At 39.9% G+C, this 72,089-nt stretch overlaps 4 protein-coding genes and 1 long non-coding RNA gene across 5 annotated transcripts; 4 read left to right on the top strand and 1 right to left on the bottom strand.

Moving 5' to 3' along the window:
- Positions 1-3,907: 3,907 nt before the first annotated feature.
- LOC135472126 (uncharacterized) lies at positions 3,908-5,640 on the top strand. The gene is made up of 3 exons (XR_010444499.1): positions 3,908-4,027; positions 4,601-4,654; positions 5,132-5,640. It is a non-coding gene; the product is annotated as an uncharacterized LOC135472126 (long non-coding RNA).
- A 12,898-nt stretch (positions 5,641-18,538) lies between these two features.
- LOC135474084 (EF-hand calcium-binding domain-containing protein 1-like) lies at positions 18,539-22,742 on the top strand. Its single transcript, XM_064754088.1, has 5 exons — positions 18,539-18,564; positions 20,237-20,443; positions 20,967-21,129; positions 21,703-21,756; positions 22,234-22,742. Exons 2-5 carry the CDS (start codon positions 20,237-20,239, stop codon positions 22,335-22,337), a joined length of 528 nt encoding a protein of 175 aa, XP_064610158.1. The 5' UTR covers positions 18,539-18,564; the 3' UTR covers positions 22,338-22,742.
- Positions 22,743-33,199: 10,457 nt separating this feature from the next.
- Positions 33,200-45,642, top strand: LOC135473836 (delta-sarcoglycan-like). Its single transcript, XM_064753745.1, has 8 exons — positions 33,200-33,245; positions 37,010-37,267; positions 37,976-38,077; positions 39,470-39,557; positions 40,513-40,632; positions 41,399-41,462; positions 43,949-44,072; positions 44,450-45,642. The coding sequence occupies exons 2-8, from the start codon at positions 37,091-37,093 to the stop codon at positions 44,621-44,623; spliced, it is 849 nt and encodes a 282-aa protein (XP_064609815.1). The 5' UTR covers positions 33,200-33,245; positions 37,010-37,090; the 3' UTR covers positions 44,624-45,642.
- Positions 45,643-48,127: 2,485 nt separating this feature from the next.
- LOC135473557 (polyprenol reductase-like) lies at positions 48,128-52,474 on the top strand. The gene is made up of 6 exons (XM_064753412.1): positions 48,128-48,321; positions 49,897-50,039; positions 50,576-50,757; positions 50,933-51,074; positions 51,557-51,670; positions 52,215-52,474. The coding sequence occupies exons 1-6, from the start codon at positions 48,143-48,145 to the stop codon at positions 52,472-52,474; spliced, it is 1,020 nt and encodes a 339-aa protein (XP_064609482.1). The 5' UTR covers positions 48,128-48,142.
- A 2,714-nt stretch (positions 52,475-55,188) lies between these two features.
- Positions 55,189-66,576, bottom strand: LOC135472180 (tumor suppressor candidate 3-like). Its single transcript, XM_064751555.1, has 11 exons — positions 66,461-66,576; positions 63,850-64,019; positions 63,318-63,435; positions 62,499-62,581; positions 61,772-61,829; positions 59,945-60,085; positions 58,883-58,972; positions 58,167-58,230; positions 57,555-57,629; positions 56,715-56,805; positions 55,189-55,960 (listed from the first exon to the last, which is right to left on the bottom strand). Exons 1-11 carry the CDS (start codon positions 66,569-66,571, stop codon positions 55,945-55,947), a joined length of 1,017 nt encoding a protein of 338 aa, XP_064607625.1. The 5' UTR covers positions 66,572-66,576; the 3' UTR covers positions 55,189-55,944.
- Positions 66,577-72,089: the final 5,513 nt, after the last annotated feature.

Here is a 72,089-nt window from a genome sequence, read left to right on the forward strand (position 1 = left end):
TACTGATTTACAACATGCGTACCTGGTTCCCCCAGTGTACCTGGTTTACTGGTTTATACAACATGCCTGCCTGATTCTCCCAGCGCACCTGGTTTATTTATTTACAACATGCCTACCTGGCTCCCCCATTGTACCTGGTTTACTGGCTAATACAACCTGCCTGCTTGATTTTAAAAGTGTGCCTGGTTTATTGATTTACAACATGCCTACCTGATCCCCCAGTGTACATGGTTTACTGGTTTCTACAACCTGCTTACCTGATTGTAAAAGTGTGCCTGGTTTACTGATTTACAACATGCTTGCATGATTCCCCCAGTGTACCTGGTTTACTGGTTTATACAACCTGCCTACCTGACTGCCCCAGTGTACTTGGTTTACTAGTTTATACAACCTGCCTACTTGATTCCCCCAATGTACCTGGTTTACTGGTTTATATAACATCTCTCCCTGATTGTAAAAGTGTACCTGATTTGCTGATTTACAACATACCTACTTGATTCCCCCAGTGTACATAGCTTACTGGTTTGTACAACATGCTTACCTAATTTTAAAGGTCTACATGGTTTACTGGTTACCTACCTGATTCCCTTAGTGTACCTGGTTTACTGATATACAGGATGCCTACCCGATTACCCAAGTGTATCTGGTTTACTGCTTTTCAAACTGCCTCTATGTACTTCATCTCCCCTTCCCCAGTCGATTTACTGATTTACACGACTTACCTACTTTATTCCCTCAGTGTGCCTGGTTTACTCATTTATATCACACCTACACGAAGCACGACGTTAAACCTCAAGTACTCACTCACTCACTCACTCACTCACTCACTCACTCACTCACACCTTCACGATCCACCAACCTCTGAGTTACTGGTGTAAAGGATGACAAGGCTGATCCACAGAGCTGTAGACCAGAGCATGCATACTTAATTTACACAGTGTAACGCCTCTGAGTGAAGTCATAATTATTTGTATGCTGTCTGTGGATATTAGTCCGTAAAACACAATTAGTACGTGAACCGAAATATGATGTGACTGTCATCACAACTGTCCCTCATTCCACACATGACGCCAGGTGATGGCAGGCAATACACAGCATAAGCAAACTTCACACTTAAACTGAATTAGACTACAAACACAATACAGAGTTAAGGTTTACGTTGGCGGCAGTTCACTTGTCGATTGCATGCCCGTCCAGATCGTTTCCTGGTCAGTACCTACCTTGGGCAAATAAATGGAACCTAAACTTTGCTCCAGTTGACATTTACCTCGCCATTTCTCCGAAAACCTTTTTGAAGAAAGCGGATGTCTCGGCGAATAAACACTGATGAGGAAGAACCGGAGAGTGACGCGATGTGTACATAAGGAATGCAAGCAATTCCAAATGTATATATAACGTCCTAAAAAGCCTCTTCTGAATCAGTTGCCCTGGTGGTATCCCTCTACATCCTAATCCAAACGTCAAGGTAATGTGTCTTACCTTATTTTTCTTTTACAGACATATATATATATATATTTATATATATATTGTTTCCGTGTAGCTTCTAAGATTTGCCTGTAATAGCCTGTATCCGTTATTGTAAATCACTGATCAATCACTACAGTTGGGTTTTGGATAAATCACCGGGCGCCTTGTTGATTGCTCTTATGTTATGTCATGATGTCTTTACGGCGAGATACAGAAAATTTTATTGTAATAATAACAATGAGGTATTTGCATGGAAAAAAGCACGCGAAGCTCAGAAAAAGGAAACAAAAAGAACTAAAAAAAATACAGCCGAGAGTAAATCTGATAGAGGCAACAAGACAGAACCAAGAAAACTAAAGAACATAGCCCACAGAAAAATGACCAGAGACCAGAGGAACGGAGAAACCCCAGAAAAACGGGCCAAGGAGACAGGACATGGGCGAGAGAAAGCCTTACAACGCTTAGAGAAGTGGTATCAAAAGACCAGACATCATATGGCAGAGCCCGTGGAATACCGGACAGCCTGTAGATCAGGACCCAAGATGTATAGTTATTTGTATCAAAGATTCCAACTCAGGGATCAACGGCTAGCCGTTTGTTTGTATAAAACATTACGTCTCTCTGTCAGCGATGGCTCTTGATACAAATCCTTAACACTGCATGTTTGTCTCCATTGTGCACTAGTGGTGATGATTTAACAATACACGTAACAGTAGGTTTTTATTTCTCGCTGTGCAATTTACGATGTGACGTATTACACAAAGGCACTTGCTGGCTTCCTATCCGGCCGTAAGTGGGAAGGTCTTCAAGCAAGCGTCGGATGGTCGTGAGTTTCCCCCGGTTCTTCCCGGTCTCCACCCCCCATAATGCTGGCCGCCGTATTATAAGTGAAATAGTCTTGATTACTCTGTAAAACACCAATCAAATAAATAAACATTATATTCTTCTTGGGGCAATACAATTGGCTTTAAATTGCTGTTTTCCTAAGTCCGGAGCTACATACACATACTGTCTGTCACCCTTCTTGTCAAAGTGTTAGTTCAAAGCTGCTTCCTTGATTTTCACGTAAACGAGTGACTCTTTGATTCCTTTCCATGCAATTTCTTCATTATTTGAAATGAAGCTTCAAATGTTTGCCTTTTGTTTTCGTGCTCCTGATAGCCCTTTGTCGTCGCCCTGTTTCTTTGTTCCGCAATTCCTGTAGATGTTGTACTTCTTTGTTTGTTTGTTTTTTTTTTCTGTTTTACGTGCAACTAGTCGATACTGATAGCTGTTGTTCTGTTTTCGATTTTTCTGTTTTTATACTTTAAGTCCAACCCATTAGTCAGTGCCCACATTTCGGTATTACTAGATACTATTGGCCATTGGTATTAGTTACCGTTTATTTCACCCGTGATGCCACAGCTGATGTCGTTTTATATAACTAGTCGATCTGTTCCGAACGATTTTCGTTCAATAGCTGCTGCCCTGGTTAATTACAATGTTAGTGGTTAATTATTACTCTAAAGTGAGCCGTCACGATGCTGGCATTTTCCATGTTTGTCGCCAAGTCTTATCTTGTTATTTTTATTGTTATATTCAACTGTTTGAGTGTTTAGGATGAGTCTTCGAGTAATAATTTGTGGGCGTTTTGTTTTTCTCATACTGTTTGTTGATTATATTTCAGATGAAGCTTACGCTGATAGCTGTTGCCCTAGTTTCCTTGCTACTCGTCCACGAGACAGAATCAGGTTGGATTCGTTTTAGGCGAATCGGAAGAGCCATTGCCCGTGCCTGGAAACCCGCTTGCTCATTGGCATGTCCTAGAATCTGCACGAAAGGATTTTTATGCAAGTTTGGCTGTGGGGCTTTGTGTGGCAAGAGGAAGAGGGCGGTAAGATCCATACTCCTACAACTGTAATAGGAAGAGCAGAATGGAGAGTAAAACTTATGCATCGAGGACAGTGTCATATACTTGGCATAATAAGACTTAAGCAGGATTAAGTTTTAAAAAAAATGCAGTGGGGTAAATAGTAATTTATTAGTCGTCAGTGATCAAGAATTGCTCAAAATTATCCGACTATTATTCTCACGACAGACACATCCTTACATAGCATTAGCATCTCGTTATATTATTTATACATTTACTTATTTGATTGGTGTTTTATGCCGTATTCAAGAATATTTCACATATACGATGGCAGCCAGCATTATGATGAGATCAAACCGCACAGAGCTCGGGGATAACCCACGATCATCGGCTCGTTGCTGAGAGAAAGTCCCACCTACGGCCAGACAGGAAGCCGCCATGAACTAGACTTGAACTCACATGTACATATAGACGTACATGTAGACGGCTGCACTAAAATCTTGTACACATCAAACAACTCTACGTGTTTATACCACCCGTGTTGACAGGCTTTCAAACAGGGCGTCCACGTCACTCGGCTGCCAAGGAACTTTGACTTTTACGACCTGAACGATGATGACTTCGTCAGTCTTCAGGAAATTGCAACCACACTAGGCCACTCTGTGAACGAAGTTGATCTGATCGTCGCCTTCAACGCTACTGATACCAACCGTAAGTATTACAACTGTAGCGTATATACGTTTGATGGATTGGAATTCAATGGTGTTTTAAAAAAATTGGTGTCATTTCACGAAGGTATTTCCGAATGATTAATAGTGCCGCTTCACTTAAACGCCATACGGAAGACACAAGACAACACACCTTGCCCATGGAGTCAGATTACCTTGACATGGGATCAATCAGCTCTTGGCATATCCCTTCCCATTGAGTACCGGTGCTGAAGTACCAAATTTGCCGAGTTCAACGTTTTTGGTCTTGCTAGGCAAGGCGGACCCTTTACCACTTGACTGCCTTAGAGCCGTTGTGTTTAAGAATGTTTTAGAGATTCAGACTACTGTACAGTTCTTTCAACCTCAGCAATATTGTACCACACATGGGTATGTTTGTATTTTGAACCTTTCAGTTTCTACGCGGTGGCCTTAATCCACTCTCTAGATGAGATTGAACTTTTGCTCGCTGCGTATTCATGGGTCATGAAGATAAGTTAAAAACATTATTAAAATTGTATACGAAGACAGCTTTGGAACTTTCCTTACATAACATTTCTCATTTTAACATTTGCAGAAGACGGCAAGCTGACTGAAGAGGAACTGTTATCATCAAAAGTGTTTGTGTTTGGTGAGTTGGTTATTTGACTGTGAGGTTAATATCAAACCCAGTTAATGTCAGCTTTATGTGAATCTTGCACGCTAAAATTTCTGTTACAGTTTAGGAAGGTGTTCTGGTGTTCATTTATAAAAGCTGTGTATGGTAGCTGAAGAGACATGGATATTTCAGCAAACATGCAAGATGCTTGCATATTTATGTTTGGGACATTTTCAATCAACGCAAATAGTCCAGTAAGCATGACTGTGTTTGCATTATGTGTTAAAAACCGATCAACGAAACACTTGTGCTTAGTGTGTACACTCCATTTTGGGATCAGTCCCCAAACTGGTGCGGCTAGAAAACACACTGGCTTTGGAGTTTCAGTGAAAACACATCACTACAGATGCGAATCTGCACATCTGTATCGTTTTATGCAGCATTTGAGGCTATTTCACTCGTGTTACAGTATATACTTTTACTTTAAATCCATCTTTTGATGTTTTGCAGCTGATGGCCCGGTTGAGCCCGACACCACACTTCCCCCACTGACCACACTTCCCCTGACCACACTTCCCCCACTGACCACTAATGATACTGTCACTGAACCCTGAATGACCGGACCTCGATATGGTCGACCGCTCTATCCGACCACATGCTGATTTTGTTAGTTCTGTTCACATAGCATATATTATCTTTCCAATATTTCCAAACTGCTGTAATTTGACACCATTTTTATTCGGTGTTTCACGGACAAATTAAAAAATTGGAATAAAAATATTTTCCTGTCTTTGTCTTTTTTGTGTGACTTCAAAGTTTTTAAGGCTTATCGATCACATAAATGTATGTCTTCATCAGGAAAGGTTGCTGAGACAGTCTCAAGTTAGAAGATCTTTAGAAGAAAAAGATTGATTCTGTCCGGAAAAAAATTTGAAGATGTTTTAAAATTTTTAAGATGTTCAATTTGTGACTTGTATTATGGTAATGAATATCTGTATAGCTTGAGTTATATAAAAAATAAAGTCAGTGAAAGTGCTCACACAGGCCCTTTATGTTTTCTGTTTGTTCGTGCGACTAAGCTGCATTCCAGTCACATATGTACCGATGAATTAATCAAGGACTATGTAGTTAATGACGCCTTTTGGTTTTACCCACCTGTAAACAGATTTACTTGTAACTATGTTCCAGAAGTTATACCGAAGTTATAAAGAGGTGATTAGGTCAAAATTTATCAGCACCAGTCCAGTCGAATTTTTACCATTATATTAGATTAGTTCAAATAAAAACCTTTCACAAAATATTGGAAATGTCTGTGCACGTGTTACCGTTCAGAATTGGTATTAGAGTTTCTCATATTTATAAAGCGGGTCGTATTATACATTGTGTAACTTTCTAAAACTTTAATATTATTTTAACACGATGAATATTACAGGTACGAGTCAAATATTTAAAGAGAAAATACAGTCTGCCACTATATATACATAGGAAAAATGATATAGGACACAGTTATCACAGAAAAGTATGTAAAAAATTCTGTACAGTTTTAAAAGTCGAGAAGATGAAGTTCATGGCACTGACGGAAAATTCACAGTTCAGTAGCAATGTTGTAGAAGTCCCTAAGAACTTGGCCAATCAATAGTGTTGAAAGCGTCACGTGATAACGGGCTATCACGTCAAAACACCTATCACCTCTCGACTTTTGGTTTCCTCTGGTGGACAGACAGATATCGGTGCAATAAATTGGATTTTGCGGTTAGTTTAAGTGTTAAACTGATGCATTTGAACTACACAGTTATGAGTAAAGAACTGAGAACGGCTGTCTGTGTCGCAAGGTGTACTTGTTGGCCAGATTACTGCAATAACTGGATGGGGTGAGCTGGCTTGGGAGAGTCATTGCTTGAAGAAATATATTGTGACTTCGCATTATTTTCCCTTACCAAAGTCAAATTCATTACGAAAATATCGTCCCAAAATCTTAATAAAAGGATCTATTATCAGTCAGAAGGTCATGCTATGTTCGGTAAATTCCCTAAAGTCGGTAGAGCCAGCTAGGGCAAACGCTTACACCCATCCAGGATGAGGACGAGCAGGGCCGCTAAAACACGACGTTTGTATCCACTGGCATTACTATGACCGAGAGCCAAACTAAAAGAAACATCGGCGCTTTTAACAGAGCAGACCTAATACTCTTTAGTTGGGCTTCAGACGTTTTTGTTTGCATTTTCCCATTGCCATATTGTTTAATACCAATGGTACGGGTGAGCTCCCAGGTTTTGTGACGTCACTATCGATGGCTATAACATGACAAAATGGCGTCACCAAGTGATTGTGGGTTTTTAACACACAGGTACTGACCATTGTTTGCTATTTATTTTGTTTATAAATGGTGTAGAGCTTTTAATATATTTTAGAAAATTTCTGAAATACTAATTTATTAATTTAGCTTTAGTGGCTGACTTTATGTTGACTATAAAGAAAGATAATAATTTGAGCTATTCTTAGTAAATACAGGACATTTGGTTTGATATCTACATAGCCTCTTTAAATGAGATGCTTTGCTGTAAATGCTAATCATAAAATTTGCGGTTGTTGTTCTAGAAAGAAATTCTCGACAATCCCTCACTCTAACGAACAGCTTTACGTTGTGTACATATTAATGCACCGTGAATAAAATAAGGCGATTTACAAGGAAATATACGAAAAATTAATTTACGATGATGAGCGATATTTAGGTCAAAAAACTGGAATATACATTGCTGAGGGGCTCCTAGGTCATTGCGCCGCGCTGGCACGCCAATCACCTCGGCCACGCCCCCCCCCCCCCCCCCCCCCCCGAATTACTAAAAGATGATAACTTGATGCTTGTTTACCATTTTAGGCAGGTACATGATTATTTGTTCTCATTCCATTTACAACATCTCCATGAATTTCAAGATTAAAAGACGTTAAGGACAACTGCAGAAATAACGATTAACAGAACAACTATAAACAACCGTATCTAAAAATACATCTGCACATTTAAAAAAATCTCCTTTCATGTGATAAATTCTCATTCTACGAGATAAATTCAGTGCAATTTATCTACTAGGTGTATAAGTGTGAAATTATTTTTCTCCCTATTCTGCACTTTTTTTTATCTCTTCATGTAATATCGCATGTGACTGAGCCTATAAATAATCCAATGTGATATTGCATCATCATGATACGATGAAAAAATAATTGTACTGCATATGGCGAATTTAGTAAATGTAACTACATGTATGTAAATCAGTACAGATGGGTCTGTAAAAGTTTCATCATTCTTGGTGATGTGTTGTTCTTGGTTTTAATGATTATACAGTGTAAGATGGGAGTCTCTTGTTTTAGCAGTTTAATGGTTTCTGTTATCAAGTATAAAATTGACCAATTATTGATGTCTCTTGTTCAAGCTCTTGTTGGTACGGTTTTGGCTTTGTGTCAACAGGTTTGTCGTGTTGTTGGAGCTGCGTGGGGCTTTCCCTGCCTCTACCCGGCTTCCACCACCTATGTAAATTATCCCCCCATTTCAGCGAAATAGCCGTCAGTTTGTCATACCAATCAAGTTAACAAACACTTGGAAAGTCTTCTAACGTAAAAGATGTTACATAATATACTAAATGTCTTTATTTTGTACGAATAAAAGGCCTTTGAAGTGATCACCATTATCAAATAATGACAAATAAAATAAAGACAATGAGCATAATGACAACGAGAATAATGTTAATAACAATAATGCCAATAGGGACAACGGCAATGAAAATAATGAGAATAACGACAATACGAATGAAGACAATGAGGACAATTGATCTTTTTGTGCTAAAACATGCATACATGTACAGAGTCTTTCAAGACGTCCCTGATCACTTTAGTGGCGTAATGGACAGAGTGCCCGACTTGAAGTCGGGAATTTGGGGATCAAATCCGAGTCGAGTCAAACCAAAGACTTTAGAAAATGGTACTTGTTGCGTTCTTGCTTGGTTGATCCGGTGTCTTTGGCATGATGCTTCAGTGGCGACATGGAATCGCACTGCCACAAGAAGGCAGTATATTTACACACACCTAATGACTCCTCGTCGTCATATGTCTGAAAATTTATTAAGTACGACGTTAAACCCTAAGCTTTCATTCCTTCATTCCAAGGCTTCTCCCAAGATCTGCCTCCATTTAGAAACCTACAACACAGACCAGTGTCGCAGAAGTTACAAGTTCGTGAGTGTGGCGTAAATCACATATGCCCTATAAGCTGGTTTTGATTAATTATGACCTCACCCGAGGCATTGAGTTACTGGCGTCGAAACGGAGCCTATGCAGTTTAACATTATGAATGAGAAAAGTGTTCTAGATTGATTTTCTTTGCAAGAATATAAACTTCTCAAACTAATGTGACGAAAACACATGGATAAACTCTTGAGTGTATACTGAGTATTTCAAAAGAAATACATCATCTGTATAAGAACAACAACACGAAAATGGCGCAAAATAATCATAAGTAACTGTCGACTGCAGCTTACCTGAACGAATCAGAGACAAGCGATCACCACTACCGAACATTCGACCTGCAGATTTATATGGACACAGAACTATGAGTCTTCCTACATGTCTTTTGCATGTCTAACATTTTATTGTTAACGAAAACGAAATATAAGAAGTTTCATGGGGTTATTTTTTGATAAAGGGATACGTTGTTGACGATTGATTACAATAAGAACAGACATATCTCAGTGACCGATTGTCACAGATTTCTGGTATAAAAATGTACTCAATGTTGGCTTAGAACTCATAGTTTATGAAACAGGTATATATTTTCCTGGAGTTTCTATGGTCTTACCTTAATTAGAAGCTATTTAGATATTTATTTCCGACCCAACTGATTCACGTCACTTCGCCATGATATTCAGCATTTTTGATTGGAGGCTTTAGAATCTAGGATTTTATTAATTACGAAAAGTGTTCATGTGTTATATTGGTATGGTTAGAAAGATCAGATTTTATAGCATCTGTGTTCTTCAAATTAATATTTAATACAGCACTAGTTGATAGAAATTAGTGGGTTTTTCTTTATGTTGGCATGGGGAAAAATTACGCTATTTTAGCCATATTGGTTTCGGCATCATAGTAAATTATCGATGGAGCGTAGTAAGAGGCGAACGCAGCACAATGCACGTCAACCAATTAAAATGGAGGACTTTTGGTTAGCACCGCCTGCATTGTTTACACGCTATAAAAAGGCATCGATCATGGCGTGTGACAGATGGTCCTGGAGGTTTACCACAGTTAAGACAAGGGCAAAGGCAAAGGCAAGATCAAGGTAAAGGCAAGATTAAGACAAGGCACAAAAGTATTCGATTCCACCTGAGAATCGCTCGATCTGGCGGGAGATTTGCTATCTTCAGTATATTACGCAAGGCGGATTTAGTGTTATACTGAAGGGACTGTGACTATATGAGTTAAAGAGTTACTCCTCTTACATTAAAACATACCTAAGGATTACGGTTAGGTAGAAATTCCGGCACATATACCCGTCGAAATATTTTTAAATTGCTAAGGAATGTTCACCGTCTATAGCCGTGTCAACAAGCCTCGAAGAGTTATTCCCCCTGAAACTCTATGTCGCAAATGACATTGCTGATTCTGAACGAATATTTGATGCTTTGACTGTATATATGTGAATAAATGGGCTTCACTGTTTAGTGTTTGAACTGACAAAACAAATCTTCGGATCTTCTGTTAAGCTGTTCTTGCCGATTTACTGAAAGAAGTCGTAAAACTTTAGTTTTCCTCCAAGAGTTATCCCGTAACAATACAGACTAGGAATGCATTTGGCGTATTAAAAAGAATAGCAGCATTGAATTAATGATTGGGGTATTGAGAGTAAATCCATATTTGTGTAGTGGTGTCTCCAAATACTTGAGGTAAATATACTCTACTCATACGCTACCAAAATACCAAATCTGGTGATAAGCAGAGCAAAACCTGTAATCTTAACCTATAAAGATCATAAGACTGGGTTTTAAAGAAATATCTGCTACAATACCCAAGTGTAGAGCTTGTGTTGCTACGTGTCACTGAGTAAAGTCAATTTTGGTAACGAGACTGAGTGATTTCACAGACAACTGAGTATAAGCCACTTTCTAAAAGAAATGGACCATAGCATAGAAATTTAGTGTTTATGCAAGCTCACAATGCGCGCCATCATTCCCCCAAAGACAACATTCCATGTCACTCATTAGAACGAATCACACCAGAGCCACACAACAAAATCGCTGAGAATGCTGTCACCATGATTACGTAAATCCAAAGTTAGAAATACTCTGCACTAATATATTTGAAATACACCATAAACTAGTATCCTGCAAAATGCAGATAAACTAGAAATATGGAGATGAAAATTTGGGTTATGCCAAACATAATAACTTCAACAAGAAAAACATTTTATTCAAAACCATGATGCAAATTCAGGTCAAAGCATTCCAAACGTATTAGAACCTGTGGGAATGGACAAGCATTTGGCAAACTTTTGACATTTAATAACGGGTATAAAAACTGCATAAAAGCTCTGTGTAAACCTACATACAAGACATCATTAATTGTTCTGTTGTTTCATGGATAAATCTAGAATATCTAAACAAAAAAATGTTGATAGTTATTTTTAATGAGACTTGACTCACGTAATTTAAACCGGTGGAGATTATATTAGCTTAATGGAATATGGCCAGAGCCACACAAATTTTAGCTCGAAATTCAATCCAGGCAGGATTACTGATCGGTCGGAAAGCAGTCAAACAGTCAGTCAAATAACAACAATACTTTGCCTTAAAACCAAGCAAAACACATGAATATTAACACAGCTAAAAGTTCGGCTGTGAATAATTATGTAAAATCGAGCAACCTGAAGTGTTTACAATATTCCAGCTCTGTGATTAAAAACGCTACCAACACTTTGTCACTCTCACTTTGACATTTTGACTGCAAACGATGTCAAGATTTAAACAGTTTCTAAATCTTTCTCGAGTGTAAGTCATTGTAAGAGATTTAATGACATTCACAAGATCAGACTTTTTAATTGCACTATGTAGATCAGTTGGGATATGAGCGGAAATCAAGGACGAAAGGTGTTACACGGCATTTATGTCCCTAGTTGGAGGATTAAATGACTTGTGGTGTGATGACAATACAGCATTTTGAGTCACTCAAGACCAGTGACCTATAATGTAAGCAACGCAATTAACATCACTTTTTCAACTAATTCTACCTAAGCCATGGTGCTAGTGGGAGGGTAACTGCTTCTTTTAACAATTTACATTGTTTCATTTTGAAACAAAATCCTAACGCTTGTAAACTGACAAGAGGCTGTACTCACCGCTTATCATTATATCCCAGACAACATTGTTTTCACAAAGTGTGTTTGTGAAAGATGTGTTTTTGTAACTTTATTGAGAGTCCACACTGACTGGAAAACTGTGAACTACAAAGTGATGCTGAAGTTAAACCTCTTTACTGGAATCGTGATCTCGAAACCTCCTTTTCCCACTGTATTTATTTATATATTTGAATAGTGTTTTACATCGTACTAAAGAATATTCCACTTATAAGACGGCGACCAGCATTGTGGTGGATGGAAATCGGGAAGATGCGCAGTTTTCTGACAGACCTTCCCACGTACGGTCAGAGAGATAACCAGCGTGAGCTGGACACCCTAACAACTTCAGCCATGGGTGGCCCCTGCACCTCTATTTAAAGACAAATTTTTACAGCTGCAAACTATATGTGGAGCAAAAATTGGGCATGCCAAGTGAGTCAGGATAGACTCTTACGTTTATTTTAGCCAATGCTTCCATCGGTAGACCCGTAAATGTACCTTAGCTAACTCACACCTTCCTGTCTCAGATCACACCGCCGTGACGTCACCCTCCATGCATGGTAACTATGGTCAGTAGTACTGCTACTCTCTGGACGAGCGAAGTTTGGCGCTGCAGCTTCTGTCGTAAGTTTTAGTTAGCTCCTGAAAGCATGAAATTGTCAGGTTGCCGTCATCAACAACGAGATTACCGTTGTTTTTCAGGATTCTTTAAAACATTTCTCGTAAACCCACAGTGGAGTTAATAAGAACTGAATTCGAAACTGCGGTCTTATTTTTAGTGGATGAACCTGTACTGCGACGAGAACAAATGAATGAACCAGTGAGAGCCCCGCACATGTATGTGGTTGGAGCATAAAGACAAACATCTGTTGAATTTTTTTTATCATTTTATGGAATATTCTGGTAAGACCTACAGTCATGCTCTATTGTTACTCACCTGCATACAATAGTGTGCAGATGTCGCATTAGAACTAACTCGTGTCCATTGTAAAGGTGAAAAGTCTCCATTTCTGACAAAATTCCGTTTGAGGTACAACATTTCGTGTTCTAAGTCATTATCAGTTAAAGATTCACAAATACAAAACCCGAGTCTATGGTACGTGAAATTTCCATTTCTTTTCCATGAGTCCATTCTCTAAATACACGATCATTCTATGTTTTTTAAATTTTTCTGTTCATTAATGGTATCGAATTAATTGACCTCCAACCTATCAAAAAAAAGGAGTTTTTGAATGAGACGTCAAATAACAATCAAATAAATCAATCTACTTTATAAAAGCAAGTTGTTAGGGGCGTTGCCACACTGACGTGTAATAGGCGAGCTCTGAATTACCTCCCTTATACATGACAGCGATTACCTCCCTAACGAGAGTTTAGTTTTTGAGGCGTGAAACTACGAGAAGTGGGACCTCGCCTAAAAAAGCATGCAGTATGCAGTTATGTGACGACAGTGACAATTTTTTCTAGGCAACATTATGTACGAAAACCTGATATCAGTCTTTGAGAGATCTTAAATGAAGTTCATGTTTTTCAGCTGATGAGTTCGCCAAAGCTGTGCTGTATTTAATTACAGCCATATGGCCTTTTGAAATTACCTCCAATTGGATTAAAAATAGCGTTTATCCTGGGAATAGGTTTACAAAATTAAACTGTCTTACAGTCAGGTCTTCAAACAGCTTATGCCGTTTTAAGTACAAAACTTGCCAGTAGCCAATTTCTGAAGTCTCACCTGACCACAGCTTATACCTAAAATGTACCTTTGCCGAAATTAAGTACATTCCTGTCAGATCGTATTCGCGTGAAAAACTGTAAGACCTCGTCGTGTGCTATAAAGCAACCACCCAGAAGATGTGTATATACTTACTGATTAATGATTTCCTCTACAGTCGATACGCTGGACTGAATCTGGTGCCTAGAAGAAGCCAAGTGACAAGGAGAGATGTCAAAAAATACCTCCATTATCGGCATGATCTTCGGCTCATGCGTTGTCGTTGTCGTTCACTACGTTATCGGCAAGGAGTGGACGACTGCACAATGACAATGTCACGTTATGCTCGAACCTGTATGTTGAATACAGCATGTGTATATATATATATATATATATAAAATCAAGTCCCGTTTATTACTCTTGCGAGACGAATTTGCACAATCGTACCTAACAAAAAAACCCGGGAAATCAGATTTTCTGAATTAAGAACTTTTCTATTAATGAGGCATTATTAAAAAAAGTAATAGTCATCGGTTTTGACAAAGCAAACAAAATTCACATTTGAGTTTTAAGACCATAAAACCGACTTCCAAGACCGATACGATTTCATTTGTATTTCAACTTCTTTCCCATTATCCACAACAACCAACCACTACTAGAATCAAACGATCGTCTCACTAAAACGTTTCATCAAATCAAAATTATAAACGGTAAGAGACAGGCTGCCAATCTTAAGAAACTTTTTAGAAAGGCTCGGTTTATTTCCAACTTAATAGAAACCAGTTATACAACTTCTAGGTGTGGAGACCCACGATGCAAATGCTGTGAAAATTTAATAACAAACGATAACGATAATATGAACTGTAATTCTCAAAATCTACTCTATGACTTAACCTGCTCTAATTCTAGCAAATTCTTCATAGGCGTTACCGGTGAATCATTCATAACACGCTAAGTTTACAGATTTTACACAATGGGCCCAAGTTCCACGTAATGCCTTTCTTTAAATTATCAGTGAATAAAGCTCAAACCAGAGGAATCAAAGAAGATTACTTTATTCATGAATTTAAATCTGAACTTAACAGAGAAAACATCCGGAGATAAACTCTCCGCATGGATAATCCCATGGGCAAGTTCGAACTTTATAATATTATATGTAATTTCCCCATGGTTTAATCCAACTGCATGTATACATAGCTGTCGCAAGATATGTTGAAATAAAAAAGTTCTAAAGAATCGCCATGATACACAGTAAAACTAGTCAGCTAAATCAACAAGTTGAGTTGGTCATGTTTCTTCTACAGTGTATATATATAGTGTGTATACATATATATACATATATACATTATAGATTTAGATTTGCATTGTTCACTGTGGCCCAAATAAAACTGTAATAACAAAATAAAGTTCCGAGAACTTACTTTCCATTTTGTGATAAAATTGTCTAATGTGGACTTGGAAAGTTTCATATTTATTTCAAGTGCATCTATTGGACAAACGATCTGCTGGCCTATGTTAGAATGTTCAAGTCGTTGACCAGTGAGGTAGCCGCCTCGAATCCAACTTCCGCTTTATCGGTCATTGATTGGGGTTGGGACGTTTGTCAGGTATACTAGATTCTGCCTGGCTGCCGTCTAATGGTTAGAGGGTCCGCTTTGATACCGGGATATCCGGGATGAAAACCGGCTCGCGCCATACCAAAGACTTTAAAAATAGTAGGCCCTATTTGTGGCTGCCTTGTTCCATGCTCAGCACTGAGAGATTAGATTAAAAAAATAGGACAGATTGACCCGGTGTCAGTAAAATGTCACTTCTCACTTAGTCACAAAGAAAGCAAAACCAAGAAGACAAATTGTGTTTAGTAAAAATCTTGTTAAAACTGAGCTGGATAAATCACGTATTTACAGGTTCCTGTAAATTAAAAGTAAAGTAAACGTAAAATAAAAAGAAACATCCTTCAAAGGAAACGGACGCAGCTCGCTTCACAGTAAAAACATCAATGATCAATTTAAAACATACATTTCTTCAATTAAACAGTTTAAGTCTAATTTATCTTGAAATGGTGGGCTTATACCAAATAGATTCCAAGAGTGTACTTGTTTATTGGTTTGTACAACATGTCTACCTGATTACATTAGTGTACCTGGTTTACTGGTTTATGTAACATGTCTACCTAATTACAATAGTGTACCTGGTTTACTGGTTTATATAACATGCCTGCCTGATTCCCCCAGTCTACCTGGTTTACTGGTTTAATACAACATGCCTACCTGATTACCTGGTTTACTGGTTTATACAACCTGTCTACCTGATTCCCCCAGTGTACCTGGTTTACTGATTTACAACATGCCTATCTGATACCCTTAGTGTACCTGGTTTACTGATTTACAACATGTCTACCTGGTTCCCCCAGTGTACCTGGTTCACTGGTTTATACAACATGTCTACCTGATTACATTAGTGTACCTGGTTCACTGGTTTATGTAACATTCCTGTCTGATTACCTTTGTGCACTTGGTTTACTGATTTACAACATGCGTACCTGATTCCCCCAGTTTACCTGGTTTACTGGTTTATACAACCTGTCTACCTGATTCCCCCAGTGTACCTGGTTTACTGATTTACAACATGCCTATCTGATTCCCTTAGTGTACCTGGTTTACTGATTTACAACATGTCTACCTGGTTCCCCCAGTGTACCTGGTTTACTGGTTTATACAACATGTCTACCTGATTACATTAGTGTACCTGGTTCACTGGTTTATGTAACATTCCTGTCTGATTACCTTTGTGCACTTGGTTTACTGATTTACAACATGCGTACCTGATTCCCCCAGTGTACCTGGTTTACTGGTTTATACAACATGCCTGCCTGATTCTCCCAGCGCACCTGGTTTATTTATTTACAACATGCCTACCTGGCTCCCCCATTGTACCTGGTTTACTGGCTAATACAACCTGCCTACTTGATTTTAAAAGTGTGCCTGGTTTATTGATTTACAACTTGCCTACCTGATCCCCCAGTGTACATGGTTTACTGGTTTCTACAACCTGCTTACCTGATTGTAAAAGTGTGCCTGGTTTACTGATTTCCAACATGCTTGCATGATTCCCCCAGTGTGCCTGGTTTACTGGTTTATACAATCTGCCTACCTGACTGCCCCAGTGTACCTGGTTTACTGGTTTATACAACCTGCCTACCTGATTCCCCCAGTGTACTTGGTTTACTGGTTTATACAACCTGCCTACTTGATTCCCCCAATGTACCTGGTTTACTGGTTTATACAACATGTCTACCTGATTACATTAGTGTACCTGGTTTACTGTTTTATGTAACACTCCTGTCTGTTTACCTTTGTGCACTTGATTTACTGATTTACAACATGCGTACCTGATTCCCCCAGTGTACCTGGTTTACTGGTTTATACAACATGCCTGCCTGATTCTCCCAGCGCACCTGGTTTATTTATTTACAACATGCCTACCTGGCTCCCCCATTGTACCTGGTTTACTGGCTAATACAACCTGCCTACTTGATTTTAAAAGTGTGCCTGGTTTATTGATTTACAACTTGCCTACCTGATCCCCCAGTGTACATGGTTTACTTGTTTCTACAACCTGCTTACCTGATTGTGAAAGTGTGCCTGGGTTACTGATTTACAACATGCTTGCATGATTCCCCCAGTGTACCTGGTTTACTGGTTTATACAATCTGCCTACCTGACTGCCCCAGTGTACCTGGTTTACTGGTTTATACAACCTGCCTACCTGATTCCCCCAGTGTACTTGGTTTACTGGTTTATACAACCTGCCTACTTGATTCCCCCAATGTACCTGGTTTACTGGTTTATATAACATCCCTCCCTGATTGTAAAAGTGTACCTGATTTTGCTGATTTACAACATACCTACTTGATTCCCCCAGTGTACATAGCTTACTGGTTTGTACAACATGCTTACCTAATTTTAAAGGTCTACATGGTTTACTGGATACCTACCTGATTCCCTTAGTGTACCTGGTTTACTGATATACAGGATGCCTACCCGATTACCCAAGTGTATCTGGTTTACTGCTTTTCAAACTGCCTCTATGTACTTCATCTCCCCTTCCCCAATCGATTTACTGATTTACACGACTTACCTACTTTATTCCCTCAGTGTGCCTGGTTTACTCATTTATATCACACCTACACGAAGCACGACGTTAAACCTCAAGTACTCACTCACTCACTCACTCACTCACACCTTCACGATCCACCAACCTCTGAATTACTGGTGTAAAGGATGACAAGGCTGATCCACAGAGCTGTAGACCAGAGCATGCATACTTAATTTACACAGTGTAACGCCTCTGAGTGAAGTCATAATTATTTGTATGCTGTCTGTGGATATTAGTCCGTAAAACACAATTAGTACGTGAACCGAAATATGATGTGACTGTCATCACAACTGTCCCTCATTCCACACATGACGCCAGGTGATACACAGCATAAGCAAACTTCACACTTAAACTGAATTAGACTACAAACACAATACAGAGTTAAGGTTTACGTTGGCGGCAGTTCACTTGTCGATTGCATGCCCGTCCAGATCGTTTCCTGGTCAGTACCTACCTTGGGCAAATAGATGGAACCTAAAATTTGCTCCAGTTGACATTTACCTCGCCATTTCTCCGAAAATCTTTTTGAAGAAAGCGGATGTCTCGGCGAATAAACACTGATGAGGAAGAACCGGAGAGTGACGCGATGTGTACATAAGGAATGCAAGCAATTCCAAATGTATATATAACGTCCTAAAAAGCCTCTTCTGAATCAGTTGCCCTGGTGGTATCCCTCTACATCCTAATCCAAACGTCAAGGTAATGTGTCTTACCTTATTTTTCTTTTACAGACATATATATATATATATATATATATATATATATTGTTTCCGTGTAGCTTCTAAGATTTGCGTGTAATAGCCTGTATCCGTTATTGTAAATCACTGATCAATCACTACAGTTGGGTTTTGGATAAATCACCGGGCGCCTTGTTGATTGCTTTTATGTTATGTCATGATGTCTTTACGGCGAGATACAGAAAATTTTATTGTAATAATAACAATGAGGTATTTGCATGGAAAAAAAACACGCGAAGCTCAGAAAAAGGAAACAAAAAGAACTAAAAAAAAATACAGCCGACAGTAAATCTGATAGAGGCAACAAGACAGAACCAAGAAAACTAAAGAACATAGCCCACAGAAAAATGACCAGAGACCAGAGGAACGGAGAAACCCCAGAAAAACGGACAAAGAAGACAGGACATGGGCGAGAGAAAGCCTTACAACGCTTAGAGAAGTGGTATCAAAAGACCAGACATCATATGGCAGAGCCCGTGGAATACCGGACAGCCTGTAGATCAGGACCCAAGATGTATAGTTATTTGTATCAAAGATTCCAACTCAGGGATCAACGGCTAGCCGTTTGTTTGTATAAAACATTACGTTTCTCAGTCAGCGATGGCTCTTGATACAAATCCTTAAAACCGCATGTTTGTCTCCATTGTGCACTAGTGGTGATGATTTAACAATACACGTAACAGTAGCTTTTTATTTCTCGCTGTGCAATTTACGATGTGACGTATTACACAAAGGCACTTGCTGGCTTCCTATCCGGCCGTAAGTGGGAAGGTCTTCAAGCAAGCGTCGGATGGTCGTGAGTTTCCCCCGGTTCTTCCCGGTCTCCACCCCCCATAATGCTGGCCGCCGTATTATAAGTGAAATATTCTTGATTACTCTGTAAAACACCAATCAAATAAATAAACATTATATTCTTCTTGGGGCAATACAATTGGCTTTAAATTGCTGTTTTCCTAAGTCCGGAGCTACATACACATACTGTCTGTCACCTTTCTTGCCAAAGTGTTAGTTCAAAGCTGCTTCCTTGATTTTCACGTAAACGAGTGACTCTTTGATTCCTTTCCGTGCAATTTCTTCATTATTTGAAATGAAGCTTCAAATGTTTGCCTTTTGTTTTCGTGCTCCTGATAGCCCTTTGTCGTCGCCCTGTTTCTTTGTTCCGCAATTCCTGTAGATGTTGTACTTCTTTGTTTGTTTGTTTTTTTCTGTTTTACGTGTAACTAGTCGATACTGATAGCTGTTGTTCTGTTTTCGATTTTTCTGTTTTTATACTTTAAGTCCAACCCATTAGTCAGTGCCCACATTTCGGTATTACTAGATACTATTGGCCATTAGTATTAGTTACCGGTTTATTTCACCCGTGATGCCACAGCTGATGTCGTTTTATATAACTAGTCGATCTGTTCCGAACGATTTTCGTTCAATAGCTGCTGCCCTGGTTAATTACAATGTTAGTGGTTAATTATTACTCTAAAGTTAGCCGTCACGATGCTGGCATTTTCCATGTTTGTCGCCAAGTCTTATCTTGTTATTTTTATTGTTATATTCAACTGTTTGAGTGTTTAGGATGAGTCTTCGAGTAATAACTTGTGGGCGTTTTGTTTTTCTCATACTGTTTGTTGATTATATTTCAGATGAAGCTTACGCTGATAGCTGTTGCCCTAGTTTCCTTGCTACTCGTCCACGAGACAGAATCAGGTTGGATTCGTTTTAGGCGAATCGGAAGAGCCATTGCCCGTGCCTGGAAACCCGCTTGCTCATTGACATGTCCTAGAATCTGCACGAAAGGATTTTTATGCAAGTTTGGCTGTGGGGCTTTGTGTGGCAAGAGGAAGAGGGCGGTAAGATCCATACTCCTACAACTGTAATAGGAAGAGCAGAATGGAGAGTAAAACTTATGCATCGAGGACAGGGTCATATACTTGGCATAATAAGACTTAAGCAGGATTAAGTTTTAAAAAAATGCAGTGGGGTAAAAAGTAATTTATTAGTCGTCAGTGATCAAGAATTGCTCAAAATTATCCGACTATTATTCTCACGACAGACACATCCTTACATAGCATTAGCATCTCGTTATATTATTTATACATTTACTTATTTGATTGGTGTTTTATGCCGTATTCAAGAATATTTCACATATACGATGGCAGCCAGCATTATGATGAGATCAAACCGCACAGAGCTCGGGGATAACCCACGATCATCGGCTCGTTGCTGAGAGAAAGTCCCACCTACGGCCAGACAGGAAGCCGCCATGAACTAGACTTGAACTCACATGTACATATAGACGTACATGTAGACGGCTGCACTAAAATCTTGTACACATCAAACAACTCTACGTGTTTATACCACCCGTGTTGACAGGCTTTCAAACAGGGCGTCCACGTCACTCGGCTGCCAAGGAACTTTGACTTTTACGACCTGAGCGATGATGACTTCGTCAGTCTTCAGGAAATTGCAACCACACTAGGCCACTCTGTGAACGAAGTTGATCTGATCGTCGCCTTCAACGCTACTGATACCAACCGTAAGTATTACAACTGTAGCGTATATACGTTTGATGGATTGGAATTCAATGGTGTTTTAAAAAAATTGGTGTCATTTCACGAAGGTATTTCCGAATGATTAATAGTGCCGCTTCACTTAAACGCCATACGGAAGACACAAGACAACACACCTTGCCCATTGAGTCAAATTACCTTGACATGGGATCAATCAGCTCTTGGCATATCCCTTCCCATTGAGTACCGGTGCTGAAGTACCAAATTTGCCGAGTTCAACGTTTTTGGTCTTGCTAGGCAAGGCGGACCCTTTACCACTTGACTGCCTTAGAGCCGTTGTGTTTAAGAATGTTTTAGAGATTCAGACTACTGTACAGTTCTTTCAACCTCAGCAGTATTGTACCACACATGGGTATGTTTGTATTTTGAACCTTTCAGTTTCTACACGGTGGTCTTAATCCACTCTCTAGATGAGATTGAACTTTTGCTCGCTGCGTATTCATGGGTCATGAAGATAAGTTAAAAACATTATTAAAATTGTATACGAAGACAGCTTTGGAACTTTCCTTACATAACATTTCTCATTTTAACATTTGCAGAAGACGGCAAGCTGACTGAAGAGGAACTGTTATCATCAAAGGTGTTTGTGTTTGGTGAGTTGGTTATTTGACTGTGAGGTTAATATCAAACCCAGTTAATGTCAGCTTTATGTGAATCTTGCACGCTAAAATTTCTGTTACAGTTTAGGAAGGTGTTCTGGTGTTCATTTATAAAAGCTGTGTATGGTAGCTGAAGAGACATGGATATTTCAGCAAACATGCAAGATGCTTGCATATTTATGTTTGGGACATTTTCAATCAAAGCAAATAGTCCAGTAAGCATGACTGTGTTTGCATTATGTGTTAAAAACCGATCAACGAAACACTTGTGCTTAGTGTGTACACTCCATTTTGGGATCAGTCCCCAAACTGGTGCGGCTAGAAAACACACTGGCTTTGGAGTTTCAGTGAAAACACATCACTACACATGCGAATCTGCACATCTGTATCGTTTTATGCAGCATTTGAGGCTATTTCACTCGTGTTACAGTATATACTTTTACTTTAAATCCATCTTTTGATGTTTTGCAGCTGATGGCCCGGTTGAGCCCGACACCACACTTCCCCCACTGACCACACTTCCCCTGACCACACTTCCCCCACTGACCACTAATGATACTGTCACTGAACCCTGAATGACCGGACCTCGATATGGTCGACCGCTCTATCCGACCACATGCTGATTTTGTTAGTTCTGTTCACATAGCATATATTATTTTTCCAATATTTCCAAACTGCTGTAATTTGACACCATTTTTATTCGGTGTTTCACGGACAAATTAAAAAATTGGAATAAAAATATTTTCCTGTCTTTGTCTTTTTTGTGTGACTTCAAAGTTTTTAAGGCTTATCGATCACATAAATGTATGTCTTCATCAGGAAAGGTTGCTGAGACAGTCTCAAGTTAGAAGATCTTTAGAAGAAAAAGATTGATTCTGTCCGGAAAAAAATTTGAAGATGTTTTAAAATTTTTAAGATGTTCAATTTGTGACTTGTATTATGGTAATGAATATCTGTATAGCTTGAGTTATATAAAAAATAAAGTCAGTGAAAGTGCTCACACAGGCCCTTTATGTTTTCTGTTTGTTCGTGCGACTAAGCTGCATTCCAGTCACATATGTACCGATGAATTAATCAAGGACTATGTAGTTAATGACGCCTTTTGGTTTTACCCACCTGTAAACAGATTTACTTGTAACTATGTTCCAGAAGTTATACCGAAGTTATAAAGAGGTGATTAGGTCAAAATTTATCAGCACCAGTCCAGTCGAATTTTTACCATTATATTAGATTAGTTCAAATAAAAACCTTTCACAAAATATTGGAAATGTCTGTGCACGTGTTACCGTTCAGAATTGGTATTAGAGTTTCTCATATTTATAAAGCGGGGCGTATTATACATTGTGTAACTTTCTAAAACTTTAATATTATTTTAACACGATGAATATTACAGGTACGAGTCAAATATTTAAAGAGAAAATACAGTCTGCCACTATATATACATAGGAAAAATGATATAGGACACAGTTATCACAGAAAAGTATGTAAAAAATTCTGTACAGTTTTAAAAGTCGAGAAGATGAAGTTCATGGCACTGACGGAAAATTCACAGTTCAGTAGCAATGTTGTAGAAGTCCCTAAGAACTTGGCCAATCAATAGTGTTGAAAGCGTCACGTGATAACTGGCTGTCACGTCAAAACACCTATCACCTCTCGACGTTTGGTTTCTTCTAGTGGACAGACAGATATCGGTGCAATAAATTGGATTTTGCGGTTAGTTTAAGTGTTAAACTGATGCATTTGAACTACACCGTTATGAGTAAAGAACTGAGAACGGCTGTCTGTGTCGCAAGGTGTACTTGTTGGCCAGATTACTGCAATAACTGGTTGGGGTGAGCTGGCTTGGGAGAGTCATTGCTTGAAGAAATATATTGTGACTTCGCATTATTTTCCCTTACCAAAGTCAAATTCATTACGAAAATATCGTCCCAAAATCTTAATAAAAGGATCTATTATCAGTCAGAAGGTCATGCTATGTTCGGTAAATTCCCTAAAGTCGGTAGAGCCAGCTAGGGCAAACGCTTACACCCATCCAGGATGAGGACGAGCAGGACCGCTAAAACACGACGTTTGTGTCAACTGGCATTACTATGACCGAGAGCCAAACTAAAAGAAACATCGGCACTTTTAACAGAGCAGACCTAATACTCTTTAGTTGGGCTTCAGACGTTTTTGTGACGTCACTATCGATGGCTATAAAAAAATGACAAAATGGCGTCACCAAGTGAGTGTGGGTTTTTAACACACAGGTACTGACCATTGTTTGCTATTTATTTTGTTCATAAATGGTGTAGAGCTTTTAATATATTTTAGAAAATTTCTGAAATACTAATTTATTAATTTAGCTTTAGTGGCTGACTTTATGTTGACTATAAAGAAAGATAATAATTTGAGCTATTCTTAGTAAATACAGGACTTTTGGTTTGATCTCTACATAGCCTCTTTAAATGAGATGCTTTGCTGTAAATGCTGATCATAAAATTTGCGGTTGTTGTTCTAGAAAGAACTTCTCGACAATCCCTCACTCTAACGAACAGCTTTACGTTGTGTACATATTTATGCATCGTGAATAAAATAAGGCGATTTACAAGGAAATATACGAAAAATTAATTTACGATGATGAGCGATATTTAGGTCAAAAAACTGGAATATACATTGCTGGGGGGCTCCTAGGTCATTGCGCCGCGCTGGCACGCCAATCACCTCGGCCACGGGGCCCCCTGAATTACTAAAAGATGATAACTTGATGCTTGTTTACCATTTTAGGCAGGTACGTGATTATTTGTTCTCATTCCATTTACAACATCTCCATGAATTTCAAGATTAAAAGACGTTAAGGACAACAGCAGAAATAACGATTAACAGAACAACCATAAACAACCGTATCTAAAAATACATCTGCACATTTAAAAAAATCTCCTTTCATGTGATAAATTCTCATTCTACGAGATAAATTCAGTGCAATTTATCTACAAGGTGTATAAGTGTGAAATTATTTTTCACCTTATTCTGCACTTTTTTTTATCTCTTCATGTAATATCGCATGTGACTGAGCCTATAAATAATCCAATGTGATATTGCATCATCATGATACGATGAAAAAATAATTATACTGCATATGGCGAATTTAGTAAATGTAAGCACATGTATGTAAATCAACACAGATAGGGTCTGTAAAAGTTTTACACTAGAAGATGCATCTACAGAGAAGCTTTCATCATTCTTGATCATGTGTTGTTCTCGGTTTTAATGATTATACAGTATAAGATGGGAGTCTCTTGTTTTAGCAGTTTAATGGTTTCTGTTATCAAGTATAAAAATTGACCAATTAGTGATGTCTCTTGTTCAAGCTCTTGTTGGTACGGTTTTGGCTTTGTGTCAACAGGTTTGTCGTGTTGTTGGAGCTGCGTGGGGCTTTCCCTGCCTCTACCCGGCTTCCACCACCTATGTAAATTATCCCCCCATTTCAGCGAAATAGCCGTCAGTTTGTCATACCAATCAAGTTAACAAATACTTGGAAAGTCTTCTAACGTAAAAGATGTTACATAATGTACTACATATGTTTATTTCGAAAGTCAAACCTTTGAAGTAATCACCATTAGCAACAAGACAACGAGGATAATGTCAATAACTATGATGTCAATAGGGACAAGAGGAATGAAAATAATGAGAATAATGACAATACGAATAAACACATTGGGGGTAATTGATGTTTTTATACCAATACAGGCACACATATACAGAGTCTTGCAAGACTGTCTGATCATTTCAGTAGCCTAATGGCTAGAGTGCCTACAAGTCGGGAGATTCGGGATCAAACCCGGGTCGGGTTATTCCCAAGACATTAAAAATGGTACAAGTTGCTGCCTCGTTTATTCCTCAGCACTGAGAGATTAGAGTAAAAATAATAGGACTGATTGACCCGGTGTCAGTGTAATGTCACTTTTTCACTCAGGCACAAAGAAAGCAAAACAAAATGACAACATATGTTTAGTAAAAATCGTGTCAAAACTGATCTCGAAATTACATGTATTTAAAGGTTCCTCGATGCATGAAAGTAAAGTGAAATAAAAAGAAACATCCTTCAAAAAAAAAACGAACGAAACTCGCTGCATAGAAATAATATCGCTTATCAATTTAAAATATAGATTTTTACAGTTAAATTATAGTTCATCTTGAACTGGTGGGCTTATACCAAATAGAATAATTTCAGTTCTTCACTCAATCACACAGAAAGCAAAACCAAAAAGACAACATATGCTTAGTAAAAATCATGGAAATTACATGTATTTAAAGGTTCCTCGGTTCATGAAAGTAAAATAAAACTAAACATCCTTCGAACGACACGAACGCAGCTCGCTGCATGGAAAAACATCGGTTATCAATTTAAAATATAGATTTCTTCAAACTGAACAGTTTAATTCAAATTTATCTTGAACTAGTGGGCTTATACCAAATAGATTCCAACAGTGTACTTGTTCACTGGTTTATACAACATGCCTACCTGATTACCTGGTTTACTGGTTTATACAACATGTCTACCTGATTACATTAGTGTACCTGGTTTACTGGTTTATATAACATTCCTGTCTGATTACCTTTGTGTACCTGGTTTACTGGTTTATACAACATGCCTGCCTGGTTTCACCAGTGTACCTGGATTACAGGTTTATACAACATGCCTATCTGATTCCCCCAGTGTACCTGGTTAACTGGTTTAAACAGCCTGCCTACCTGATCCCCCCAGTGTACCTGGTTAACTGGTTCATATAGCATGCCTACATGATTGTAAAAGTGTACCTGGTTTACCGATTTACAACATGCCTGCCTGGTTCCCCCAGTGTACCTGGTTTACTGGTTTATATAACATGCCTGCCTTGTTCCCCCAATCTACCTGGTTTACTACATGTAGTTTCTACAACATGTCTACCTGATTACATTAGTGTACCTGGTTTACTGGATTATATAACATTCCTGTCTGATTACCTTTGTGTACCTGGTTTACTGGTTTATATAACATGCCTGCCTGGTTCCCCCAGTGTACCTGGATTACAGGTTTATACAACATGCCTACCTGATTCCCCCAGTGTACCTGGTTAACTGGTTTAAACAGCCTGCCTACCTGATTCCCCCAGTGTACCTGGTTAACTGGTTTATATAGCATGCCTACATGATTGTAAAAGTGTACCTGGTTTATTGATTTACAACATGTCTACCTGATTCCCCCAGTGTACCTGGTTTACTGGTTTCTACAACATGCCTGCCTGATTCCCCCAGTGTACCTAGTTAACTGATTTATATAGCATGCCTACATGATTGTAAAAGTGTACCTGGTTTATTGATTTATAACATGCCCACTTGATTCCACCATTGTACATGGCTTACTGGTTTATACATGCCTACCGAATTTTAAAAGTCTACCTGGTTTACTTGTTTACTGGATGCCTACCTGATTCCCTCAGTGTACCTGGTTTATTCGTGTGTGCCATGCATACCTGATTCCCCCAGGGGGCCTCCGTGTCCATGAGGGTTAGCAGGCCAGCACGGCGCAATGACCTAGAAGCCCCCTACCAATGCTCTCGCTGTGAGTTCAAGTCCAGCTCATACTCTGACAATACGTGGGAAGGGCTGTCAATAACCTGTGGATGGTTGTGGGTTTACACCGGGTTCTGCACGGTTTCCCCCCAACATAATGTTGGCCGTTTTCACATAAGTGAAATGTTCTTGAGTACAGCGTAAAACACCAGTTAAATATATACAATAAATAAATAAATGATTCCCCCAGTGTACCTGGTTTACTGGTTTCTACAACTTGTCTGCCTGATTACCAAAGTGTACCTGGTTTACTGATACACAGCATGCCTACCTGGTTAGTGTACCCGGTCTGATTGGTTACAGCATGCCTACCTGATTCCTCTAGCATGCCTGGTTTACTGATGTACAGCATGCCTACCCGGCAGATTCTTCAAGTGTGCCTTGGTTTACTGGTTTACACATGCTTATATGTACTTCATCTCCACTTTCCCAGTGGATTTAATGATTTACACAGCTTACCTACTTTATTCCCTTAGTGTGCCAGGTTTACTGTTTTATTTCACACCTACATGAATCACCAACCCCTGATTTACAGCTGTTAAGGATGACTTACTGTTCCGATCATTATGTATGCATGTACCTTGAGCTCATTCAAATTAAGACGACATATTTTCATGCATTCCGTGTATATTTCTCTTAAAGTATACCTGCAAGATCTAACAAGTGTTATTATCTTGGACTAACTTCCGCATTACCTAACTGGTCCACCGTGTTCAGAGTACCAGAAATTTATTGCCAATAACCCTCCTTGTTTGAATTACCAATTCGTCTACGTATACGCCTTGCCTAACGTAAACCAGGCTGATCCACAGAGCTGCAGACCAGAGCCTCGGACTCCACATGCACATACAGCATGGATACTAAATTTACACAGTGTAACCCCTTGAGTGAAGTCATAATTATTTGTATGCTGTCTGTGGATATTAGTCCGTAAAACACAATTAGTACGTGAACCGAAATATGCATGTGACTGTCATCACGGCTGTCCTTAATTCCACACATGACACGAGGTGATGGCAGGCAGTACAAAGCATAAGCAAACTTTACATTTAAACTGAATTAAATAACAAACACAACACTGAGTTAAGGTTTACGTTGGCGGCGGTTCACTTGTCGATTGCATGCCCGTCCAGATCGTTTCCTGGTCAGTACCTACCTTGGGCAAATAGATGGAACCTAAAATGTGCTCCAGTTGACATTTACTTCGCCATTTCTCTGAAAATCTTTTTGAAGAAAGCTGATGTCTCGGCGAATAAACAATGATGAGGAAGAACCTTAGACTGATGCGATGCATACTTAAGGAATACAAGCAATTTGAAATGTATAAATACCGTCCTCAAAAGTCACTTTTGAATCAGTTGTCCTGGTGGTATCCCTGTACATTCTACTCCAAACGTCAAGGTAATGTGTCTAAGCATATTTTTGTTTTACATACTAAGATATATTTTGTCTCCGTGTAGCTTCTAAGATTTCCAGTAATAACAGTTCTTTCAGTTCGTGTCTTGATACCACTTTTATAAGGCATGATGTCTTTACGACGAGATGAAGAAAATTTCATTTTTATAATAACATTGGGGAACATGGACAGAAAAAAACCAGGCAAAGCTCAGAAAAGAAAGAAACAGAAAGAAAAAAAACAACCGACACAGCCTGGAGAAAACCTGATAGAGGCAGCAAGGCAGAACCAAGAGAACCAAAAAACATAGCCCACAGAAAAATGGCCAAAGCCCAGAGGACAGCCTATAGATCAGGGCTTAAGGTGTATAGTTAGCTGTACTTGAAAGATTCGACCATTCTAACTCAGGGGTCAACGACTGGCCGTTTGTACAAAACATTAGGCCTCTCGGTCAGCGAAGGCTCCTGATACAAATCCCCAACACTGGAAGGTAGTCGCGTAAATTCTCCATTGTGTACTAGTGGTGATAATTTAAAAATACACGAAACTGTAGATTTTTTTTCTTACTGTGCAATTTACGATGTGACTTATTATATAAAGGTACATAAAATTCTTCTTGGGGCAATACAGGGTCTTCCATGACTCAGTTGGATAGCCCGTTAGCGCAGCGTAATGACCGAGAAGCCCCTCACGAATTCGGTCCCTGTGACTTCCTCTCGGCCGTACATGGGAAGGTCATGCAGCAACCTGAGGATCGTCGTGGGTTTCCTCCGGTTTTTTCCAACCATAATGCTGACCGCCGTTGTATAAGTGAAATGTTCTTGAGTACGGCGTAAAACACCAATCAAATAAATAAAAAAATGAATCCTTGAGCACTACAAATGGCACTAAACTGCTGTTTTCCTAAGGCCGAAACTACATACATGCACTGTCTGTCATCTGTCTTGCTGAAACATAAGTTCAAAGCAGCGTCTCTAATTTTTTACTAAATAAGCAAGTGACTCTTTGAATCCATCATGTGCAATTTCTTGATTTTTTAAAATGAAGCTTTAAATGTTTGCCTTTTGTTTTCGTGCTCCTCATAGCCCTTTGTTATTGCCCTGTTTCTTTGTTCCACAATTCCTTTGCATTGTGTACTTCTTTGTTTGCTTGGGGTTTTTTGTTGTTGTTGTTTTATTGCAATTGGTCGCTTTCTTTCACTTGAGGCATTCAGTGATAGCTGTTGTTCAGTTTTCGATTTATCTGTTTTTATGCTTAAGTCCAGGCTTTTAGTCAGTGACCTCTTTTCGATTTTACTAGATACTATTTGTCATTACACTGGTTTCCGCGTTATGGGTTAATTGTACACGTGATGCCACAGCTGATGTCATATTATATAACTAGTCGACCTGAACACCTAATGACCGGACACTGATACGGTCGACGGCTCTATCTGATCACATGCTGATTTTGTTAGTTCTGTTCATATGGCATACATTATCTAACCAATATTTCCAAACTGCTGTAAGTAAATGGAATAAAAATATTTTTCATGTCTCTATGTTTTTTTTTAGTGACTTATCGATCACATAAATGTATGTCTTCATCAGGAAAGGTTGCTGTGACAGTCTCACAAGTTAGACGATCTTTAGTAGAAAAAAGACTGATTCTGTCCGGAAAACAAAATTTGAAGATGTTTAAGATGTCAAATTTGTGCCTTGTATCAATGTAATGAATGTCTGTATAGCCTGACATGGAAGTGCTCATACAGGATCTTTATGTTTTCTGTTTGTTCGTGCGATTCCAAACCGCTCCCCCCCCCCCAAAGACCAAGCTGCATTCTATTCGCATATGTACCGGTGATTTCTACAAGAACTATGCAGTTTATGACGCCTGTTGATTTTACCCATTTCTAAAGAGATTTACTTGTAACGAGAGTAAAGGAGTTATACCAGAGATGAAAGGCAAAGCATTAATCAGCACAAATCCCGTCGAATTTTTACCACTATTTTACATTAGTCCAAATAAAAACCTTAAAAAAAATATCGAAAATGTCTGTGCACGTGTTACCTTTCAGAATTGGTAAAAGTGTTCCTAATATTTATATATTATACATCGTGTCAATTCCTAAAACTTTAGCATCATTTTAACACGATGAATATTACAGGTATGAGTCAAATGTTTAAAGAGAACATACAGTGTGGCACTAGATATATACATAGGAAATATTATATAGAACACAGTTATCACAGAAAAATATGTAAAAAATTCTGTAAAATTTTTAATAATATGAAGTTCAGCATTGGGGACATCGCACTGACGGACAATTCAAAGTTCAGTAGCCTTGTTGTAGAGCCCTTGTGAACTTGGCCAATCACTAGTGCTGATGTGATAACGGGCTGTCACGTCAAAACACCTATTACCTATGGACTGTCAGCGTGGTTTCTAGTGGATAGACAGATATCGGTGCAATAAATTGGATTTTGTGGTTAGTTTAAGTGTTAAACTGATGCATTAATAGGTACAGAGCTGAGAACGGCTGTCTGCGTCACAAGGCGTACATGTTGAGCGGGATACTACAGTAACTTGCCGGGGTGAGCTGCCAAGAAAACCGCCTTGAGAGAGTCATTACTTGAAGAAATATATTGTGATTTCGCATTATTTTCCCTTAGCAAAGTCAAATTGATTACGAAAATATCTTCCCAAAATCTGAATGAAAGGATCTGTTATCAATCAGAAGGTCCAGCTATGTTCGGTATATTCCCTGAAGTGAGTAAAGGCAGCTTGGCCAAATGCTTACACACATCCAGGATAAGGACGAGCAGGACCTCTAAAACACGGCGATTGTGTCGCCCTGACCGAGCGCCAAACTAAAAGAAACATCGGCGCTTTGAACATGGAACAGAGCTAATACTCTTTGGTTCGGTATCTTTGTATTTTCTCATTGTCATATTGTTTAATACCGGTAGTACGGGAGAGCTCCAAGGTTTTGTGACGTCATTGCAGATAGCTATAACATGACAAAATGGCGTCAACAAATGAGTGTCGAAGAATTTTTTAAATATTTTCAAAACATTTTTGAAATGCTACTTTATTAATTAAGGTAATAATTTGAACTATACTTAGTAAATACAGAAAATTTGATTTGATCTCTACATATCCTCTTTAAATGAGACGCTTTGCTGTGAATGCTGATCATAAAATTTGTAGTTGTTTTGCTAGAAATAAAGTTTCGACAATCCGTCAGTCTAACGAACAGGTTTAGGCTGTATATATGTTTATACATCATGAATAAAATGAAGCGATTTACAAGAAAATGTACGAAAAATTAATTTACGAAGCGAAGTTATAGTCAGTTTAATAAACCAGACCGCCGTTTTAAAGGTGAAGCACTCTTGGCCACAAAGTAAAACAACAATCAATCAAGCAATAAATCAAAAAATCAACCAATAAATCAATCAGTCAACCAATAAATCAATCAATCAACCAATCAACCAATAAGTTAATCTCTAATTTGAGCACAGCATGTACTGTGGGACAGGTACAGAAAATCAGCTTTAAATCTTTATGTACTATATACTGATCAATTTCACTTTCTATTTGCTGAGTGAGATTGCTGAAAGCAGCTTCTTTAGGTCAAATATGAATACTTTAATTGAATATTGTTTCAAGTCATGCTCAAGAAGTTTTATATTATGGTGGTCATATTCATGGGTGGAGAAAACAGAATTGCCCTGTGAATAGAAGTTTTCCACTCGTGACGTGCTTACATGGACACAACATTTCTGTGTATTTTAGGGTCTAAAATTTGATGTCACAGCTAGCCGGCCATTTCTGGTGTACAGGTGCATGCTTGGTAGTTTTATTGATGAAAGCTTGAAATTGCTGGCGAGAGAACACAAAGTGTCAGGTAGCAAAGAGGCTTCGAGTAACACCTCTTTTGCGTTGCTAGGTGTTCCTTACAGCGTAGGAAGGTCCCGATTTTGACGGTCAACCTCTGTTAAGGGGTTTATGGTCGCTTTCTCGCACGCTGGATAATGCAGGCATGCACCAAGTTATGATTGGAGCTAAATTAAAGCACTAAACGTTAACACTGTGGTCTTAATTAATAATGACTTGAGACAAGGATGTTCTGAAAACGAAAGGAGATAAACCCACCACACCTGTATGACAAACAACATTACCTATTACTAACAAACCCACCACACCTGTATGACAAGCAACATTACCTATTAGTAACAAATCACCCAAGCTTGTTATTAAGGATGCGGATGCGGTCGTGGGTTTCCCCCGGGCTCTGCCCGGTTTTCATCCATCATAATGCTGGCCGCCGTCGTATAAGTGAAATATTCTTAGACTCTTAGACTTGCTCTCTCTCCAGTGAACCCGTATCTCTGTAAGCTCAGTGAGAATGCTGGCTGTTTCCCAGTCTCGCCTTTTAGTAGTTAGCCTGACTCACCCGACGGGAAGTCACAGGATGCGGCTGAGAGTCTCGTTTACCACGGGATAACAGGTAAGACCCCTCCTGAATTCAGCTGGTTCATTTGAACATATTGATGGACTTTGTAAGCTACTTGAACAAGGCTTTCGGGCATGGGTTCAGATGTAAGTATTATCTGCACATAAATACAGGCGGACACGGTGCCCTCTATTTCTCCATGAATCTGACTACAAGCCTATAGAGCTTAAGAATGGCAACAGACTTTCATAAGTGCACGTTCCCTGTTGTAGAGTTGAACGTCTTGGTTAATAATATTATGTACTATATCGTGGATGGTTCCGTTATTCACACAAGAAAACTCGATTGTTACCAAATTTGTGAATGATCGAGCCGTAGGGCTACACGTTCACTGAAGTCCTAGCGGTGTACAGACAGGCCCCTCTAAATGGGTATACATTGCCTACAGCCAAGATGTATATGATTGCACTTTTACGTTGCGCACACACAAATAACACAGCACTCGTATATGCAGAGACAGGTTTATATGCTAAGTACTGTGTGCTGTGTAAGGTTACGTTATTCTACGTGCACGGCTTCAGGGAAGTACATGTACTTTGTCAGGACGGCTCATAATGGCCCGCATGGCGCTAGGAACGGTAAGGAAAGGCTCATGGCTAGCCCTCACGCTGCTATATGACATAGGGTAAACCGCTTTCTTAGAGATGTCCGCCCTGTTACAGTCCTCACCCCTGGAAGACTTAACAAGTAGACAGTGGTAGTACAGCTAGTGTAAGAGGGTCATGAAACCCTACACCCTCGCCGGCTGTTCGCGGGCATGCCAGCTGGGATGTATATATAGCCTAGGAAGAAGAGACCAAGTGTTTGATTGTGAGGCTAAATCTGAGAAAATACTTGATGCTAATGTTGACCTACTGCTGCATGTGCGTTTCCGGAAGTTAACGGGAGGTAGGTGGTAGCTTGGGGGGAGGGGCCTTAAGTTTTCATAAGCACGTTGGTTTCGACGCATACATATAGATCTCGTACTATTTGATGTAGGTAATTTGCTAACTTCAACAATGATAAAATTACATATACATATGAATAAGAAACTTTCACGTTATACTAAAACACACACAGCCATATGCAACTTGCACTTTTCTCTATAACAGATCGAAAATTCAACCGTGTATGTACACTTTGTTTTTTGTTATTTAAGTCTTGCGACTGGAAAAGAAATAGCATGTCATCACCTTGGAATATATATGGGGGCGGAAAACCAGCTTTTTTGTTCTTTCAAAAATATACAAAATTCTGTTATGTTTTAGCAAATAACAAATTGACAATACATATATTTAACGTGTATCGCCAAATTATGATATTTGTGTGCCAGTTGCACATGCAGCGGTTGAGAGTTACATGGGTAGTGATGTAATGTACGATCACATGATACACATAACAGCTTAAGATTAAGAAGCATACATTATTTGGCAAACGCATTGCATATTCTCGCATTTTTCTTGTCTGAATATGAAATATTGTTCAATCCGATGAAGATGCACTGTGTGTATGGATTTGGATGGCGTGGTTAAATTTGGGAAGGTCTGAATTTTGGTGTAGATTTTTGTCGAATGTGAATCGTTTACATTTACATGCATTGGGTATGAATACTGTTTACAAAAGAATCCACATGTGAGGAAAAAAAACTTCACCAACCTGTTAAAATGTCGCATTTCTTTTCACCAAAGACTATCGCTTTCTGTGAAACTTAGTCGTACCCAATTCAGATTAAACGAAGCGTTCAATTTAAATAATATTAGCAAATATTATTATTGACACTCAAATGTAGACTGTTTTACATTCAAAATTCTGTTGAAAAACATTGAGAATGTATATAATGTTCAAATGTATCAAACGCTGGTATTCATTAAGAACCAGCAAACAGCTTTAACTTTTTTACATGTTTTTTTTTGCACGTTTTGTATGAATCATTGCCGAGGCACGACAAGGAGGAAGCCGTCCATGGCGACAAATTATTGAAATACGAAATGTTTTAACTATGTACTGTTTATTTCTGCATTTTAACGAGAAATTATATCCTTAGATAGATGTACAGCTTTTTCCTTCGCTCATAGCCATTCAAATGATATCCTTCTGGGGAAAATATGTATTTCTCAACAGATGTAATATGTTAAAAAATCTGCTGAAAAACTTTGTGAATGTTACTTAATGTTCAATGTATCAAACGCTAGGATTGATTAAGAGCCTGTCAACAGCTATAGAATGTTTGCAGGTGGTTTTTTGCATGTTTTGTATGAATCATTGGGGAGGTACTACCAGGGGAAAGACGTGAAAAACGAGAAACTGTGGAAACACGTAATATTGTAACTATCTACCGTTTGATTTTGCATTTTGCAAATAGCACAACGAGAAATTACTTTGTTCCTTCCCTATTTAATTACTTTGTTTACAGCCTTTCCCTCCTGTGATTGCTCCCGTATATGACATACAATTTCATCCATGACCTTTTGCTCATGTTCCCTTTGCTCTGATTGTTGTTGTGATCTTAGAATAGTTATTTGTGGCCTACTGCAAAAATATAAGTGTCTCAAACAAAAATAATATGTTATGATGTTTATTTACCCCACAAAATGCATTTTATGGAAAACATTTGGGTCATTTACCGTAGAATAAAATCCGGTACGGTACTTATATGTTCTGTCGTCTGTTTCGAGGAAAGAAAAACAGGGAATACTGTGTGTTTAGTTAGCCGTCACAAAGTAGGGCCGACAGTATTGTGATCATGTGGGAAAATGCCGTGTAGAGGTGACGGCGTTTGTGTTCCGTTGGGTTGTTTTGTTAAATTTGAGGATAGGTATTTGCAGTGTACACATACATAGAGGTGTATGGTGGTAATTTGTGTTGTGACGTGGTGTGTTTAAGGTCAAAAGTAGCCGTCAGTTTTATGTTCAGGTGCAGGTACACCGGCCTGTTAAGACAGGTATGTATGCATGTAGGTATGTATGCCTGGGGTTTTACGTCGTACTTAACAATTTTTCGTTTATATGACGACGGGGATTCATTAGGTGTGTGCCTCTCACTGTGTCCACACCACAAAAACGCTGCCTCCACTGAAGCATCTGCTGAAAACACCAGACATGACACCAGACATGACACCCCACCCAGTCACATTATACTAACACCGGCCCAACCAGTCATGTTTCCTTTGCTCTAACCATCTGTTCACCAGTCACCACATACCTACGATGCAATCTTGATAAAGAAAAAATTATTGTGGGGTTTTCACGATAGATTCACCACAGAAATAAAAAGAATGTTGGAAATTTTTGCCGCGATAAGGACCAAAATATGAATATTTTCATCGCCGACAAAATACATTCTGTGGTGTAGGCCCTGTACCCGCCGATAGATTTATATTGTATGTATAGACTCTAACATCTCTAATTGCCACATGCATGTACTCCAATTTTCTCCAAGGACTCTCTTTGATTACAGGGATGCCTTAGCGGCCTAGCGTAGTAGCACAGCACAATGTCCAAGGAGCCTCACACCAGGTCTACCAGCAACCTGGGCATGGTCGTTCCCCCCCCCCCCCCCCCCGGCTCTGCCTGGTTTCCTCCCACCATATACTGAGCGTTGGGTCAACTAACATCTGAGTTATTTGAGCTAATTTGACTCAGAAAAATGAATTACATGAGCAGATCAGCTGAGTAATGATTGACTTCTGTTGGTTTCCCGACTAACCAAGTGTCACAGTATAACCATGAGATTCGTGGCCTGCTTTCCTGCGTGTCTAAATTTCACATCTATCCTCACAGTGACCAGTTGGATACAATGTCCAGTTAGATCCAGAGTGTGTTGACGCTGTGTGCCCTGCTGCGGGAGGTCACAAACTGACCATGACGAGCACCTTGACCCCTGGGGATGCGGACAACCCCACCCTCCGCAAACACAGGGTCGGGATCTACGGCTGGAGAAAGCGGTGTCTCTACGGCTTCATCCTCGTCATCTTCGCCATTCTCATCATCAACATTGCTCTCACCGTCTGGATCATTCGCGTTATGGACTTCTCTATCGTGAGTAATAGGCCACTGCTAATTTATTGTTCTCATTTTGACCTTTTCTCAAAATGACAGATGTTTAAAACGATGTTATTATCATCAATTTTTCACCTAAAATAATATATTTGCCGTTAAGACAAAGTTTTATTTATATTTTAAACGCTCAATAGTTTGCATTCGGTGGCCACAAAAAGACATGTTTATATGAGGTAAAGTCTTGAGAAATGAACAAGTAATGACCCCTGACCTTAGCAGCATCTCGCGCTCAGATCATGGAACTATACCTCCAGATACCAAACAAACCGTGACTCTCACCACTGAGAAGTTTGAAGGCTGCTAGTCTCCAGCGAAAGGATATTACTGTTACATGTGCAATGTATATTTAGATTTATTTCTCACATTAATACTTGTGGAACATGTGTGTCATATATCTGCTTACTAAATACAGGTGGCACCTGTAGCGAGTATATGTACGTGTGCTCCTTTCTGAGTTTCATTGGATGGATTTTGTGGCTTATAGAGATCCTACTTTTGCATCATAGTGTTACAACACGTGATGCACGTAAGATCTGCACGTATGATCAGCTCATCCAATATAGTGTATTTCTAGCCAAGATCAATCATGTACATATATAACTAGCTGACTGTAGGCAATGTTCTGTGGCAAATACTGTGAGCAAATATTGAAACATTTAAACACATATTGGTACAACTCTGTTCCAGCGAGGGATGGGCCGATTACAAATCATTGAGAAAGGCGTACGAGTGAACGGCGAGGTGGAGTTCCTTGACTCTTTGTACACGTCATCAGTAAAAACCAGAAATGTAAGTCCACCCAATGTAAACTTTTCCATTGCTATTGACAAATTAGTTTTCTCACAACACTCATGAAAATAGATATTACCGGTATATCCTTTATGTGTTTTTGCTTCTTTTGTCATGTTTTAGCTTTCTCGTGCGTCTTTCATTTTTTGTACATGTAGTGGACTTAATGCATTTATTAAATATGATTTATTGTCTTTTGAGAAACCAGATTCATTTGGACCATTCTCAATTTTTCGTTGAGAAATTAGCGTTATGTAGACTTGTTCATTTTAATTAACTAATGAACAATGGTGTTGATTGGCTCTTTACACAGGGAAAATTTGCATGTGGAATCCAGTGGGGATGTCGCCCCACACGCCAGAGATCACTTAGACAGCATCACTCGTCTTTCGTTTTAATACTTTAATGAGCTTTATGGCTTTAATGAGCTTTATGGCAGTGAAAGGTTTGCCTTAGAGACGTTTACGTGTACTTTAAATCAGGCTCGGAGTTAGGGGATTAAATGATGAACTGTAGAATATCTATAAGGGAATGTCCTTACACATGGAGTTTACCCACCTCCTCGTAAAAGTAGGAAAAAGAGACTACGTATCTTAGGCCAGAGGTGATTAAATGATGAATTGTATAATATCTATAAGAGAATGTCCTTACACATGGAGTTTACCCACTTCATCGTAAAAGCAGGAACAAGAGACTAAGTATCTTAGGCCAGAGTTACTTTAGGAGTGAAAGGTTTGCCTTAGAGATGTTTACGTGTACTTTAAATCAGGCTCGGAGCTAGCGGATTAAATGATGAATTGCAGAATATCTATAAGGGAATGTCCTTACACATGGAGTTTACCCACCTCCTCGTAAAAGCAGGAAAAAGAGACTAGGTATCTGAGGCCAGAGGTGATTAAATGATGAATTGTAGAATATCCTTACGGGAATGTCCACTCCGCATGTCCTGCAGGGAATGGCTGCTTCACTGTCGTAAAACTAATATGGTAGCATCTGGGGAACCATTATAACAGTTAGGAGAAAAAAATATTGTGTCTATATTACTAGTCGTATGACTGTTCATATTAGAAACATGTTTGTTTTCACGTAATCGATTCATAGTACATAGCTCAGTGCCATGAACTTTCCGCTCTGCTATATAGGACGTTCAAGTCCAGTTTCATTAATGGAAGACAATAATATAGGTTTGTCCTGTTTGCCAGTCGAAGTAATATATTGTTTAAAGCAACCAATACAAGTAGCATCATAATTTAAAAACAAATACGATTTATTCTCTTTTGAGAAATCACATATATTTGGACCATTCGTCATTCTCGGTGAGAAATTGGTATTATAGTGATTTGTCCATTTCAGTGAACTGATGAACAATAATGTTAATTTGTTCTTTTACAGGGGGAAAATTTGTATGTGGAATCCAGTGGGGATGTTGTCATACACGCCAGGGATCACCTAGACAGGATCGCGAACGAAATAAATATAAGTTAGTTTCACATACATTGTTCAGATTTACTATACATCGTTTAACGTCACCGTCATATGACGACGAGGAGTCAGTAATTGTGCGTACATTTCTTGCGTCAACTTCCTTTATGACTTCACTGGAGTCATATTTACAAATGTATGATGACCGGTGTTACAAACCACTCTGTTTGGACCCCCTGAAATTGTATGTGGTATAGTTTGACACATTAACCAACTAGCTCAACCGAAGATTTATGTCCGATAGTTTGGTAAGTAAACATCTATAATAACTGACTTATTGGAAGTTTTATGTCGGTTAATTTATCAAGTGTATATTTGATATATACGGTGGTGGGGACTTACGTGGCCCAGTGGGTGGCGTGCTAGCGCAGCATAGTGATGCAGGAACCTCACGTCGATGCGATATACGTTGTTGTGCGACTTCGTATATGTTTGAAGCTTGCCAGAAAGCTGCGGATGGTCGTCAGTCCCAACACGCCCCCAACCCCGCTTCCCGACCCGCCCTTTCCGGAGCTGCCCTGTTTCCTCCAACAATAATGCTGTCGTCGTATAAGTGACATATTCTTGAGTACGGCGTAATACTCTAATCAAATAAATAAATAGTGGGTTTCCTCCGGGGCTCTGCCCGGTTTCCTCCCACCATAATGCTGGCCGCCGTCGCATAAGTGAAATATTCTTGAGTTCGGCGTAAAACACCAAATAAATAAATAAATAAATATGATGTGGCTTCATAGAGACTATAGAACATGGCACAATGCATATATTTGTTGGAAGTATGATAGCAAGATAATTTGAAGGCATGGCGGCTTCTTGATTCCACTTTGTACAGCAAAAATGAGCCAATTGGCGCCATCATCATCTAGTTGGCTCATTAATGCACATGTACACCCCTCATAAGCAGCAACCAGTGATATAGCGTAGCGGCAGTAACATATGCGTCTTGTTTGTTTCAGGTAACGGCGAAGTAAAATCAGTGTGTGAAAATTTCGTCATTAAAGACAAAAATGGGAAATTGCGTTTTGGTGTTAACAAAAACGGTGTTACTCTGGGCCAAGAGAATTTAAATGTAGAAGGTGAGCATATCTCCACTCCTTAGTTAGACAATCAGTGTTGTTGTAGGTAGGTTTTAACGCTGCGTTTAGTAGTTTTACAAAATAGTGTTCGGCAAAACAAAATGTTTAGTACATTTAACTGTGTTTAATAGCTCTGTAAAACACTGTTAGGTACTCTCACAACCCAATTTCCGTAGTTTCACAACACCGTGTCCAGCTGTTCCAGAAAAAGAGGGGGATAGATGTTAAGACTGTCGTCTTCGCACATTGTTTATTCAGCAGGAGTGCACCGGATGCTGCTCAACTGCTTGGTATGTGGTGAGCTCTCCCTCTGGCGTTTCTCTGTTTGTTTTTTGTTATCTACAGATCCAGTAGTTTTTGTTAATGACTGAAATGTGAGCTCGTTGAAAAACAAATAAAGTAAAAAAAGGTTGATAGTTGTGCAAGGCTGCATTCGATGTATTTACAAGATAGAAGTTTCCAATCATTGATTGCTGAGTTTCTGAAACAAATAGTCAAATGGATTGTTGTTCTGTAATAGTTGCCCCCGCCCCCCATATCTATCGTGTGTATGGAGCCAATGTAGAACGTAAAGGTAGGTAGAACGCAAAGGTAGGTAAAACTAGCAGAAAACTAACACTTATTAATGATTTAATATTCAGCAGTAAAGCTTTTGTACATGTACCAAAACCAGGAAAGTGTGAGTGAGTGTTGAATGCGAAGTTTTGTGTTGGGTGGAGTAAAGATTATATGTGAATATAGGTTACATGCTGACTTCTTCGTACAGGTCTGTCTGTGGACAAGATTGTACAGTCTCCCATAATTCGCGGACCCAGTCGAGAATCATTAAGGTAAGACAGCTTTCACATTTCCTCAGACCGTGTCACTAAAGCGTTACAGGAGTGGATCTACATCGGGGGCCTGTCACCTTCCCTGAGCCCCCCACCCCCTCAAGAGCGTTATAATGGACGTACATAGAATAAACAGAAATATAACATCAAAAAATGATGCTAATTGTAGAATTTGCCCTTTTTTTATTCAACATTATACTTTTCAGGGAAGGCCAGGACCCCTTCGTAGTTTTAACGGTGGGCGAGTTTCATGTAATGCACAACTTGTGAATTGCTATATAAATGTCGAGACACCTTCTAGTCTTTTTTTGTCAGTTTTGGGCTCCGAGCTCTTTTATACCCTACGTCTCGGGACACCACTTAACTTTGAATGGTTGAAAACTCGGACATACAACAATCTAGGGTCGTGGAGCTTCCGGGACCTACGCTGCCCTGAACCCCCACTTAATGTGTTCGGATAGGCTGTTAAACTACTACCCACCCTCACTCGGTCCCCACTATTTATCTTTTTGCGGCTTTGTACTCTCTATTTATTTATTTGATTGTTGTTTTACGCCGTACTCAAGAATATTTCACTTATACGACGGCGGCCAGCATTATGGTGGGAGGAAACAGGGGAAACCCAAGACCATCCGCAGGTTGCTGGCAGGCCTTCCCACGTACGGCCGGAGAGGAAACCAGCGTGAGCTGGACTTGAACTCACATCCACCGCATTGTACTCTTTAAATGGATACAGAATCGACGCTGATTTGTTGATGGTTGAGGTAGGGTTCCCCGGGTTGAATAAATGTACCGTACCTAAAAATTAGCATGGAGCAAATTGTAAGTGACTTGCCTTAGTCCGTGGTTTGTGGTTTTCCTCTGGAATCTGGTGCCTGCTATCTATTTTAATAACCGCCGTCGTTCAACTGAAATGTTTCTCTTCCAATCCGTTTATTTGATATTTTCTACTCACTGTATTGGCATTTATATAAAGGCAGGCAGGGTTACGAGTGTATAGAGCTTGCGGTACGATACGTACCAAAGGAAGCTCTTAGAAGGTAAAAATATTACCGTAGAAAAACAAATTAACTTCCTCCAAACGACTGAGAACGCATCTCCGGCCATCTATGATTGTAGAGCTTCCGGGGCCTATGCGGCCCTTGGTCCCTCGCCTCTTGTGCTGTGATTGACCCCCCTCCCCCTCCCCCGCCTCATTCTGAACTAGATCCGCCCTTGGCGGTACATAGGTAATCAGTTAATTCTGAATGCTTCGGTGGCTTAATGGTTAGATCGTCCGCCTCGAAGTCGGGATCAAACCCAAGTCAGGTCATGCCAAAGACTGAAAAGGTATTTGTACATGTTACTGCCTCGCTTGCCGGTCAGTACTGACAAGATAATGTGACTGGGGTTGGTGTCATGTCTGGTGTCTTCAGCATGATACTTGTAGCGGCAGCAGCACTTTGACGACATAAACTTACCTTACCACAAGAGGACACAGTATAGCTACACACGCCTAACGACTTCTCGTCGGCAAATGACTGAAAAATTGCTAAGCACGACGTAAAACCCCAAGCATACATTCAAACTCAATTCTGATGAGGTCATATATTGAAAGTAAGTGATGAGTAAACATTGAATGACAATGTCACCCGATGGGCATTTCAATCCATTGAAGGGGATGGGAGCGAGGGGTATCATATGAGATTATGATTGAATTGCTTAACTGTTCCCCACATGTGACACTTCACTAAATTTTTCATGTTGGCACCTGAGTAGTTTAGTCGCATGTGTAAAAGTATAGCTGCTCCCACTGTTCAACTCGAAAAATCTAATTCGTCCAAATACTTACACACGCACCTATTATAAGCATACCAATAGGACGGGAATCTCTTTCGTTCGAGTACCTCTGTATTAGTACATTAACAGTGCCATCGGAGTGCAGTATACCATTCGGGTATCTAAATGTATTTGTAAATAACTACGTATAGGTGTTGGAACATCGGTATATATATATTTAATTTTATTTACTTACGTGTATTTGACTGGTGTTTTACGGCGTAGGCCTACACAAGAATATTTCACTCATACGAGGGTGGTCAGCATTGTGGTGGGAGGCCAGCCAGGGGAAACCCCACTACCATTCGCAGATTGCTGGCAATGTATGTCGCATAATTATGACGCTACCAACGGTGCCCATCCACTGTCATTGCTTGGGTGACTAATGTGAGGTAGCTAATCGCAGGACCTACACGCATTACAACTAGAGGTGACTTACTACTAGGCTAGCGCAAGCTACTGACATATTGATTCACATATTTGCGGCTGTGACTATAAGTCAGACGAGTTTTTCAGGTTACAGGAATGGTCGGTGGATTACCCCTCTGCCCGATTCCTCCAATCTGACCAGGACAAAATACTTGAGCACGGTCAATAAATGAATTGAAAGTGAGTCTTTCTCGTATTTTGTCATCGTTAGTCACAATTATCTTTGCTTTCCTTGTCAGAGTTGTGTCTGTAACGCGGGATGTCAGAGTTACGGGCCCTGCTGGCGTAGAACTCAGGGCTCCGGCCGGCAAGATACATCTCAACAGTTTAAATGACATACTTATAACATCCAAAGGTCAAGGGGTAAATATACATGTACTTGAGCTGACTTGGTTATATGATAAATAAATGCCTTTTTGTACTTACATTATTGACACCCAACTTAACCCTGCTTTTCTTGTAAACTTGGGCCATGAATAACTTGTCCAGGAATCATTTTTGGATACTACGTTTTAAGACAGGACAGCTCCCGTAGGTCACATATTATGGTAACAAGGGTCGTTGTCCTCAAACAAATAAAGATAGAAGGCGACAAGACAAGTTGCACCTTTTTTAAAATGTAGAAAATTGCTCCTATTGACCATAAGAAAATTATGTTTTCATGCAGCCCTGAAAACTTGCATTCATGTATGAATCTTGCTGTTGTTTTCTGTTTTGTTTTTCCCTAATCTCTAAATCAGATCCGCTTTGATGCTGAGAAAATGTACCTGAAAAACCTTCCGCTGGGTAATCCGCCCATCGCCGGAGATCCGCCCGTCGAAGTGTACCAGCTGTGCGCTTGTAAGGATTCCGGACGTCTATTTCTGGACAAAGTTGACGGACCATGTACAAACACAGCCTCCATCTGTAGTTAGTTCTCAACGGAACGAGGGACAGGCTGCGGCGTATAGACACTACGCATAGTATTCCCATTCTGGATCAAAAAAGGACTGGATTGAAGGCCTCACTCTGTGACTGGAGGAATGAAGTTCCGTCTGTGAAATGAAGTTTGTGTGTATGACAGATTTGATCAGAGGTATACATGTACGTGTATATCAAAGTGTGGTAGAGTTAAGCTCTAGTATCTCAGAGTTTTACTCTAGCCTCTGAGAGCTCTACTCTAGTATATGTATGTATGTATGTATGTATACCATAATTGGTCAGGCTTATGACATGATAAATGACATTGTTAGACCTAATACCACAGTTATACCATGATACCGAACTTATACCATGGTGAATGACAATACATCCCAGTGGTCACAATGTAGCAGACTTGTTCTGAAGTGTTAAAACAAGATTGATTAAGATCACTCTACGAATTAGGGTTAGCTAATTTACAATGGGTCGAATTTTTACCTCGATCGGTCATTTTTATCACAGCTGTTCAAAGTTATAGCTCGAAGGGTTTAAACACCAATACCATGGTGACTCACAGCGGTACCATAGAGGGACATACTCGTAGATGTGTCACGGTGGGTCAGGTGTAAGTTAACGGACTCGATTTATACCAACGTGGAACAAACCTATACCCTAAGGGCACACCTCTTTTCACGTTGTTTCATATGTTTGCCATACATCTGTAGTATTACAAGTCTATAAATATCTTTTGATCGAACGGACCACTGCACCGTTTAAAAATTTTAAATCAATGTTGGGCCATCGTTTTTCTTGTCAGACTCTGTGTCATTTGTAACCACACAGCAATAGCTGGCCTTTTAGTAACTTAGAATCCAGTGAAAGTTCGATCTCCAGTACCCTGATATCTGTTGGTCCAGTTATTTATGTTTGTTCGTTGTTAGGTATTCTTGACATTTTTATTTTTGTCTTGTTTTTCACATCGACTAACTTCTCATGATGTTGTATAGAGTGTATTTTGGGTGCACAAAAATAAAGAAAGAATTCAAATGATTGTGTTTATTTCTGGAAGATTCCCTGTGGGCGAGTCATGGTGAGACAAGCTTGCATAAGTTTTCATGTAGGCGTATCATGGCATGACAAGCCTGCTTAAGTTTTCTTGTCGGCAAGTCATGACCTGACAAACTTCCATAAGTTTTCAGGTTGGTGAGTCATGACGTGACAAACTTGCGTACGTTTTCATGTAAGGAAGTCATGATTTGACAAGCTGACTTAAGTTTTCATGTGCGCAAGTCATGACGTGCCAAACTTGCATACGGTTTCATGTAGGCGAGTCATGACTTGACAAACTTGCAATAAGTTTTCATGTGGGCAAGTTATGGCATGACAAGCCTGCATAAGTTTTCAGGCGAGCAAGTCATGGCGTGACAAGACTACATCAGTTTCCATGGGTCACGAGGCGACGAGCATGCACTGATGTTTCTAAAAAATGTTTCTTCTAGCGACAACATGCTTTATTACTGTGTTCTAATATACACACGGTATACATATACACAAGTATATATTTAGTTGCTTGATTGATGTTTAACGCCATACTCACTTTTTTTAACCAAATGCGACGGCGATCACCTTTATGGGCAGAAGAAGCCCGTAGCAGCAATAAGTAACCAATAAGGAATTTGTCTTAGTCGCAAAGATCAGCGCACACAGATTTTTTTACCTGACAGACCAAGCTCCAAGAACGTGAGTTCAACAGAAATACTAACACTATCTGGAAAGATGGAAATCCAACGAATGCACTACCGTAGCGATTGATAAGTAGGTATTTTCTTATGCTATAAGATCGGGGGGAAGGGGGGGGGGGGCGCAATTTGTATTGTAAATAATGGAAGTCATTGCATCTCCATGTAACGAACCCCATTTTTAGGTGCGCGGCTCGGCGTGTCGATGTGGGTGCCATGGCACTCCTAGAATGTTCAGAAATATCTCGTCTCGACACTTTCAGGCTGATTTGTGATACATCAGATATGATTTAAAGCAACATTGAAGCTCACACCAATAGTCATCGACCAGCTATATATGAATGACCATTCAGTTTACCACAGCAATAGGCCTATCAGAAGTGTAGCCATGTCTACATTACATTAGATGCAGGCCTATTTTCTCTAATTAGATGTTCAAGGACGCAAAAGGTACTTGCATACTTGGGCAAGAATTTCATTTTTACCTCTATTTGAATTTACGTACCTTTGAACAGGTGTCACAAACCAATGTTGTTCGTAAATGGGGAAATCTACATCCATCCGCTGCTGGTATACCGTCCCACGCACGGCCGCAGAGGGAGCAAGCATTAGCTGGACATGAACTTACAGTGCTGCACTGGTGAGAGCCTCCTGGGTCACTGAATTGTGCTTGAACGTTATAACCACTAGGTCACGTAAGGAAAGTCTCAGCATACTGCTATCATATTTAAATTAGAAATCGATTTGAACGGCGTTAAAATACGATGGCGGTCAAACAAAAGAATCAATCAAATCCAGATACTGACTATCAAGAATTTGTCAACGTACTCTCCTCGTTCTTGCAACACACACTATTTCACTGTGAGATTGACTAGGCAAACCTACCGAGCACTTACCCGGGATAAACCTTCAACCTCATGCAAGTTACTGACGAACTTGCCAACATGTCGTTTATTTTTTTATCGCTTCTGTGGTTTAATGTTTAGAGCGTCCACTTCGAAGTCTGGAGACCCCGGAATCAAGCCCGTGCCGGGGTCATACCAGACTTTAAAAATCATAGGCCCATTTGCTGGTGCCTCGTTTGGCGCTCAGCACTGAGAGGTTAGAGCAAGGAAACATGGCTGTTCGTTCCGGTGTCAGTACACTGTGGCCTGGTGGGCTGTCATGCCTTCGGCATGATACGGTAGGCCCACTTCAGTGGCGGTAGCACTGTAGCGACTCCTCGTCGTCTTATGACTGAAAAGCTGTTAAGTAGGCCTAGGCCTAAATGTGCGAGATTAAACCCCATGCAATCGGTCACACGAGCGTTGTCAACGGCTTTTTGTCTTTATGCTCCCTCGATCGGGCCAGTGAGAGTGGGACTAGGAATATATGCATACTTGTATATAACTTATCATGCAACCACACACCAGTACAAGAAAAAGAACGAAGCCTTCGTTGGCTCGCTCTAACGAAAACCACTTTTTTCTTTATTATTTTATTCAAACTATTCCGCTCTACGTCGTCTACGCTCTTTTTTTTTTTCTTCCTATTCCTTTTTTTTAATTTAGTTAATGCTGGGACTAATATGAAAGATCTCTTGTATTAGTCCCAGGTTAATGTAAATGTGAGGTAAATAGACTTCCTTTGTTTCGCATATATGGCGATCAACTGCTCCATGGTCTGTGCAGGCAAGGTACGAGATGGTATGACGTACAAGTTTAGTGGGTATATGACGCACAATATTTGTTTCTACTTCCAGGCGTTGTTGTGCGACATGCATGAAAATATCGAATCAAGGGACAGGCCGGGAGGATGGCGGTGTTTGTGTTATGCCTGGGATGGCTCGTGCTATCATTAGGCGTTCTCATCGGCTATATTTTGATGCATTTAGAACTTTTACCAATACCAATTAAACATCTGTACCTTTTTGGTAAATTAAGGAAAAGAACAGAGCCACCTTCCTTCGTAAGATATGCAGATGTTCCAAAAAGGTAACGATGACAGATGAGGACTAGCTCACGAAAATTGGACCTTTTTCTATACGAGATATATTCCGAGGCCAAGAATTGCCTGCTGGCTTGGCTTGTTCCAAAGTGCCGTGCATGTAAAAAAATGTTAAGAAGAGTTCTTCCTTAGAACGGGGTGTTCGACAGAAATACGGTTCTGTAGAATTAACCAGGCGAAAATAATAATAGATTTATTTGTCTACCGCTATTTGGCTGGAAGATCATTCCCACAAATTTTCTCACTTACAGCGATGGTGGACAGTTTTAATTTTTCTTGGGTGGAAAGTGGAGTGCCAAGCACAATTCACCAGCCTTTAGCAAATTACCAGTATGCGTTCTCACACTTGTGACGTAGAGATATGGGGGATTACATGGCTTACAAACAGTGAGAGAGGGTGAATCTTCGAATTCCATGTCCAAATCCGGTTTTGAACCCTTGTGTGTCCTGATGATTAAAAGTCAATCACCTTAACCTCTAGGCCACAGCCCGCCATCCATTATAATACATGTTGATCATACCTTTGTTTAAAAAAGGCACTTCTGATTGACAAGGAGGCTTATAAAATCTCTGAAAATCAGACTTCCCTTAACATGTTTATACGCTTGGCACTATGATTAGAACAAGCTAAGCAGCAAGCTGTCAAACATTACATCAGTACGGCACAGTTATACGCAGTGTTCTCAAACGTGGAGATGGTGATGTCATGCTGCGTACTCTAGTGAGTAGGCATACTGTATACTGTACAAATGCTGTGAAGTGAGAAGATGTGTATGTGAGAAGGTCTGTCAGAAACCTGCAGATGGTCATGGCTTTTCCTCTTGGCTCTGCTTGGTTTCCTCCCACCATAATGCTAGGCACCTTCATGTAAGTGAAATAGTACAGCATAATAATACATAGATCAAATATAAAGTAAATAGATAAATAGACGCAGTGCAGCATTACTGTAACATGTATACTGGTGTGTTAATTTGTCTAGATGTAGACATCTACTGATAGCTTCATAACACCAGGTAGCAAGTTGATAGACGGGATGTTAAACTGCTGACACTAGGTATGTGTTCAGTGATAGTGTTGGACTGGGATTTCTGGATTCACCTGTTTTTATTGTGTTCCAACTTAAAACATAAATCGACCGCTTTTGCGGCCTCGTGGTTAAAAGTCGGGATCAAACCAGGGTCGGGTCAAAGACTTTATAAATGGTACATTGTGCTGTCTCGCTTGGCACTCAGCACTGAGAGGTTAGAACAAGGATACAGGACTGGCTGGCCAAGTGTCAGCATAATGTTTGGGGTATCATATTTGGAGTCTTCGGCATGGTACAGTGGCAGCAGCACTTTGAGGCATGGACTCGCCGTAGCACGAGAAGACACATTATATGTACATACATCTGATGACCTGTTCTTGTCTTATGACTGAAGTTTTATTAAGTACGATGTTAAACCCCAAGCATACATAAAACATAAATCATACACGTACAAGCACATGTATGTATTTACAAAGAAATACAAGAAGCTAATGAAATGGTTTCGATATTCATCCATTCTCTTCGTCTGTTTTAGGTGGTTTCTACATTTCTACCTGATCGGCTTGGTGTGTAATACAAGTGCTCTCATGATAATCCTGGAGGTGTGGAAGGTGCACCTGCCCGGTTCAACTGAAGACATCCTACAGGTGCTCCATATAGGCAAAGCAAACTATCGCGGTAAGTCCGACGTGGTTGCTGGCTGTAACTGTCAGGCAGTTAATCAATGAGGTTGCGTGTTCTGATCCAGCTTTTCGCTGTTTCTGATATGGCTATGTCAGAGTGTTTGCCAGGTACCTAGCGAAGGTTGGTGGTTTTATTCCAGGCATGGGTATGGTGTGCATACCTGTGTGTCACATACATGCAAAGGTTGTTGGTAACTGTCAACGAGCACGCCAGTTTCCTCCTCTCATAGTAGTGACGACTGTTGTATAAGTGAAACATTCTTGGGTATGGCATATAAAAGCTTATCAGGCTATAGCTGCATGCAGTTTGACGGCTTTCAAGCAGTCTGTATACGCAGGTTTTAGCATCTGCTTCAGAACAAATGAGTTGGTACGAATACCGAGGGAATGGACACTCACTTAATTTGGGGGCGTATTCTTTCACTTTTGTAACTAATAAATGTAAAACAAAATCATTTGCTCCCTGATGGTCATGTGCTGTTGTTCAGATTGTGTCGTCGTTTAGTTGATGTGCTGTTGTTGTTGTTGTAGCTGAGCCCAGCCCAGTGTTACCTGTCCTGCTGGTATTAGTTTGTGAGGAGCTGCAGGTATTACGACGTCTATATGAGTGTATGGCCGTCAGTGTTTACTCTGACAGCAAGATGAGCGTCATCCATTACTTCACAGGAATCATCATGTACTCAACATTTGGGGTCAGTCTTCTAGCCGAGCTGGTGAGCAGGGAGAGGATGCCAACAGAAGGTGAGTGAGAACTGGTGTCACTGTCTGCACCACTGTCTGGGGTCAGTCTGCAGTCAGTCTGCCAGCCAAGCTGGTGAGGAGGGAGAGGATGCCAACAGAAGGTGAGTGAGAACTGGTGTCACTGTCTGTACCACTGTCTGGGGTCAGTCTGCGGTCAGTCTGCCAGCCGAGCTGGTGAGGAGGGAGAGGATGCCAACAGAAGGTGAAGGAGAACTATCATTGTCTTTACCATTGTCTGAGGTCAGTCTTCTGACAGAGGTAGTGAGCAGGGAGAGGATGCCAACAGAAGGTGAGTGGGAACTGTCATTGTCTTTACCATTGTCTGAGGTCAGTCTTCTGACAGAGATAGTGAGCAGGGAGAGGATGCCAACAGAAGGTGAAGGAGAACTATCACTGTCTTTACCATTGTCTGGGGTCAGTCTTCTGACAGAGGTAGTGAGAGGGAGAGGATGCCAACAGAAGGTGAGTGGGAACTCTGTCACTGTGTTTACGACAGTTTTATATCAGTCTGCTAGCATAACTGGTGAGGAGGGTGAGGGTGCTAGCAGAAGGTGAGTGAAAAGTCTGTCACTGTCTTTACCACTGTTTGAGATCAGTCTATTAGCAGAGCTGGTGAGCAGGGAGAGGATGCCAACAGAAGGTGAGTATCTTTACCATAGTTTGAGATATGAAGGCTGCTCACTATGGAATTCAGAGATCTATACATCTCTATACATCTGTACATCTCAGAATGTCTTAATGACATTGTTTTTTCCTATGTTGTTTTTACAGTGAACTGGGGTCTAAGTTTACCTCAGTGTTTAGGGCTGGTGGTGTTTGTCTGGGCTTGGTGTAAGCAATACTCACTGACAAAGATGCTGGCTCGACTGAGGACACAGTCAACAAGTAAGTGCTTGTGTACAAGATCAGGATGGCTCAGCTGGTTGGACCAAGAGCTTAAGTGAGCTTTTCATACTTCTTTAGGGTCGATTAAATGTTACATGTGAAAAAGAATAAAGTGTGATGGAGTATATGTAGCTAAACATTCTCTTTTGGGTAACATTTTCTGTCTTAGTGCACGCAGTATATTGACCCTTGACCACTTAGCCCGCAAATGTTCATGAAGGCCAACCATATCCAACATACAAAGCAGTGCACATAAAGTGGATCTCTTTGCTTGCGTAGGACTTTATGCTGATTTATGTATTGTCTCATTTTTTCAGTGCTCATTCTTCATATGTACAGTTAATTCGTTTTCTGCCTAAGCAAGTCAGTTTTAGTGCTTGTGAACTACCTCTTTGTTTTAAGAGCCTAACAATACACAAGGTGTACATATTACAGAAATACACAAAGGAGTACACTGCTTGGATCGACTTCTTTTTGGCAGGCAATGTTCGCGATTGTCTAAGTTTTTTAATACTATGAGCGTTCTTGTTGTGCAATGTTGTAGGTGGATCTGGGGACATTTCCCATCACCTCCCATCTGGGGACTTGTTTGAGCTGGTCTCATGCCCCCACTACCTCATGGAAATCCTGCTGTACACCTCATTCTGCCTCATCACCCGCTTCCAGTCCCCCACACTCAACTGTGTGGCCTGCTTTGTGCTGGTCAATCAGCTTATCTCGGCCCAGTTGACCCACACCTGGTACAGGGCTTCCTTCTACAAATACCCACCACACAGACGGGCCATTCTGCCCTACCTGTTGTAGGAGACGGGCCATTCTACCCTACCTGTTGTAGCACACTGGCCATTCTACTCTACCTGTTGTAACAGACTGGCCATTCTACCCTACCTGTTGTAGCACACTGGCCATTGTACTCTACCTGATGTAGCAGACTGGCCATTCTACCCTACCTGTTGTAGCAGACTGGCCATTCTACCCTACCTGTTGTAGCAGACTGGCCATTCCACCCTACCTGTTGTAGCAGACTGGCCATTCTACCCTACCTGTTGCAGCACGCTGGCTATTCTACCCATGCTCTTATTGTAAATGTAGTGTTGGCATCAAGAGTAGTGTTTTAAGACTTTTACGAGCTTCTGAAAGTTCAGTTTTACGTCAGACTTTAGGTAAAAATCCTCAACGTTATCCTATTTGTACATGTATGTGCTATACCAGGTGTGTGCTATACCAGGTGTGTGCGCTATACCAGGTGTGTGCGCTATACCAGGTGTATGCGCTCTACCAGGTGTATGGCCTCTACCAGGTGTGTGCGCTATACCAGGTGTATGTGCTGTACCAGGTGTATGCGCTATACCAGGTGTGTGCGCTATACCAGGTGTGTGTGCTATACCAGGTGTATGTGCTGTACCAGGTGTATGCGCTGTACCAGGTGTATGCGCTATACCAGGTGTGTGCGCTATACCAGGTGTATAGGCTCTACCAGGTGTGTGTGCTATACCAGGTGAATGTGCTGTACCAGGTGTGTGCGCTATACCAGGTGTGTGCGCTATACCAGGTGTGTGTGCTGTACCAGGTGTGTGCGCTATACCAGGTGTGTGCGCTATACCAGGTGTGTGTGCTATACCAGGTGTGTGCGCTATACCAGGTGTGTGCTATACCAGGTGTGTGTGCTATACCAGGTGTATGCGCTATACCAGGTGTATGGGCTATACCAGGTGTGTGCGCTATACCAGGTGTGTGCTATACCAGGTGTGTGTGCTATACCAGGTGTGTGGGCTATACCAGGTGTGTGCGCTATACCAGGTGTGTGCGCAATACCAGGTGTATGTGCCATACCAGGTGTGTGGGCTCTACCAGGTGTGTGCGCTATACCAGGTGTGTGTGCTATACCAGGTGTGTGCACTCTGCCAGGTGTGTGCGCTATACTAGGTGTATGTGCTATACTAGGTGTGTGTGCTATACCAGGTGTGTGCACTCTGCCAGGTGTGTGGGCTATACCAGGTGTATGTGCTATACCAGGTGTGTGCGCTATACTAGGTGTGTGCGCTATACCAGGTGTGTGCGCTCTGCCAGGTGTGTGCGCTATACCAGGTGTATGGGCTCTACCAGGTGTGTGCGCTATACTAGGCGTGTGCGCTATACCAGGTGTATGGGCTATACCAGGTGTGTGCACTATACCAGGTGTATGTTATCCACACATAGGCTATTCTGCCTTGCTGTGTATTTATTTATTTGACTGAAGATTTACAGAACACTCAAGAATATGTCACATACAGCAGTAGCCAGCAGAAAAGCATGCAGAGGGGATACCCACAGCCATCCGCGGGTTGCTAGCAGTCCTTCCCATGCACACATATGACTGGTGAAGAAGCCAGTTCTGAACTCGCAGTGTTCGCATTGGAGAGAGGCTCCTAGGTCATTGTGTTGCACTAGCATGCTAATCACCAAGCCACAGACACCCCGGCCTTGCAAAGTAAGCTGATAATGCAGGGTGTTGCTTATAAAACACATAAAAGGTGCACAGGGCTATCATTATGTTTGCTGAGTAAAAGGTTATCCTGGAAAGTGTAGTCAGCTACCGGTGGCTGACTTAATACCAGAATTAAACGTAAATGAGGTGAAATAGGAGCTGTGGTAAAAATAGGACGCTACCTGATCAGTATTTTACAAAAGTATTTTACACGGAGTAATAACTTACAATGTACTGATATAGTAAGTGGATGCCCTCTTTCAAAACTTTCTGAAGAACTTCCTTGTGTGCCAAAAGCTGATGGTTAACAAGATTTCACAGAAAGTTCTTGGAATGGATTCATGTCAGCAGTGATGAACAAAAGGCTTACATGACAAGGCATAATGTAATTCAATAGGATTCACGAGAATATATTAAATGGTTAGCAATGACTTCCTTCAGGATAGTTCATGAATACTATTTTGATGTAGTTTAATTTTTTTTTTTTTCGTAATGCTATCCTGTTTTGCTTCCACAGAAATATGAGTGTGAATGCATTTTGTGTATTTGCAGGGATAATCATACATGCTTGGTTACACTGACTAGATTTTGTAACCTTTTTCTGGCAGACCTTTATGGTGTTTCACGGTAGAAATGATTGTAACGATCTGAAAACTCTTTCAATGAGGAATCTAGTGTTCTGACAAGTCTGAATAGTTACCATTGTGTTCGTCTGATGGGTGTGAACGGAAGGATATTTGGCATCCCCAAACATACCCAAGTACTCCTTAGTTACTGGAGTTTTCAGCTAGACTGGTCGTTAGCTATGAAATAGCAGACCAACTTACACCCCATGGGTGGTCTTTTAATCAAGACACAGCTTGCATATCATTCCTGGGACTGTCATAGAAGTAATATGTTGTTAATCAAAAACTAACTTCTACACGGCTTTTTGTCCAGTATGAGATACTTAAGCGAAAAGTAGGTGATATTCTTACATATATATAAATGATCCGCAGCTATTGCTATTCAATACAATAATAAAACAGTTTGTCAGTAATGCTGATTATGCATATTTATAATTTGATTTTGGGAACAAAACTACATTGGTTAGATTGGCCAATTTCACGGTTTTACAAAAAGTATAATTTTATCAGTCAACACAGCCTTCAGAATATGCTTGAATAAACACCTTGCAAACACGTGAAAAGGCTGAAGAATTACAGTAATGCAGTTTTAGGCATGGTTTAGTCAGTCAAAGGTAAGGATGCTGCTTTTCAATGCAACTTTGGAAATGTGCCACATTATTCAAATAACCTTCACTGTATTGCTGTGTTTCTACATTTATCATCAAACATTGTGAAGTGGCAAACTGTATTCAGTCACATTTTCCAGAAATCTTAACATAACACAAGCAGGAATATCACTAATTTGTTTTTTTTTTAAATGGAATAATATAAAGTCTTTGTAATATCAAACAACAGGTGGTACAAGTTACAAGATATTTTATTTCACTTTCTGACTACCTAGCACATGCATTCAAAATATAACAAAAATGTACATCAAAGTAAATAAGGACTTAGTCCATATCATACATACAGGTATGTAAAGATACATTTTACAATGTCACATAAATGCAGAGTGCAATAATGTTTTCCTTTTTTTAAATTTGCTTTTAATACATATTTTTACAATGTTCGAATGTACACATTTTTTTTTCAATGAAGTAAAATGAGAATTTACAACACAAACTTGTCTTTGTTTTCTCCCTTTGACAAGCATGGAACACCAGCTCAGGAAATGAACACGTTCTCACTGTTGTTCAGGATTACTTGAACAGGAAACTGAAAGTACAAGAAAACTTGCTTCTGTACTATGTTCAATAGTTCAAAAGTATATAAAAGTAATTCAGTGCAATTTAAAATTCTTAACGTAAAATAGGGCATGTAAAAACAAATGGTCTTTCGCAATGCTTTTAATATGTACTACATGTACTTACAGTTTTCAATCGGAACACCTGAACTGTAAGGATAACTCTGGGGCCCATTTCACAATACTTCTGTAACCGGCTAAGGGTCATTTAGCCGACTAACGTAAGTAGGCTATGAATAAAATTGACCAGGGCGTTTCAAAAAAATAAAAGTGTCTAATGCTTAGCTGGCTCACCATATATAGCTGGCTTCATGGCCGCTCTGCAGCAATCTGATTGGTTCATCAATGCCAATACTTTGCTAAATTATATTCAAAATATATTTAATTATTAAAATTACTATATATGAATAACAGAAAAAATGTGATGTTTACATGTGAATACTGAACACTTGACACCTACCTGTAAGGATAAGCCTGGTATTTGGATGTGAACACTGAACACCTGACACCTAGCTGTAAGGATAACCCTGGTATTTAGATCTGAACACTGAACAATTGACACCTACCTGTAAGGATAACCTCTGGTATTTACATCTGAACACTGAACACCTGACATATAGCTGTAAGGATAACCCTGGTATTTAGATCTGAACACTTAACACCTGGCACCTACCTGTAAGGATAACCCTGGTATTTAGATCTGAACACTGAACACCTGATACCTACCTGTAAGGATAACCCTGGTATTTAGATCTGAACACTGACAACAGAAGACTGAAGAAGAATGCCAGGCAGCCCAAACCTACCAAGGCTAAGACTGGAACAGAAACAAATAGAAACTTTAGGCACTGTAGGCAGTGGCATTCTGCATGTATATCTGTTAACCCCATGTTGTAGAATTCTACAACTACAACATTGCATATGCCAGAAACATATGCAAAGCCAGAAACATGCTTCTAAAATAAATGTGAATTACCAACGTGCATCCAAAGTTAGGCAATCATAGCAAATGTTTAATAACTTGTTAATATGCCATTAGTAATTAAATTGACAGATCTACATCAAGCTAAATTGACAGATCCCAACATTTCGTTGCGAATGATGTGAGCTACATGCTGTTCTTCAGATCATCTACTGAAAACCATGTTCACAACGAATTGATGAGATTTTCATAAGAGATTTTTAATGAAACCCTACTACTTCGTAGGGCAGTGAGTTGCATACATCTTTAATTCACTTTCAGGAATATTTCACTTATACAATTGTCGTAAGACAGTTTAATGCATGAAGCAAACTGCAGAGAGCTGAATAAAACCACCGACCTATGGCAAGTACATGTAAAAAAACAAGCGTTCTAACATCTGAAGCATTGAGATATATCCAATGACATGATTCAATATTCATGTTTAACTTTTGGCACACAAATGATCAAAGAAGAACTTCTGTGACAGGATATTTTGTGATAATATGCCTGTTTTGTGAGATAATCACAGAATATGCACATTATCCCCTATTCTATAAAAATCTACCTATTCTGTGATAAATATATCAGGTGGGGGAACTTACTTCTCTTTTTCCCAGCATCTCCTTTCACCAAGTTAGCCTCATTTAGCAAAATCATACCAGCAACAACAGCGACATCTGATTGGTTAAGTCCAACATGTCAACAGTTCTGGTATTCATCAATAAGCCTGTCCTGTATACAAGTAAACAAGGTTAAGAGGACTCTTCTCTTCATGTAACATGTGGCTTGCCACGAGTTACAAGTTTACTGTATAAGAGTACAGGTTACAGGTTCACCCATTTTCCTAATATACACTTGTGTAAACTTCAATGAGATTCACATTAGTTATGTTAATGCTAGGATTTTGCATTTTTTTTTTTTATCTATTGAATGATGTAATCTGTGTATTTTGTTTCACAAATCCCTGATTCAATTTCTTCTGTGAAACAACACAACTGACCTACACAACACATTGGTGTTCTTTTTAAGTGGAAAGAAAATTGAATACTGGGTTAAAAAATGTGTGAATGGTTGCCCAGTTTGTAGTTACCAGCAGAAGTAGTGATCACATGCCAAGGATGCAGTGGAACATTGTGCCTGTTTATACTATCACCTAATTTCCTGGAGATTGAAGATAACTGGCTAAAAGGGCCAAAAACTGGCAAAAAGGATACTCAGCAACATTACAATGTAAGTCTCCATGATGAACTGGCCCTGGCTACTGCTGTGAATGTAGAGCTTAGAAACAGAATAGAAAACATAAATCACAATGAGGCTGGATTAATACAAATCATAGATGCCAGCAGATGCCCACAGCCATTAGTGCACGAATAATATGACATACAGTATCAAGGTAATGGGATCAGGGTATGTGAAAAAACAAAACAAAAAAAACAACCACTCTAATAATCAACTGCTGTCAATCATCAATTGACATGAATTTCTCACTTACACAATGGCGTCCAGTTTGATGGGTGGAGAAAATGGAATGCCTGGATTAAACCACTGACCTTTGGTAAGTTACCCATGAGCTCTTCCACTAGTGAAAAGTCACGTAGTTACTGGTTGAAAGCTTCATGAACCTTTTTGCATATGAAAGATCAACTTGAAAGAAATTTAGGCACATGTATAATTTGTTTTTCGAGGCAAAACTGGTTGGATAGTCCAATATCAGGGCCAACTCGGGATCTCATCTATTTCCTAATGAGCTCATGATGACGTTACACACATTTACTATGAACATTTTCATTAATCCTAAGTACTGAATACAGAACTCTGGGGAGAGTTCATCTTTACTCCTCTTTCTCTTGTGAGTTGTATGGCAGATTGTACATCTACAAAATTGGATTCCACAATATACACAAGAAAGTGAAAGTGAAAGTGTACACACCACTTGTCCAGTGTTGGGATTTCTGTGCATGAATGGAGGTCCACGGATATGATTCCACATCTGTCCCGAGGTCATGGCAAAGATCACACTCTGAGAAGCAATACAACAAACATTTCATGCATTAATATATTTATTTATTTGATTGGTGTTTTATGCTGTACTCAAGAACATTTCACTTATACGACGGCAGCCAGAATTGTGGTGGGAGGAAACCGAGATCATCCGCAGAGCCCCGCGATCATCCACAGGTTGCTGGAAGGCCTTTCCTCGTACGCCCAGAGAGGAAGCCAGCATTAGCTGGACTAGACCTCACAGCAGCAGCATTGGTGTGCAGTCATATCGGTAAACATATAAAGTAGATGAACATGAAGGATACCGGGGAAAGGATAATTCTAATTCCAGAGAAATAACCATAGAATTCATTGTGAACTATAGTAGTGACAAGTGCAAACATGAGGCAATCTGCTATGTATATACAATTATACATACCAGTGATCATTTGCATGTCTGTAGAATATTATCAGGGATTCCATTAAACAATTACATGATAAGCAAGCCTCTGACTACAAAGAGACTTCAAAATTTTGAAGGTTTTCTTCAGGAAAACTTCTAATGGTATACTCGCCACGATATGGCTGAAATATTGCCGATGTGGCGTTAAGCCATAATCAATCATTCATTCATTCTAATGGTATGTACAAATGTCAGAAAAACTTGATAAACAATTTGGGGGACACATTTCTGAAAATGTAATAGTCACTTAAGTGTGGCAATGAGTGAGAGGTCTAGTCTATTATTTTCTGAAACTCCAAAAACTTTTACCAGAAACTCCAATTTCACTGCCAACCTGTCATGGTGGAGTCCAGTACTAAGCTTCAACTCAATGAAGTTAAACTTAGTCTTGAACAGAAATAAAAATAACATAAAACACAAATAGATATAAGCCTGGATTAAGTTTTGAGATGTTTCTAACTGTAAAATCAAAGGCACAAAAAACTGAAAGAGAAACAGATTAAAATTCATCACAGATCGAGAGTTTTTGTGTGTGAAATTTCACCTCACCAGAGCAGCTATCCCCCAGGAGGTCTTGTTGTAGAGAAACTCGAGGTTGTTCCGCTTTAGGTAGAGCAATCCACCAATCAGAGAGAAGAGCAAGGCCAACAGGAGCGTGCCCGAGTAGTTGGGAGGTCTGAAAACACGGATCTGAAATAAAAACAGGATCAAATTTTGGGTATCATAAAACTTATGAACATCTGTGATCAAGATCTATTTTAGAAAAATGCTAATGAATTGTGCTTGTAGACACATGAATGTTACAGTACAAATCACAACTATCCAAGTAGAGCACAGATTTTACTCCAACATAATTAATGAAGTCCCATACCTTTAGTGATATGTTTAGCAATCAATATCACGTAACCACTAAAAGATGACATTCATATTTCTGAATAATTGCCAGGCAATATATCAAGAGTAAAATTACACACCCATAAAGTTGAGAATAGATTTTATTTCAAAATTATTCAGAAAAGTCACACAACCTAAATAATACATGAATGTATGGTAGCCCAAATCATGAGACTACTACAAATCACAAGGCATTCTGACAATCCCACCAGCTTGCCTGGTATAGCAGTCAACAAGACAGTGGAATCAGAATAAAGATAAAAGTTGTAAAGTGTGGTGGTGGTAAAGACATCATAGTGGGGAGTTTGTACGCAACACTGAGGCAGTGGTCTTTGATATGCAAATTGTCAACTGCATGCGGCAACTCCAATGCTGTAAATGGCTGAGCAAATGTTGAGCTAGGGTAGTGAAAGCACATGCATCGGCCAGTATCACAGGCTCCTAGTACTGATACAGATGTGGAAAGCTTTCTACAGATACTGTGTATACCAGATAAATTGGTGTACACCAAGGTAAATTTTTAAACTATACAAGAGACAAAAAGCTTATCTAGATAAGTGATTGCATAAGAAACTGTAGCCTAATAAGAAAGGCTTGTAGAAATCCCTGTGTTTACATGAGAACAGAATGAAGTCAATCTGACTATGTGTCCACAAAACAGGAAAATGGTGACAAATCTGGTAAAATCACCAGAGGAATTCAATACCCTCCTTGTTCTCCTACATGTTGGTAGGCATGTGCATAAAAATTGTAGCCCTACATGAAACTTTCCTTGATTACAAAAGTAGTAAATCTGGCAAAGTCCATAAATCTCATAAGCAATAAAGTTACAGAAACCCTGTATAAAAGAAACTGTTGCCCTGCTAAATTTCTATTGAACATGTTTGGTACAGAAAAAAAAAGTTTATATATCTGGTAAATATGTGAATTGAAAGTCTATTACTTAAAATCACTGAAAAACATTATCATAGCCTAAATCACTAAAACCAATAAAACAGTTCAACCTTCCATCAGTAGGCATTTTGTAGATGTACACAGGTGAAAAGAAATATAAAAAAAGAAATATAAAAAAAAACACAAACAAACATAACCTTTTTGTTGAAGATCCATGTATGACTGCCATTATACAGGAGCTAAAAAAACTTAAACTGCCATCTGAGAATCTGCATTCACACACCTTACCTTAGATTAGGCAGCGAAAAAAAAAAGCCTGACCTTCGATCCATCTATGATAGTCAAATATACAAAAGCTAAAAGTTAAAAACTTAACCTGCCACTGGAAAAGCAAAGCCTAAAAGGAAAACAAAGCCTAACCTACAATCCATGTATGACAGCCAAATATACAAGAGGTAAATAGAAGCCTAACCTTCAATTGTTTATGTTTGAGGGAACAGGTCAAGTGAACAAAACATCATATGTGTTATCACACTACTTTCCCTCTCACACGAATCATATACAGCAGCCTGCATACACTAGACTTACCTGAATATCTGTCCTCTCAGCCACCCAGCGAGACAGCGTCTCAGCCGAGAACCCCACCCTGAAATCAGCAAGAGTACCCGTTGTTGGGTTTGTATAAATAGTTATAAATCATGTGTATGTTGAGCATAGTGCAAAATCTGTTCAACACTGAATAAATAGCATCCATACATGAATACATGAGTATGTATGAAAGTTCTATATATACCACATGACACTTCAGTCTTAATATTTGCTTTGTTGCTGCATTCTATAAATGGGATGTAACAATTTCCGATCATTTTATGCATTTATTTATTTGGTGCTTATTCAAATTAATGCTCCAACTTTTTAACTAAAGTGTCAAAGTTTTACAAATGACAGTGGGGGGAATGTAACAAATTTTGGTTCGAGGATATTAGGTCTTTAAAACTTAAACATCTCAATAAAAAAAAAGAACACAATCCAAACTGAACTGGCATAACACAACTTTCCATTTCTATACAGTACTTTTCTTTGCCAAATGACACCTCAGATCAAAGATGAACTGACCATTGTTTTGTGAAATGTTTGAGTAATGCTGTACACATTTGTCTGCCAAATATCATTGCAAAGGCAGGAATGAACAATGACTGGCACAGAATTAGGCTTGAATTAAATTTGTGGGAAAACAACTTCCCCATATATTTTATTTGCAGACTTATCTCCCTTCTTGGTCCTTGTAAAGTAGCATAGAGTAATTTCCCCTTACCTGTGGATGTCCATTGTGTCACCTCTCTTGGGCTTCCCTTTCGCAGGGAAGTGCATGAACACGGGAGCACTGTTCAGCTTCAGCTAAAAACAGACGAAACAATCAGTTTATGACACAAAGAATGTACACAACCATAGGTTGTATCATTCTAGAAAGTGTATGGCGGCACAAGAACTGTGTCTCCCAAATAATATTTTCCTGTGGTAAATGACCAGAAGTTTCTTCCATGACGAAGTTGCACATTTTGCCGGATTCTGAGAGTTCTAACAATCCTAGATATTTGAGGTTTGCTTGGAAGGTGGCTTGATCTGTACAGCAAAAATGAAGATCTCAGCACCTAAAGTAATATTTAATGGAATTTATTTGCCCCTTAACATTGTAGGCCATTTACAGTAAATGTTGCTCGCCACGATATGGCTGCAAAACTGCTGATGTGGCGTTCCAAAAATAATGCACGCTAGAAATGAGCAACCATTACACTGAAGTGTTGAGGACAAGGAAAAAAAAAAATTAAAACATGACTTTCTTCTATTAAACCAGTATGTGTCATACATTTTGACAGTAATTTATCAGCCCTGGTTGAATCTAAATGTAAACATTTTACTGAAAGCTTAATTATACAATGAATGTCAAATTTTGTCTGTATATGTACAAGTATCCTATCAGCTTTCCTGTAACTTCAACATCGTTGGAAGCATTTTCAATTTGTGTCGATTTCAGCTTTGACAATAATCAGCCTTACCCTAAAATTACTCAGTGTGATGTATTCACTAGGATGTTATTAGGCAATGCTGTAATGTAATCTGTCCAATCACTTACTCCGCTGAAGACGTCCGAACCTTCATCATAATCAACCATGGCAAAGAACAGCTTATTGGAGTACTGCTGGGAATAGCGCCAGGAGTTGGCCAGAATGGTAAACTCATCATTGGCCTGCCTAAAAACACAAATAATTTATTTATTTGGTAGCAGTTTAATTCTGTGTAAGAACTTTTACTTATGCTCTCCATGATCATGTTTATGCTAGGAGAAAACTGGGGTTAGCTCGGAAAAACCACTGCCTTTGTAGTACACCTGAAGAGCTCATCAAGAGCTGTATTTGAGCATGCAGTAATTGGTAAAGGTTGTATTAGCTGTGACCAGAGTAATGCTTTACCTGACTGTCAGTGAACTGAAATACATGTATATGTATACACAGGAGGATTGGGATGTCATCCTGTCTATTAAGAAAAATAAGGGAGACAACAGAATGTTATAGAAACTTGTCATTGCTGTAGACATTTTTGAATCTCTAACAGTAAAAGTACACATATAAAAAAAATGAACCCTGGAGCAAAAAGGAAAAACAAACCTGCAAACAGCACACTGCCTCTGTGGTTGAAGAGCTGTCAACATTAGCACCACGGAGTAGTTACGGGGACTCGTCTTCACATACTGACGAAACTTCTCACCGTTGAACCGGATCACAGACTTCTTAGTGTTCCATTCCATTAACTGTTGAACTTTATCAGTGAGGACATTCTACATTAAATAACACAAGAATTGGAGTATAGCTTTCATAGTAACATACTTTCCATTATAGTGTATGGTATGCAATGTAACACACCCTTGTGGTGTATGGGGTGTAACACGCCCTTGTGGTGTATGGGGTGTAGCATACCCTTGTGGTGTATGGGGTGTAACATACCCTTGTGGTGTATGGGGTGTAACATACCCTTGTGGTGTATGGGGTGTAGCATACCCATGTGGTGTATGGAGTATAGCATATCCTTGTGTGTATGGGGTGTAGCATACCCTTGTGTGTATGGGGTGCAGTATACCCTTGTGGTGTATGGGGTGTAGCATACCCTTGTGGTATATAAGGTGTAGCATACCCATGTGGTGCATGGGGTGTAGCATACCCTTGTGTGTATGGGGTGTAGCATACCTTTGTAGTGTATGGGGTGTAGCATAGCCTTGTGGTGTATGGGGTGTAGCATACCCTTGTGGTGTATGGGGTGTAGCATACCCTTGTGTGTACGGGGTGTAGCATACCCTTGTGTGTATGGGGTGTAGCATACCCTTGTGGTGTATGGGGTGTAGCATACCCTTGTGGTGTATGGGGTGTAGCATACCCATGTGGTGTATGGGGTGTAGCATACCCTTGTGGTGTATGGGGTGTAGCATACCCTTGTGTGTACGGGGTGTAGCATACCCTTGTGGTGTATGGGGTGTAGCATACCCTTGTGGTGTATGGGGTGTAGCATACCCTTGTGGTGTATGGGGTGTAGCATACCCTTGTGGTGTATGGGGTGTAGCATACCCTTGTGGTGTATGGGGTGTAGCATACCCTTGTGGTGTATGGGGTGTAGCATACCCTTGTGTGTACGGGGTGTAGCATACCCTTGTGGTGTATGGGGTGTAGCATACCCTTGTGGTGTATGGGGTGTAGCATACCCTTGTGGTGTATGGGGTGTATCATAGCATATTTTCAATTTGTAGTAAAAGGTGTGCATCGTGGCATAATTTCAATTTCAGTAAATTGTGTGCATCATATCAAACTGTCCTCGTAGTGTAAGTGTGCATCGTAGAATATTTTCCCCTGTAGTGTACAGTGTGCATCCTATCACACTTTTCCTTGTAGTGTACAATGTGCTTCTTATCATCAAGTTTATGGGATAGGTATTTGAAATATGCCCTTTTTGACAATGTTGCATTGATTAATGTCAAGGCGTTAGTTTGTGAAATGGTTAATGATGTGTTGCCTCTTAAAACCAGTCTTTATACCCGTACAGCCTGTCATTCAGGTCATTAGACAGGCCCGTATTTTTCGTCAAGCTGTAAAAACATGGAGATATGAGTGTCACACTAAGTACACACTATGAAACACAATCATACTGTACATAGGACTACTACAGATTCCACCACAATAGCAGTACATCACATTTCAAACAGTAGAGTGGTACTGTGGGAAAATGTAAAATTGACAATTGTCATTTACCACCTTCCTCAGATGATCATTACCAGCTAGATCGAGCCAGATGCTGCTCCCACAGCATTCCCACATCATCTCAAGTACATAAATTTGCTCAACTTCGAAGTCCGTCTCCGCCGCCTATCTCTTTTCCAGGCCGTGCTTTATTTATCTGGCCTGACACATGATCCATTCATGATGTCTCTCTACATAGTAGTAGTACGACTTGCAAGGTTAGCAGGCATGTTAACACTCGCATAGACAGGTGGTCCTGTCAGTGTGGGTGTGATTGTGGCTTGGGGAATGCCATGGGAGCCGCCCCGGCTCAAACTAACTGGTACACTCGCACTCCCTGCTGCTTGAAAAATAGATTCGTCCATGCAATTATATCACATCCACATACATCAGCTTTACAACTCTGGGTCCCATTTTACAAAGCACATGTTGCTCTACATACACGCAGCTACCATAGCGATGTAATACCTATAATACTGGTTGGCAATGAAGATAAATGTAGCATTATGTGCGCTTTGTAAACGAGCCCTATATAGGTTTGTCCTTTTGTTAGTCAATCAGACCCTTCTTAGTGACAAGCAGGTTCTTCAATGAATTTACATCACTTTACCACGTGATAGCAAAGTCAAGTTTGAAATTCCCAAACATCTTCAGTCGTGGTCATCCCCGTTATCTACAGCGTTGTTGTTGTAGCCCCTTTGATACAAGTCATTAGTTCATACACTGTGCAGGAGACACTGATTACGAAATTAGCTTTACATTCTAGCAGTCCAGATAAACAAAGCGGCTGAACAAGGAAGGCTTTATTTACGTATTTTATGAAAATTGGTTACGTCAATGCTTCCATAACTGAGCTAGCTTAGCTGTTCAGTGCGTGGTACGTTTTCATTGGAGGAATCTGATCCTATGTCAATGTCCACACCGGCACACTTTAATGTTTTCTGAACTACATCCTGCAAGTACACCTGATGCGAGTGATAGTGACACAAATTACCTCTTTCTTCTTGTACTGCGAGGATGTTATCTGGATGAGAACACAGAATATTAAGCAAACCCAAAGAAACTGTAGCGCAGCCATCCTCCGTGTACCTTTCGCACAAGCCATGCTGCTCAAGGGAGTAGCACTGGGCAGCCGCCATCCATGAGGAGAACGTCCACGAGGAGAACGGACATCCATGAGCAGAACGGAACAAGTAACTTGTTCGTTTACGAATAATTGGGCAAGGTACGAGAGTATAGGCCTGCATATTTATATAGGCCTATAGCCGAGCAGATAAATTCTCAACACTTTAAACCCCTTATTATCCGAAAACACAGACATTACTGTAACCCTAAAGACCTTCTCTAATGTGTCATTGTTAATTAGTAACCTAATAGTCCTCCATCACTAACTTAAAGAAAAAATATTAAAGATCCACGAGGAGGACCTTGCCTAGTTCACCTCCCCATAGGTATAAAGTATAACATCCACGAGGAGGACGGTGGCTAATTTACCTTCCTACTGGCATAAGATACTACATCGACGAGAAGGACAGTGGCTAATTTACCTTCCTCCAGGTAAAAGGTACAACATCCACGAGGAGGACGGTGGCTAATTTACCCTCATATAGGTATAAAGTACAACATCCACGAGGAGGACGGCGGCTTATTTACCTTCCTCCAGGTAAAAGGTACAACATCCACGAGGAGGACGGTGGCTAATTTACCTTCATATAGCCATAAAGTACAACATCCACGAGGAGGACGGTGGCTAATTTACCTTCATGTAGGTATAAAGTACAACATCCACGAGGAGGACGGTTGCTAGTTTACCTTCCTATAAGTATGAGGTAGAACCTCCACGAGGAGGACGGTGGCTACTTTACCTTACTGCAGGTATCAGGTACAACATCCACGAGGAGGACGGTGGCTAATTTAACTTCATATAGGTATAAGGTACAACATCCATGAGGAGGACGGTGGCTAATTTACCTTCCTATAGCCATAAAGTACAACATCCACGAGGAGGACGGTGGCTAATTTACCTTCCTGCAGGTATAAGGTACAACATCCATGAGGAGGACGGTGACCAGTTTACCTTCCTGCAGATATCAGGTACAACATCTACAAAGAACACGGAGGCTAATTTACCGTACTATAGGTATAAAGTACAACATCCATGAGGAGGACGGTGGCCAATTTACCTTCCTGCAGGTATTAGGTACCGTACAACATCCACAAAGAGGACGGTGGCTAATTTATCTTTCCTCAGGTGTAAAGTACAACATCCACGAAGGGAACGTTGGCTAGTTTACCTTTCTGGAGGTGTCAGGTATAACATCCACGAGGAGGACTGTGCCTAATTTACCTTCCTACTGCTATAAAGTACAACATCCATGAGGAGGACGGTGGCTAATTTACCTCCATGTAGGTATAAGGTACAACATCCAGGAGGAGGACGAGGGCTAACTTACCTCCATGTAGGCATGAGGTACAACATCCACGCGGAGGACGGTGGCTAATTTGCTTTCCCATAGGTATAAGGTACAACATCCACGATGAGGACGGTGGCTAATTTACCTTCATATAGTTATAAAGTACAACATCCACGAGGAGGACGGTGGCTAATTTACCTTCATATAGGTATAAAGTACAACATCCGTAAGGAGGACGGTGGCTAATTTACCTCCATGTAGGTATAAGGTACAACATCCACGAGGAGGACGGTGGCTAACTTACCTCCATGTAAGCATGGGGTACAACATCCACGAGGAGGACGGTGGCTAATTTACCTTCATATAGGTATAAAGTACAACATCCACGAGGAGGACGGTGGCTAATTTACCTTCCTATAGCCATAAAGTACAACATGCACGAGGAGGACGGTGGCTAATTTACCTTCATGTAGGTATAAAGTACAACATCCATGAGGAGGACGGTGGCCAATTTACCTTCCTGCAGGTATTAGGTACAACATCCACAAAGAGGACGGTGGCTAATTTACCTTTCCTCAGGCGTAAAGTACAACACCCACGAAGGGAACGTTGGCTAGTTTACCTTTCTGGAGGTGTCAGGTATAACATCCACGAGGAGGACTGTGCCTAATTTACCTTCCTACTGGTATAAAGTGCAACATCCAGGAGGAGGACGGGGGCTAATTTACCTCCATGTAGGCATGAGGTACAACATCCACCCGGAGGACGGTGGCTAATTTGCTTTCCCATAGGTATAAGGTACAACATCCACGATGAGGACGGTGGCTAATTTACCTTCATATAGTTATAAAGTACAACATCCACGAGGAGGACGGTGGCTAATTTACCTTCCTATAGGTACAAAGTACAACATCCACGAGGAGGACGGTGGCTAATTTACCTTCCTTTAGCCATAAAGTACAACATCCACGAGGAGGACGGTGGCTAATTTACTTTCCTATAGCCATAAAGTACAACATCCACGAGGAGGACGGTGGCTAATTTACCTTCATGTAGGTATAAAGTACAACATCCACGAGGAGGACGGTGGTTAATTTACCTTCCTATAGCTATAAAGTACAACATCCATGAGGAGGACGGTGGCTAGTTTACCTTCCTATAGGTATTAGTTAGAACATCGACGAAGAGGACGATGGCTACTTTACTTTACTGCAGGTATAAAGTTCAACATCCACGAGGAGGACGGTGACTAGTTTACCTTTCTATAGGTATAAAGTTCAACATCCACGAGGAGGACGGTGGCTGATTTACCTTCATATAGGTATAAAGTACAACATCCACGAGGAGGAGGTTGACTAGTTTACCTTTCTATAGGTATAAAGTTCAACATCCACGAGGAGGACGGTGACTAGTTTACCTTTCTACTGGTATAAAGTACAACATCCACGATAAGGACGGTGGCTAGTTTACCTTTCTGGAGGGGTCAGTTACAACATCCACGAGGAGGACGGTGCCTAATTTACCTTCATACTGGTATAAAGTACAACATCCATAAGGAGGGCGGTGGCTTATTTACCTCCATGTAGGTATAAGGTACAACATCCACGAGGAGGACGGTGGCTAGTTTACCTTTCTATAGGTATAAAGTTCAACATCCACGAGGAGGACGGTGGCTAGTTTACCTTCCTACTGGTATAAAGTACAACATCCACGAGGAGGACGGTGGCTAATTTACCTTCCTACATGTATAAAATTCAACATCCACGAGGAGGACGGTGACTAGTTTATCTTTCTATAGGTATAAAGTTCAACATCCACGAGGAGGACGGTGACTAGTTTACCTTCCTACTGGTATAAAGTACAACATCCACGATAAGGACGGTGGCTAGTTTACCTTTCTGGAGGGGTCAGTTACAACATCCACGAGGAGGACGGTGCCTAATTTACCTTCATACTGGTATAAAGTACAACATCCATAAGGAGGGCGGTGGCTTATTTACCTCCATGTAGGTATAAGGTACAACATCCACGAGGAGGACGGTGGCTAACTTACCTCCATGTAAGCATGAGGTACAACATCCATGAGGAGGACGGTGGCTAATTTACATTCCTACTGGTATAAAGTACAACATCCATGAGGAAGACGGTGGTTAAGTTGCTTTCCCATACGTATAAGGTACCACACCCACGAGGAGGACGGTGGAAAATTTATCTTCCTATACTTATAAAGTACAACATCCACGAGAAGGAGAGTGGCTAATTAACCTTTCTACATGTATAAAATTCAACATCCACGAGGAGGACGGTGACCAGTTTACCTTCCTATAGCTATAGAGTACAACATCCATGAGAAGGACGGTGGCTGATTTACCTTCCTATAGGTATAAAGTTCAACCTTTATAGGTATAAAGTTTTCCATCCTTCGGGTATGCAGTACAACATTGATGATTACCAAATTAACTTCTAATAAAGATTTAACTGATTGATTGACACACACTTATGAGGACAATAGATAAGTTATATGTCGTTTTGGTACAGCTAAAATCTATATGCAGAGGACTGTTGCCTTGTTTATTTCTGAGAAATATATATAACATATAATGTATAAGTATGTATGTAAGGTGATGGATACCAGGGTTTGTTACATGTTTAGGAAACTTTTTTAAAACTAAGTATTAGCCCGATTTGAATGGAAGCCCTATAAGTTATATAATAGCTCTTCGCCAGCCTGATCACACTTGTGTGGTAATTAACCATAGGTTGTTTATTGTTACTTAGAAATGTTATATGTTTTATGTACATGATTATTATTATTGCTTTATTCTGTGTACAGTAAACTTCTGACGCTTAATGTTGTAATCCCTTTTGATCTCTGCCTGTGCATAGCTGTTCACAGCGCTCTTGTTGTCAATTAACGTTCAATGGCCATTTAATTAATATGTAAAAACTTGCAGAGATATAAAGCCTGGCGAATTGTTACGCTCAGTTCCTTGATAAGGACAAACAAGGTCTTTGCTGCTGTTGTATAGCCTTATTTATAACCCCAAAAATACACATATGTAGCTTGAGACCATAATTTGTAAAGTGCGAAAAACATTGAATATTTAAGAAAGCTTATTTTGCCAAAGATATCAAGTAAGTTTTTCAGAGCTTGCTTCTTAACACACCCCACACATTATTTCCTCTTATGGCAGAGAAAGGTTCAAGCGTCTAAATTCTGTGTGTCTGACCTCTGACTTTCATGCATGACCCAGTTTATTTTGTTAAACCGCAGAAGCTTACATCCACATATATCAGATTTCACTGGTGGACAAGTGATCGCCCGCTTTATTGCTCCTGAATTCTCTAAGTGAAAACATTTAACTTGAAACTAAATTAGGCGTCTCCATCTTATAGGGTTTTCATATGTCGCGCTACCATAAAGTTACTTGCTTTATTTATGTATTTATTTATTTGATTATTGTTTAACGCCATCCTCTCTTTAGGACACATGGTTTGTTTATTCACAACGTAATGTATATAACATCCTAGCCCAGCAAACCACGGTGGAATTTTTAGAAAGACATTATAGTCCTCAGACTTAAAAAGGAATTCAGACTTATCTCCTTGTCAAGGAAATCTGTCAGCTATAACTTTCTCATACCCAGAGTTGTTTTCTTTGACCTAAGCAAGATGCATTTATTACTACTATTATTAAGTTTTAAAAAATAAAATGATCAGAATCATAAAAATCCACACATCACAAAATATTTCTTAACAAATATGTGTACAGGCAAAAGAATGCAACAATACAGGTGTATGTAAATATACCGTCAATGTAATTATGTAACTCAATTCGCATTAAAATTTGCCTTTCCCTGCCCGACAACCAAGCAGCAGAAGATCCATGTATAATACAATATGAATTGGGGTCGGGCTTTTTGAATAGCGCTTTGATTTTATTCATACAATGAATGAAATCCTCATGAAATGGCTGAAAAGGAAGTATGTCAAGCAAATACCATTTCATTTGTACTACCTAGCACACTGGGCCTACTATAGTGCTTGAAAGTCATATCTGCAGTGTCGTGATAACTTTTGTTATGGTTGAAGAATTTAAAATGTACTTCGGACCAATATCTTCATCTTAGAAATTAAGTAGGACTATTTCATTTTGTTCATATGGACATGTTGTCTCACATGAATGATCTTCATGTCTCCTAATCCCAT

Source organism: Liolophura sinensis, chromosome 8 (genome assembly GCF_032854445.1).
Source record: "Liolophura sinensis isolate JHLJ2023 chromosome 8, CUHK_Ljap_v2, whole genome shotgun sequence".
NCBI classification, from domain to species: domain Eukaryota; kingdom Metazoa; phylum Mollusca; class Polyplacophora; order Chitonida; family Chitonidae; genus Liolophura; species Liolophura sinensis.

Excerpts from the sequence above, each read along its gene's own strand:
- LOC135474084 (XM_064754088.1), top strand. The coding sequence starts at position 20,237 with ATGAAGCTTACGCTGATAGCTGTTGCCCTAGTTTCCTTGCTACTCGTC. Across the intron at positions 20,444-20,966 it reads GTGGCAAGAGGAAGAGGGCG|GCTTTCAAACAGGGCGTCCA; the intron begins GTAAGATCCATA and ends CCGTGTTGACAG. Across the intron at positions 21,130-21,702 it reads CAACGCTACTGATACCAACC|AAGACGGCAAGCTGACTGAA; the intron begins GTAAGTATTACA and ends TAACATTTGCAG.
- LOC135473836 (XM_064753745.1), top strand. The coding sequence starts at position 37,091 with ATGACGAGCACCTTGACCCCTGGGGATGCGGACAACCCCACCCTCCGC. Across the intron at positions 37,268-37,975 it reads GCGTTATGGACTTCTCTATC|CGAGGGATGGGCCGATTACA; the intron begins GTGAGTAATAGG and ends ACTCTGTTCCAG. Across the intron at positions 39,558-40,512 it reads CGCGAACGAAATAAATATAA|GTAACGGCGAAGTAAAATCA; the intron begins GTTAGTTTCACA and ends TGTTTGTTTCAG.
- LOC135473557 (XM_064753412.1), top strand. The coding sequence starts at position 48,143 with ATGGCGGTGTTTGTGTTATGCCTGGGATGGCTCGTGCTATCATTAGGC. Across the intron at positions 51,075-51,556 it reads GGAGAGGATGCCAACAGAAG|TGAACTGGGGTCTAAGTTTA; the intron begins GTGAGTGGGAAC and ends TTGTTTTTACAG. Across the intron at positions 51,671-52,214 it reads ACTGAGGACACAGTCAACAA|GTGGATCTGGGGACATTTCC; the intron begins GTAAGTGCTTGT and ends GCAATGTTGTAG.
- LOC135472180 (XM_064751555.1), bottom strand. The coding sequence starts at position 66,571 with ATGGCTTGTGCGAAAGGTACACGGAGGATGGCTGCGCTACAGTTTCTT. Across the intron at positions 63,436-63,849 it reads AGGCAGTGTGCTGTTTGCAG|GCAGGCCAATGATGAGTTTA; the intron begins GTTTGTTTTTCC and ends TTGTGTTTTTAG. Across the intron at positions 58,973-59,944 it reads CCTGGGGGATAGCTGCTCTG|AGTGTGATCTTTGCCATGAC; the intron begins GTGAGGTGAAAT and ends ATTGCTTCTCAG.